This window comes from Pollicipes pollicipes, unplaced genomic scaffold (assembly GCF_011947565.3).
Source record: "Pollicipes pollicipes isolate AB1234 unplaced genomic scaffold, Ppol_2.1 Scaffold_6138;HRSCAF=7277_pilon_pilon_pilon, whole genome shotgun sequence".
Lineage (NCBI taxonomy): Eukaryota > Metazoa > Arthropoda > Thecostraca > Pollicipedomorpha > Pollicipedidae > Pollicipes > Pollicipes pollicipes.
The window spans coordinates 11,303,797-11,375,885 of NW_023596818.1; the positions used below are offsets into that span (position 1 = coordinate 11,303,797).

Consider the following 72,089-nt stretch of genomic DNA (forward strand, 5'->3'; position numbering starts at 1 on the left):
GCACAAACATGCATAATGACAAAAGAACGGAGAAGCTTATGAGCAAAACATAGAGTAACCTTAAAATTACGGCGAAATACGACGAAGCGAGCACCTGCACCAGCGAGCAATATACGCCCAAGTAAAGTCCGTGCCGTGATGTTCATATTCACGTTGACCGGCTTCCAAAACCCTCATAAAAGATACACAAATGGCTTCCATACTCCTCAAGACTCTGCATCTTGGGGTATCCAAAACCTCTTGCGTGAAACCATATATAAGAAAGCCTGCTGAACCAGTGCGTCGTGAAGTCTCTGTGTGGTTGTATGCAAGTCATGCTACATTATTGATGTCACCTAAAACCCCAAATCATCATCATCATCATTATTGATGTCACTAATATTGTAACAATTTCTCATCTCTCTGTTACAATACTAATCTTAATACTACTTGATGCGTGCTTATCTTAAGCTGCCCGAGTTTCAAGATATGCTGGTTTCGTTCAGCGCAAGATAGATGGACAGATGCCCAGCAAACATTCGCCTTTCGAGAGCCTAGCCCACTTAAAGGCATTGCTATTTTTAAAGGCTAATGCTAAGAGAACTTCCAGGTCCGGAAAGCGATACTACCGCATCTCACTAAAGACGGGATTGGGGCTCGGAGTTTGATTCCCCGCCTTGCTGTACAATCTCTGCAGCGAGAATCCGTCAGAAGCCATCACCAGCTTCCGGCTCTTGGGAAGCCGTCGTTTTCAGTGATTTCGGTACCGCTCTGGCCAAGTTGGCCTATCGTGCCTTGAACCACGATGATCCCTCCCTTAAGTGTCAGCTTACGCAAGGCTCCCGCCGTCTTCAGACATTTACTGCAGGCTTCCATTTGGCCCCAAAGCCTGCAAGTTCGTGTTGGCAGGAGAATTGGCCTGATCATCCACGCCTAGGCGGATGGGAATGCACGTGCGGGGGCGATGGTGCGGTGCGGACTTTGAGTGCAGTGGTTGATGGTATTCTCTTTTCCATTGCGCCATAGCTGCGCTTGATGGGGATGAGGCAATGCCAGATGAACGCTATCTCCTGCGAGGAATGAGCCATTTGAAATAGTCTTCGCAGGTGTTGCCCGCTGCAATAATGTAAAATACTTCAGCGTGATTCATTGGGGGCAGTCGTGGTAAAGGAACAAGTCTTGCAAGCACTAGTGATAAAATAACTTCCATTTTTCCTGGCGCCCTTTTGAAAGAAATGCAGAGCTTCATCTTACGTTAGCTTTGGAGCATCATATGTGTATATGTGAACATACACATATGTGAACATCGTATATACATTATATGTGAACATCACATTTGTGTCATCATATATGGATGAAAAAGCCTGTCAGTATAGAACCTGCGTCCTTTATCAGCGTGCTACAATGCGAATGGAGGTTCCAAATAATTCTGAATAGTGCTTGGGTTGGGCATAAGTTGAGCATTTAAGTATTTCTGTCACATGAAACAGACTTCTCATTTCAAACACTCAAGCACTGTGAAATATTACAACTGTGAAGAACACTCAGCCTTCGTAAATATAGGAAAAGTAATTGGGGAAAACTGGCGACGGCTGTGCAATGAATATCCCTTACAAGATCAGAGCAACTATTGTCTATACCGCTCGAAGCTGGGCTGAATGGCTGCTGTGACCTTTTGCATATCCTATGATCTCAGTAGCTGACGGTTTGGGCCAATTTTCTGGCTTTAACACGCGGGGTCCCCCTGCTGTTTTTAATCGCCTGGCTCTCGTTGGATGCTCATTCCTGCTGTCTCCGCCGCCACCAAGCGCCAACCAACTCTCCGAGAGCGTGAATATGTTAGCACTGCGTGAATACTACATGTGCGCGAAACGCTGAAAAACGCCTGCGCGTGAGTTTCCCACGAATTACGTTGACCAGCAGGCGACGCACCGCAAAGCCCCAACACGACACCATTGCCGGCAGCCAACGCGGCCCCGGGGTCACTGCTCCGCCTCCCTCAGACCCAGTCCGGTCAATGGGCGGAGCGAGGGGGCGGGGGACTCCCTGAGGGCAGCGCCGGCTGGGGGCACGGCTACTTTCGCCGCCGCCGCGCCGGCCGGCCGGCTCGACCGCGTGTGCAGGCTAGTTTGGTGCCTGTGCGCCGGTATGATGGACGCGTTCCTCCGCACCTGGCCGTTCGGGTAAGCCGGTCCTCCGGGCCCAGTCGACAGACCAGCAGGGGTGAGACGGACTCGCCAGGGAGGCCCCGACCTCCGTCTGCTTGCCTCGCCGAGGGCTACCTGTGACTATGTGACTATGGGAGGCGTGTCTGTCGTGCACCTGAGTTTGAGTGTTGAGACGCATCGGCGGGAAGGCTGTGTTACATGCTGAAGACTGATGGCCTCGGCGACAGGGTTCCTATAGACGTGAGTCTGTGGTCTGGCTGCTGCTTCAGGACCGAAGCTTATTATTCTGGCAAAGTAGAGGTCGCCTACACGCAATTTTGAATAACTGAAATGCACTTGCCTCATCCGAATTCATGAGCGTTCCATGCCTTCCCAAGTCGGCAGATCTGAAGTTATTCAAATAATGTAAAAGAAAAAAAACTGCAAGATGGCGGGTGCTCGGCTACGGTGTCGACAGACAGCACGTTCCATCTGAAGCAAGTGGTGCACGAACAAGTCTTTTCCCCTTTAAGCCAGCGCTCAAACTGCCCCCACGATGTAAAATCTGTAAAGCGAATCTCAGTCATTGGGCTGTTATTGGCCCCAACCCGATATATAAAGAACAAAGTGTGACAAAAAGTCTCTATCCGGTCAAACAAAAGCCCAATGCGCAGTGTGCGATGGCCTCAAAGGAGACGGATTCCGCAGGTCTTTGACGTTTCACGATTGAATTAATTGCACATTTTGCATGTTGTATATTGCCTTTACATAAGGCGTTGGCCGTCCCAATCAGGCTGCATCAGCAACTAGGAGATTGATGCAATTGGACGGTAGTTATCGCCTCGTCGTAAAAGCCTAAAGATCCGGCTGCAGTGCGAAGCACGGTCACACCAATCGCGGTTGTGAATGCGAAGCACAGGAATGGCGTGAAATTGACTTGCCCACACTTAATATCATTCGCATGTTGTTTGCTATTTTTGCAGTCTCCCGCTGAAATTTGCGACAGAAGAACAATGGCGTTTGAATTAAGCAGCAGACAACTGGCCACTTTGTCTAATGAGTGACGGCGGTGCCTTCAGGTTTTCGCTCAGGAAGCCTTTACTGCTCAGCATTAGTGTCCAGCGAGATTTGTCAACCGCTATTCACTGTTTGCAAATACGTTTTTGCAGCCTTTAAATCCCCCGCGGGAAATGTGTCCGGCACATTGTTGAATTGTTCCTGACGTTTGTGCGGTTCGTAAATGTCTTCTCCCCGTAAGCCTACTGCATGGGATACGAAACATCGCCACCTGTCGCCCCTCTCTGGGAGAGGCCATAAAGTCTCGAGACCGGGTGGCTTTCCGGGAAGTGGTTAGCGCCTCACAAACACCAGTTAGGATGGAAGTCCTGTGTTCCTTTTCGCTGCTTGGCCGGAGCGTCTCATGTCTTCTGTTACCCTCTTGTACTCCCGTATCTTTTATCTAATCTGTTTCTGATCTAGGAGAAGTTTCTCGTATGCTCTGCAGGTCTCATGGCCTTCCTCCCTCTCTCTCTCTCTCTCTCTCTCTCTCTCTCTCCTCTCTCTCTCTCTCTCTCTCTCTCTCTCTCTCTCTCTCTCTCTCTCCTCTCCCTCTCCTCTCTCTCTCTCTCTCTCTCTCCTCTCTCCTCCCTCTCTCTCTCCTCTCTCTCTCTCTCTCTCTCCTCTCTCTCCTCTCTCTCTCTCTCCTCCTCTCTCTCTCTCTCTCTCTCTCTCTCTCCTACATCTGACTCTACATCTTCTATGTTTTTTTGTTGTGGTCATGGCCACTTGGTATATTCCTCACTGTCTCTAAAAGATATGTCCGACTGCCGTTCCGCTCCACTCGCGTGATTCTGCGTAACGATGGTGACAACGTCCAAGCCTGCTCCGCCGCCCGCGCCCCACCGAGTGTCTCCTTTCGCGCGCTGTCTCCGCCCGGTCCGTTGCGCCCCGCTACCGGCGTCTCCACTTCTCCACCGTCACGCCCTGACGCGGTCTGCGCGTAACACGACCCGTCACGGGACCGTCACGATGTCCTCCGACCCCCGCCCGTGGGCCGGGGTCGCGTCGGGCTCCGTCGCCCGCGCGCAGGCGCAGGCAGATTACGTTACTCACCGTCCGCGCTCGGAGCTGGGACGCGTCGATCGCCGGCCATTTTGCCGAGACCTAAGCACGGCTCGCCTTTGTAGTGCGCCGCATTGCTCAACGAGGCGTTTTCGGCGCACTGAACTCGCCGCTGGCGCGCGTGCTGGTCATTCTGCGTGAGGGATTAGCGAGCGCGCCTAACGCGGCCGGCGATTTCAGGCAACGGGTTGTTCCTGCAGCAGCGCGCGTGAGGGCGTCGGACGATACGAACACGCGGGCTGGACTCCACTGCAGATCCCATCAGCCGCCGCGGCCGAAGCGACCCGCGCTGACCGTTTCGCCACCGCGGAGTCGGAGTCGTGTGCCGCCTGCACCGCATGGAGACTGATAACGAATGGATTCCAGGTGTCATGTCGACGGTCGTCACGCTGGCGAGATTACCGCTGCCTCCGTCATTTTTGTCGTCCGCGCGAGATTAGTCCGACACTCCCTGCAGTTGGCTCGGTGCGTGGCCAAATTTGGGCGGCCGGCGATGGTGGTGACCACACGGTGTGCTCTCGGCACTAACGAGACGTTTGGTCGCGCAGTGGATGTCGCGCTCGGTGGCTGTGTGCGCCGGCGCAGGTGCAGCGACAGGCGCCGCTGGGGGTTCATTTGTCCGGTTCATCGGGTCATTTTGCCCTCTGCGGATGGCGAAGATCTCGTGTCCACCGCACAATGCACATTGTCACTGTCATTGCGGATGGCAGATAAGGCTCGGTTGCTTTTTGTCCGCCGAAAAATTAGTGTAGAGACATTTCTGTCCGGCGATAAGGATCACGGTGCGGTGGAATCGCGGCATCGAGCTTCTTTCGGATCGCGTCGTCTTGGGCCGTTTGATAAATGACCTCCCCACACCCTTCCCAAGACGTCCGCCCCGATAGAGGCTAGATTTCCAGCGGTCGCATCAAAAGGCGCGCGGAGGGTGTGGTCCCACGCCGGGCTATCTTCGCTTCGATCCGCGCCGGGGGCGAGGCAGTCATTTCCGTCCTCTGCCTTGGAGAACGGCTATCGCCGCCGGTTAACCTACCTCACGAGCCGCGGACGGTGTCATGACGGAGCGGGGATGTTCGAGCGATGCGTGGACTTTCAAGCGGAACAGGGATGTTTGAGCTAAGCCTGCATGTTCGAGCGAGACAAGGGTGTTCAAGCGGGACGGGGGGTGCTCGAGCGAGACCTGGATGTTCGAGCGATGCCTGCATGTTCGAGCGAGAAGTGGATGTTCGAGCGGGGACATGCATGTTCGAGCGGGACGTGGATGTCGGTCCGATGGGCCGAGACGCTTGCTCCGTGGCGGTGCTGGCGCTGTACATTGCCCCTTGTGCGGTGCACCTGACGTGCGACGCGATGACACGTGGGGGACATGCGGCGGATTGTATCCGTCTCCCACCTGGCGTGCTATAAACCGCAGCATTTCCGCCTCCTTCCAAAAACCGCGCTGTCACATGCATTCCACCTTCCCCACCCTTTCACCGTGATTCCGACAGTGCCTGCGGTCTTAGGGCGGGTTGAGTTTGGAGTCTGAAATGTCCCAAATGCCGCACGTATAACTATACCATCGCTTGAAAACTGTGCCTAAACGAGTCACAATATGATTACCGCTGCTTTAGGAAACCATGCCGTTGTCCGTAGAGCTGCCAGTGGCTTCTTCCGCCACCGCCAACGCTCCGCCGTTTTCTAGCAGCCCGTCTATCATCCTGCCGTTCTCAAACAGCGCCCCCCAGTGCAGCGTTCTCGGCGTTCTCACTCCCCAGTGCGGCGCTCTCGCGCCCCTCACCCCTCGCCTCCGCCTCCACGCGTCTCCGCCACGCCGCGCCTGACAGCCCGTCTCCCGGCAGGAGCACGGCGGCCGCGTCATCGGCGACCGGCGCCGTCGTCACCTCGCAGAGCCGCTCCGGCGCCGACCTCGTGTCGGGCGGCGAGCTGGGCCTGCTGCTGGCCGACCGCGAGGGCCGAGGACCTGACCGCCCGCCGCTCGCCGGCCGAGCACATCGAGCCGCGCCGCGGCGTCATCGTCGGCGACGGCGCCGAGCCGGGCTCGCCGCCGCTACGTGGCGCCGCTGGCGCCGCTGCACGCCGACTCGCCCAGCCCCAAGGACATGTCTGCCGGCCACTACACGGCCCAGTACACGGGCCTGGCGCCGGCGCAGGTGTTCGCCGAGCCCATCTCGCAGTACAGCGCCCTGCCGCCGTCGCCGACGGCCAGCTACGTCGGCGGCAGCGGCACGCTGCGCGGCGGCGCGTACGCCGTGAGTGAGCCGTATTATCGCGACTACTACCCGGCCGAGCAGTACGCCGCCGGCCGCAGCGCGCCGCTGTACGCCGACGGGCAGGAGGGGCACGCCCAGTTCGTGGAGCGGTACATCCGGCCCGGCGCGTCGGCCGTGTACAAGCTGTCCAGCCAGGGCCTGGCCGTGGACCTTCCGTCGCCGGACAGCGGGATCGGCGCGGAAGCGGCCACGCCGCGCGACCAGGCCACCAGCCTGCAGCAGGTCAGTCGGCGCCCTGGCCTGACCTGACCTGACCAGGCACACAGATGTTGGGCCGCCGGTACGCACAGGTCAGTCGGCGCCCTGACCTGGTGTGATCTGACCTCACGGACACGTAGATGGGCAGCCCCACCAAGCCACCTGAATGCAGCATGCCGGTCTGTTATATACCATTAAGCACATGCGGATGCTCGAAGGGCCTTAACAGTCTGAAAGGTATCAGTGGCCGACTCTAGGCTTATTGTGATCGACGGAAAAATTGGAAACAGCAGCATGCACAAGTGATAGACCGTTGCCGTTGGTGCAATGGTCCGACCCGTCTCTCTGCCTTCAATGGCCACTCTATCTTTCCGCAAAGCGCAGGGCACTGTTTGCGTTTGAGAAAGTCTATGTCTACATCACAGGCGACCTGATGCCGCCATCGCTGCGAGCGTCTAGGAAAGGAGCGCGTCTTGGGCGAGACGACAGGAATGCGACGCGTGCGCACCTTGAGCTGACGCAACGCATTCTAGGCGTCACATCAATGCCTATGAGATAAAACGCAGCCATTGAGCCGGTGAAACCGTGTGTACAGTTGCGATTGCGATATCTTTAGAATCAATTTGGTTTAAAGGCCAGGACTGTAACGTGGCCTCGATGTAACACCGTGTCGATCACAGTTGTCAAACGTTTACGGTGCCAAGAGAAAGGACCGTTTCGCAACGGTAAAGAAACTACGGGGTTTCTCATTCACAACTGCTCCCATATTCCTGCGGCAAACTGTGACATTTATTGGCTCTTAAGCTGAAAACTGGTCATTTACGGAATACTGTATAGAGCGGAATCGCTTGCCCAGCCCTGATGTGCGGCCCACCCATCACCTCGGCCCGGGCTGCGGCCGTGGTGCGCCGATATCGTCGACGTTGGTTGTCAGCTCCCGGGGCCCTCGTGTCTGCTTTGGTGGAAGGACGCTGGTCCTGGGTCGTCAGGAGAGGGGAGAGGGGAAGGGGAGGACAGAGCAGTGCCCAGGCCCCGCGTCACAGCGTCCAGGGAGATGGTGAGAGGTCCTGCCAGGGGAGCGTCCAGATAAAAAACCGGGAGGGACACGCGCCTCCGATAGTAAAACTCTGTCGTACAACTTGAACTAAAAGCGAGGTGCGGCGGTGAGTTCACTCGGCTTCGCGGAGGACGATATCGCCGGGTTTCCCTCTGGGCGCGCCCATGAACGCCGGTCTGAGAGTACTGAGATCACACGAACTGGGTCGGAAATGAGGCGACGTAACTCAGCGGGCGACCCGCTGTCGTCAAACGACCGGCCGCTTGGAAAGTGAGTGTTCAGAGCCGCAGTAAATCAGCTGGCAGACACGCCCTCGGCCAATCACAGTCGTTAACGCCGCAACGGTACGCACGAGTCGCGCAATTTTGGACAGAGTCTGGCGGTAGGGAACGTTTTTACGATGGAGTGCGAGGGGAGTGTCACCAGGGCAAAAAATGACACCGCTTGCATAAGAAGCGGCTCGAGATGAAGCAATTCGACCCCCTTTGGACGTAATTGGGTACGTAGCCCAGTGCTACGATGTGTGGTCATTTTGGGACCTCTCTTATGTCGCCTGATGGATGCTGTTCCCTTGAGGTCCAGGGGCGAGCGGAAAACCCTGTTTAACTGAAACCAGGCTACTCATATTAAACAAAATAATTACACAGGCAGCTTTCTGAGCCGTGCTTACACAACGTTTCTCGGAAAGTCGCATGAAGGATTAACAATATTGAATAATGATATAAATGAAATGAAATAACATACCTTACACTTACTTTTGTCTTCTGCTTTTCTGAATGAATATTCTATCAGATAAGACGACGCACCGCAAAAAGCAAATACCGTATTGATAGCTCAAATACAGTGTTAAGTGGTATAGCACCTGCACAAATGCTTACAGTGTACAGTACCTAGCCACGTCTAGCTTTGTGTGGTGTGGAAACATTTCCCAAGTGTGTAACTCTACGGACGCAGGTGCCACGCATCAACAAGCCATCTTTTCGTTTGTTCAGGCTACAAGGCAATATCTCAGACAGGTAACATTTGTCCATCGGCTGCAACGGTGAAATGTGGCCAGAGTAAGGAGGCAGAGCGCTCCAAAGCCAAGATCGCACTGGCACGCCTCAGTGTGGCCCACAGGGTCCAGTTATGACGCTCGTCCGTCTGATTCCGGGGCGGTGCGGCCGGAAACCTCGCTCAGGATTGTACGCGTCCTTGCCATGGTCTTATTCGGGATCGGGTTTGGGATGAAGCGCCGCTGCATGGAGTCTGGAAATGTTTCATACAGTTCTATCCAAGGCAACGCCCAGGTCACATTGTTCGGGGTGAGTCGCGCGCGCTTTGATCTATTGGACGTTTCGCTGCTTCGACGTGCCAGTGATGCACGGCTTGTCAAACTGGCATTCTTCTCCGATGACATCAGTGTCGCATTTTTTGAATTTCAGGCGGCCAGAGAAAGAATAGATCTCGTGTCCTTAATGGCGTTTAGTTCATCAAATCCGCGGGGTTTTCCATACATTACACAAATGACATTCTGTGGTTAACGCCAGCCTTTCTTATTTTCTCCAAATTAGTGAGCGTCTGCAGGTATGTTCATCTCCGCAAGTGGAAGCCAGGATGTGTGCTGTTGCCCATGCATTCCCGGCTTCTTTAAAGCTGCGTCACTTTTCTGCAAAAGTCCAATGCCCATTCACCGTCTGCGGCAAAAGCAGTGGATCGGTTTGTAATGTTCCGGATTACCAACCATACCGTTTTCTAAAAGGCGCGTGGCATTTTACTTTTTCCATCAGCATCTCAGAAATGGTCACAGCTTCCAGGCCATTTCGTGATTGGAGACATGTCCCACAAGGTTACCCTCGTTATGTCGAAATTAAACGACCATCGCTATCCTACAAATTAGGTGAAGACCGAGGAGACCACTTATGCGCAGCTAATGAAATGCTCTGGCATGCAGATGCTGCTTCTTCCAGCGTGGGTTTTCGGTTTCTGTCGCATGTGATGTGGGTCGCGCGCGCGCGCGCCCGCGCCGCCGATCCGACCTAACGAAGAGCTCGCCATTAGTTCTGGGCTCTCGGGGATAATTTATTACAGCTGATATCACAGGTGCAGCAAGTGGCGCCCGAATAGAATATCGAGCGCGCGAGGAGCCGCGATAGCGAGGGACGGGCCGGCGAGAGAAAGTGTCGGCGCCGACCACCGGCCAGCTTAATGACAAGATAAATCGATTAATGACGGGGCCGCTGGATTGGTACCGCGTGCGATGCATCATCTCCCGCTTTGGACACCGCCGGGCCTGGCGCCGCCGGTGGGGACTCGAGTGGCGGATGTTTAATCCAATCCTGAGGGGCTGATACGAAGTCATCTGGCGGCACATCTGTACTCAGGCATCAGGCACTCGTCTTGAACAGACGCCCTGGACGTGAGACGGACTCGAGAGAACGCGAGCTCGCGAGCAGCCCAGCGCTTCGCTCCTCGAGTGTGTGGTAAAAACTAACGGCATCATCACTTCGCCAAGTGTCCCTTTACCTCTGTTTACTCTCCGAGAACACCGGTCTCTGTGCATGATTCAGAATACACTACAGACTGTCTATTTTGACAAGCGAGATGATGATGGGACACCATCACATCATTTATGCCAACAGGCGGATTTGTATTTTGCGCGTAAAATGATATCCCTCGATGCTGTCATTGCATGCTGTCATGCGCTGCCAAAACTATTTTATTGACGTACATTTAAAAAGGTCATGGCTGTCCAGATCGCAAGAGCCCAGTATGCAAAGAACTTCGGATGCGGAAAGCCGCTGTTGATTTGCTGCCACGTTAAGCATGCAGATTTATGAGCAGGATCATCGATGTCTCATTGTTTCTTCGCGACGAGATAAACACTGGATTGGGTCGTTTCCTTTGAAAACAGCAGCAGCTACGCGCCCGGAGAGTTTTGTAGGTAAACCGGGTTAAACCGGCCTTGAATTCGACAAAAATAACCGGACATGACCGAATTTTGACTCGTTTATTTGCTTTCTGTAGCTTACTTTTTTCTATTGTTCTCAGAACTACCAAAGAAGGAACATTAAATGCCTAAGATATCTCAATGATTTTGGCACTTTGTATGTCTGCTGTGACTTTTCAGGGTAGAATATTTTGGTATTCACATTATTTTTATGTGTTGATGTTTACTAGCTGTAAGAATCACATCTTCCCCCTCTCTCCATGCCTTTCTTTCTTTGTTATGCCTCCCTCTACCAATCCCAATCTATTTTCGTTTCTCTCTCTCCTCTCTCCCTTCTTTCGACGTCAGATTCCAGTCCTTCCTCCACTGGGCTGGAGAAGCGAAGCGGGCAGTCCGGCTGGCCTGCTCAAGGCTCGCGTTTTACGCCGATGCCGACCTGCCCTGACCGTCCCGTCTGCGCTCATGCTCTGCCGCCAAACTTCACACCACCGTGCGTTGCAGAACTCGACCGGGTTCGAGTACACGGACGTGTGCGGCCAGACCGCCCTGCTGGCTGACCCGAGCCTCATCAGGAGCACAGTGTCGCCGTCCACCTCCAGGTCACGCCCCTGGCACGACTTTGGACGGCAGGCGGAGGTCGACAAGATTCACATCCCCAAAATGTGAGTCGTCGCGCTTGGCTGGTCAGTGCCAGCGCGTGAGGCGCGGTGGAGCCGTCTGGAGCGGGCTTGTGCAGTGGACCTCGCGCGGATTCGTCGACGGCTGACGCTGTTTTATTGGTTGTTTGTTATGCCCGCTAGGCATAGGGGAGCGAGTGGGACAGACTTGCTCCGTGGGAAAAGAACGGCGCTGCACATGTCTGGAGCATGCTGGGTCAAATGGGAGGTCACCCTTTTTGAACCCTGACCCGAAGTATGCATTACTCATTCAGGCACAGCCACGCGCGTAAATCATTCCATTTGGCTGGCGTTTGCGTGGAGAATGAGTCGATGGTGAATAAAAACGATGTGAAGCGAAGTGGACAACAATGCCGTGTGTTCTCCGCACTTCCATCGTCTCGTCCTCGGGAGCCGCTCCGGTGTGGTGACGTAATACGGTCCAAAGTTTTCGGAGCCCGTGCTAGTTCTCTAGATGCTACTTCCTTTGTTGCCACCGTTGATCCCTCACTTTGTCACTTCGTTTCTGTTCAATCATCGTTCGTTCTCACCGTTCTCACCGATTTCCATTTTTACCTCACTACACGTCATCGCCATTCTTTACTTCATCACCTTCCGACCACACCTTCGCACCTTCTCAAATCAATGCTGTCACACCGCCTCCTCACGTCGAACCTTCCCACCTCATCTCACTTTCTCACCCCAGCCGTTGCCTCACCGTCTTCACGTTTCGCCGCCTCACCATCTCACCTCAGCCCCTGCCTCGCCCCTCACGACCTCACCACCTTCCTATCTCACTGCCTCAACCCCGGCGGCCGAATGGCTACGTCACGTGAAACGACGCCATCTGACACCTATCAGGACGCGCTAATAACACGGTGCTTGTGTTCCTCCTCACCTTGGCCCAGCGATTCCAGGGCCGCGCACCGGGGCCCAGACCGAAGGCACCGGACGCCCTGCGAGATCGCGCGATAACGGGTCGGGGCGGGTGCGGTGGCGCGGCCAAAGCGGCTCTCCCCGAGGTCCCGGGAAACTCCAGCACCGCGGCCGATCCGCAAAACCGCACTCCTTACCGAAACAGTGACGAGGCCCCGTCTTTCCAGATTCTCCAACTACGGCTTCCGGTTTTTCATGGAGGCGCCGATTTCCACCAGTCAGCGACGTGAGGATGACCGCCTGACGTACGTCAACAAGGGACAGTTTTACGGCATCACCATGGAGTACGTGCCCGATCCGGACAAACCGCTGAAGAACGCCACAGTCAAGGTAAGCAGGCTGCCGACAATAGACGTGGTTTAATGGGGCTTCCGCCCTCGCTTTTCTGTAATTCCCCTCCAAATGTTTGAGTACAAAGTCACGCGGATTTTCACCTCTTAAAAATGTGCGTGCGAGCATGTCATTTGCCTCCCAAAGCGACTAGTTCTGTTCAAAGATTCACTCCCGGACATTCGCACACAACCGCACCGCACTCACGCCGGTCTATGCGTCCACTTGGGCGCGCACCTGCAGCCTCCACAAGGCGTGATCAGTCGTCTGGCGGAAGCGAGCTGACTTAGATTATAGGGCGGCTCTCCAGACCGTCGCTTGGGACCCGGGCACTGTCCCCGTTCACTGGGGACGGACGGACGGGCGGACACGCGACTCGGGATTACGACGGCGGCCAGTGGCCTCTGAGGTCGGCGGGGAAGAATACCGCCGTCCCCATGCTCGAGGTCCTCGGGTCAAGAATCGGTGGAGACAGACTCTTGCCAGGGCGAGGCCGTTGAATATATCTGTCATCGATTTGTCAGTGGAAGGCATGAGTTCCTCACGCCATGAATATATTCATGGCAGAGGCCCGACTTGTTGACGTACATTACCAGAGAAATACCGAAACCCGATGTTAGATACAGAGTGTACTGTTGTTGACTGATGTAGTCGTCATGCTATAAGTCATCACCCAATCCTTGTTTTACAACACGTGCGACCCGTTTAGTCATAAGTGTCACAGTCCCCCGCACCCATAGTTATAAAGGGAAGAAAGAACCGACGCCAATGTGTCCCGAGGCGCTAAGTTCGTTCATGAGACAGCGTTTTACCGCCGTGGTATGGAACCCTGAAGCCACTTTCACGATCGGCTATTGAGCATCGTCCGAGTTTTCCACGAATGCCCAGCGATCACTTTCAATCTATCCGGCATTTTGCTCAAAAAAGGACAACGCGCGGCTACGATTCAGCCCGACAATGGCAGCGAGTCAAGTGCGGCCAAAGCTTTGCTGAGCTCCGCCACCGCCGGGCCCGCGCGCTGCAGATTCCCAAGCAGTTCCGGGCGGACCAGTCCAAACCGGGGCTTCCAGGACGGACACTCATCTCGCCACCTCAGCCGGCCGGGCTGCACGGGAGAAAGTCACTGCCCAAACGTCCGCGCCCCCGGCCCGATGCACGGCGGTGCTGAGGACGGGCCGTGGCCGCCGACGGCCGGCGGAAGCCGACGGCGCCTCCCTCGAGCGCCAGAGCCGTCCGGCGGCGGCCGGAGCGGCGATCTGGGCCATTCAGCTCCGGTGCATATTGTTCGGCCGGGCATTGTCTGGCGCGCGCGGCCCCTCGTGGCGGTCAGGGCCGAACCGGCCGCGCGCCGGCGAAAACTGTAAATAACTCCGGCGGTCGCTGGTGAAAAGCGCGCCGGGCTTAGATGGACACCGGCTAAGCTTTCCCCGTTAGAGATACACGGGGGGGGGGGGAGGGGAGGGGGACGTGCCGGCACGGGATTATGGCGAGCGGGGTGCGAGCTTCAGCTGATGAACATCACCAACGTGATTATCACCTGCGGACGAGCTGGTTCGAAACCAACGAGTGCGTCACGAGTACCGTCACAAAGCGGTGGATCTCACAGTTGCTGATCCTGGCAGACAGGTCCGGCTCAGGTCCGAACCGTCTCAGATAAAAATAACATTTATCCGGCGATTACTAGATGTGTTTGGGCCCAGGCGGTGTTCTGGGCCGGGGAAGATCTCCGAGGAGGATCCCCAGCGCTGATGGGTGGGCGCTGACGGCGGTGCCCGACCCCGCGTGACGACGTGACCTCACGGCGTCGCTCGCTGTGCCGCAGAGCGTCATCATGCTGATGTTCCGGGAGGAGAAGCCGCCCGAGGACGAGACGAAGGCGTGGCAGTTCTGGCACAGTCGCCAGCACAGCGTCAAGCAGCGCATCCTCGACATCGGTAGGTACCGCTCGCCGGCACCGGCGCAGAGACAATGCTTAGGTGGCCGTGGAGTTCAGATATTAGCCGGCTTGCAAAGCAGCGATCACCGGCTTTTATCACTGAGAGGCTTTAACCGATCTCATGGATGGATAATGTGGCTTGGCTTGGCAGATGTGGAAGCGACCACACCAGGTGCCACTTCAGTCACGATAGCTTTTGACATTTTGACACTGAAAGATTCGTTTCGGCGTTTGCAGGGCTCTGACCTGCGTTACGTTTTCAGACACAAAGAACAGCGTAGGGCTGGTGGGAGGCATAGACGAGGTGGCGCACAACGCAGTGGCCGTGTACTGGAACCCGTTGGAGAGCTCGGCTAAGGTAAGGCCTGAGGATTAGACATCGATACCTTCAGTGGGCTTCTCGCTATGGCCGAGGGCATGGAAAGGAGCTCTTACTCTGGAATTACCTAACGTGCGCAGTCTTGAAATGTGCATGGGTTTGTGGGAAGCCGGAATGCGTCTCAAAACCAGCGTACCAACGACGAAGTCTCTTGGGAAGCAGTGCATGCGTCATCGACAACCTACACGTGCCTTTACTCTTGGGACGGCTTCAGCCTCCCGTGACCTGCCCTGTGCACCGTTCTCTATGGTTGCGCTGTCCCTGACCCTTAAGCGTGCCCCCCGGCTATGTGCAGTCATGGAGCGTCCGACTCAATTATACTAAAACACTGCACGGTGGTTAAAACGCGGGCTGCATCTACTTATAATTAGAAACGCCCCCGGGCGGGGCATCATTCCTAGATCGCTTAGTCCGCATCTGACTGAAGCTAATCCTTGACCTGCTATTTGGGCGTTGAAGGCACGCCGCTGCAATATATGGATAATACTATTATATATTTGTTAATGGTAGCATGTCCTTGCGTGACCCGAAGACTGCTCATTAATTATGGATGCAAGTGCGATTATGTTAGTCGTTCCGCGCTGACGTAGAGACCCGCTATGGATGGATTACAAGCTTCTGACCAATGTTCAAAAAGCACAGACTTCACAGCTCGTGTCTGAAGTCATCTCCTTGATCCTCGGTACTTGTGTATGCGGTGTCTGCCCCCACCTCGTACAGGCCCAGACAGCAATGATCACCTGTCACGCTAAATTGCGGATAGTAAATGGACAGGCTCATTTACAGTGATATAATCACCGATAGTCTTTTCTGCCAGAGATGATTGAAGCAGATAACCACAGTCAGCAGATAAGTGCAATTAAGGACCGATTCGCGCGGGCAGTCATGAAAGATCGAGCGAAGTGGCATCGGTGAGCTTGTACCGAGGCACTGGCTCTTATTTGACCGAGTCATTACGATGATGAAGAGACGCTCCCGATTCTGCTTACAGATAAGCATCGCGCTACAATGCCTGAGCACGGACTTCAGCAGCCAGAAGGGCGTCAAGGTCAGTCGATGGGAAACGGCCAGCATGAGTTCCAGGTGGCCACAGCGGAACGGAATGCATTCATGATGAGCCCGATACGAGAGGCGGTCATCCACTCACAAGCATGAAAATCGCGCACCTGTGATAGACGCTCACTTGATTTGAGTGTTAGTTGGCGTATTCGTTCCATGTGCATCGCCAAATTTAACGTGGGTTGCATGAGCCTGCGGCCGTGCCCTCTTCAAACCGCCGGCGCTACCGCCAAGTATCCGCCAGCGAGTCAAACATGCGGCTCTTGAAGCAGCTTCCGACCGGCGCTCGTTTTAAGTCAACAGCGTACTCACAAAACCAGGCAGCGACCAGGCGGCCGTTTTTGCCGGGCCGTAAAAACCGTCGGTCCGGCCTCTGTTCTTCTCACGTGTACGCCGCGTCTCCGCAGGGCCTGCCTCTGCACGTGCAGATCGACACTTACGACGACTCCCGGGACCCGACCGCGACGGTGCTGCAGCGTACCTATTGCCAAGTCAAGTCCTTCTGCGATAAGGTGAGCCGGCGCGACGCCGTCAAGAGATGTCCTGCCTTCAGGCGTCTCGATATGATTCCCAATTACCCGACCCCTGCACGCCACGCTGTTCTGCGCAGCCCCCGGCCGACACGACGTGGTGCAGCCGTTTGGTCGGCTGGCGCCTCTCCTCGCCGGCGTCCTCGCCAGCACGGAGCGCCTCCTCTCGCTCCTTACCGCGACATCGGCCTTGACCGTGCATCACCGTTACCCGGGCTAGACCTCCCTCGGCGCCCGTAACTCGCAGCCGGCCGGCGGCGGACCGACCGCCCCCCGCCCCTCTCCCCCCCCCCCCCCGTCCGCGTCCGTCCAGCCCTGCCCTTTCGGGGCGGGCCAGGGAACCGCGCCCGGGGGCCGCGCGCCGGCGCGGCGCCGCGCTCACCCGCCATTCATTAAGGCGGAATCATTTGTACACAGCGTTGCGCCCTGCCGCGCCATCATGGACGCTAACGTGGCCCGTTTGCAGCTAGTCAATCCCGCTTTACGGCAGGGTAATTTGGGGCTGGCGCCCTGGTCCGCGCGGTCCGACCTTGTGCTTAAACCACACTCCAGATCTTCATCCCGCGCGCCCGACCGAATCGCAGGCGGTCTCATGCCGCTATGGACTCCCGTATGGGCCGAGCCGTCGGATCTCAGTTTTATTCGCGCTGCCCGGAGGCGGTGATTGAACTCGACTTTACGATCACGCGCCGTTGCGAAAACTTCCATTGTTTTTACCTCTTGTCCGCTTAATCAGCGTGCAAACTGCACACAATCATCTGATAGCATGCATTTGTGATCTGCCGAGATATTAAGCTTATTGTTGGAAGCCTGCCTTCCAATGATTTGAGTGCTGCGCGTCTGAACATGACTCCTGCAACGCTCGCCTGCGCCACCTCCGCCGCTCACCTCTCATGATCCGCCTGCGCCCGCGCCGGACTGGCCTCACGCGCGCCACCTCCGCCGCCAGGGTGCCGAGCGCAAGACCCGCGACGAAGAGCGGCGCGCCTCCAAGCGGCGCATGACGGCCACGGGGCGCAAGAAGATGGAGGAGATGTACCACCCGGCTTGCGAGCGCACAGAGTTCTACACCATGGCTGACACGGCCAAGCCGGCACAGCTGTTCCAGCCAAGCGCTGACACCGAGAAGGTACGCGGCCGCTGCCCCTGGCCGGGCTGGGGACGACATGTGCGTGACGGGGTTGGGGTGTTCACGGTCCACGCACGTCGGGTAGTGCCGTGTGCTCGCCGTTCCCAAGGTTCTCGGCGCGTGAATATCACCGGTGTGTGGGAAGGCGGACGAGGTGTGTACGCTGCTCTCCGCTGTGTTCTGATTGTCCGATCCCCGCCGCTCGTCGATCAGCACCGAGCCACGGCGAGACTTTCGCGAGCGGCTTCTACCGATATGAATCACGGCAACATGAGCTGAGGCTTAGTACGGCGACGACCTGCTTAGGCGGTGCGCAATACACTCGGCACGACTTATGCAAATATTCCGAGCTGTTACCCAGGAGCGGATCGAGCGTCGGGGATCGGGGGAACCGTAGTTCGTTTTGGGTGCTCCAATTCTGGTGTCGATTTGACTAGATTCAGACCAAAGTAGCAAAAGGTAGGTGTTATGCACTATGTGGAAGAAACAAGGCTCAGTTGATCCCCTTGGATCCACTCTTGCCGTCAGACCTGCAAAACAAGTCATGTTTTGATGCTCGATCTCAACTGTATAAAGTAACTACAAGCTGGTACCGGTTTACTACGGCGTATCCCAAGAATGCTTCCGCCTGTGTTCGGCTGCTGTCGTACAACACAGACATGAAGAGAATACCCGTAAGCAGGTCATTAGTGATCAGAAACCGGCGTACTGTCGAATCACTCAAGACCTCATTACTTCGGAAGTTACAGGCCCAATTTTCGCATGGCGTGCTTAAAGCGCTTGGGTCTCACAAGCTGTTTGAATAGTACTGCGGAATGGGACCACAGGTGGTGAATATATTGACACTTATAAACCTGATGAAATCAACGTTATGTTTACCAATCAGCTGACCGTAAAAAACACATATAGCTTCTTTTACGGCAGGTTGGTCACTTCCACCTGACACTCAAAGTATTAGGCAAAAAGAAATGATGGCATGACTGCTATCTGGCAATCTACCCATCGACCCATGAAGTCACCGCCTCGTTCATCTATATTCGATCTCAAGTGGCGGCGCACCACTATAAAGATATCAACATTCATCCATAGGGCTCCATTGCCGGCCTTAATAATCTACTGCTCTAAGCCACCGCCCTTGCTTTGGCTCGGGAAACGTATCCTTCAAAAAACACTTGACTCTTTATTAACATACGCGATGCCGTCTTATTTGTTGCAGATTGGCAACATCGAGCTGCAAAACTACTACGCTCAGCAGGAAGGCGAAAACCACAGTCTGTAAGTACTCTTCTGCAACATTTCCTCGTGTGCAAAACCGAACCAACTAATGAACGTCTTCCGCGGTCTATCCCTCGTCTCAGTCCCGCTCAGCACCCGGCTGACTGCCTGCTACATATGGAGGACGAAAATGTCCAGCAGGTCTGCTTTCACAGTGCTTCCAGTAACGGCCCACCTTCTTCCTGTCGACTATCTGGCATGCATGGCGTTGTTGCAGCATCACTGAAGGCATGACACATTCCACCAGCGTTGCGACTTTGCAGTACGCGGACACAAAGGGCGGTGGAAGACAATAAACAGAGTCTTATACCGCCGACGTCTTTCTGAGGATGACCAATTAATGGCTACGGTGATCATTAAACGTTATTGGCAGCCATCAAAAGGAGTCAAAGATATTTTATAATGAATTGTTACGTAGGCTGCATATTGCGCCTTGAACTGCGCGCCCAGGGTACTGAATACAAGTTAAGCAGCTCGTTCAGCATGCCGCAATATTATCATGAACACTTCAAATTCTACCCTCACCAAATCTCTCACCAACTTCACACACCGAGCCGATGTCGCATAATCCGACGCACAACACCGTCTGCGCCGAGATGCGCCGCGTCTCCGCCGCCTCCCGCCTGCATGCGAGAGCTTCACCCCCCGCGTCTCGCCTTCACTGTGCATACGCGCGTCCGTGTGCCGCCGCCCGAGCGCCGCGCTTTGCATGAGTGCCTCGTGCTGCCCGCGTGTGGCCCGCGTGTGGCCGCGTGCGGCTCGCCTGTGGCCCGCCTTTGGCCCGCGTGTGGCCCGCGTGTGGCGCACGTGCGTCCGCCCGGCGCGCCACGTGACTAACTCAGGCCGTGGCGGCGGTCTCGCCAGGTACGAGGACGTGGCGGCATCGCCGTCCCCCGCCAGCCCCGCCTCCCTCAAGCCCCACTACGGCTTCCCGGCCGTCGCCGGCGAGCTAGGGGACGGGTAAGTCGCCCGCCGCCCGCGCCGCCAGACGGGACCGCCGCGGGGAGCGGGCCGTGCCATCGCACGCGCTCCGTTTCGGCGGCGGCGCCCGCGCCCGCCGCCGGCGTCCGTCATCCACGGCTTGTGGTGTTGCTGGGGTGCGCGCTCTGTCCGTCTCTTAAGCCATTGGTCGGTTCGCTTCGCCAGGCGGCGATTGATGTTTGCATGCTTGGTGCGATTGATATTCGGTGCGAGCTAGCCTTGGGGCTGCGTGTGATGGCTTTGGAGAGTGCGTCTGCCCGGCTTGCTCGGCTGAGGGAGGCTGCCACAGCTAAGCGTGAGCTTTTCGAACTGTCGGTGCTCTGTTCAGCGCCTCCCAAGTGGTGCTGGGAAGGCTGATGTAAGCAGGATGATCTCCTCTTTAAGCATACGGTTCGAGTGAAAATTGCTGGTCATGCGTCGTGAAATTAAGCTTTAACTTTTCAACAAAAAAAGCTAATGAAACTTGACAGGGGATGCATGCTCACAATGCCTCTGCGTACCCACTGTACAATTCTATTGAGCGTATTTTGTTCCAGAGAATACTGGATAATCCAGAAGCGTCGGAAATTATTTGACGTTTTACGTTCCTGGCGCCGGCGTTTGTCCTCTCGGCCTATTGAGAGTTTATGGCATCGTCTAATTATCTCCGGGTGTATTTGCCGTACCGTCTAAGGCCATAAATACCCAAAAGCAGTCGGTAGTTTTATCGGCCGGACGGTATTCCATGGCCAGCGGCCTGACGTCATCGTCATCCAGCCTCTGACAGCGTCACGCGCCCACGTGCACCCTCTGACAGCGACACCGCTTGGCAGGGAGCATCGCGACGAGAGCGGCCTGTTCCTGCCGGCGGCCAAGAGGCCTCGCCTGAGCCCGCCGCTCAGCCAGCGCGTCATGTTGTACGCGCGCCAGGAGCAGGAGGAGGTGTACACGCCGCTGCACGTGGCGCCACCTACAACAGTTGGTCTGCTGCACGCGGTAAGTGGCGCGCAGGTAGCGCTGCTGTCAAGGACGTCGGGAGTGGTGGTGACACAGGTGTGATGAACTCAGGGAGGCCGGGCAGACACAGACAACACTTAGCGTAGAATCGGGATCATAAACTTGCATTCGGCATGAGCGCATGGATACTGGTGTCATGTCATGCTAGATATGATGGTTTTTTTCAAGTCGCTGTGTGTGTCATTTGCTCAGTACATAGATGTAATTAAAATTCAAGCTATTGTTCAGCATTTTGGCAAGTCGCCAACAACTGAAGCTTTGCGCACAGTTTAAGCTGAGAAAAGACTAAATTTCAATAGAGAAACGAAGCGCTGGATGCAATTTGCGTACTCGTAGCCCCGCCAATGCTCCTAAGAGCGCACACGACGCACCACACTTGTTGACATTCAGTTGACACACTGGTGTCCACGTCCATGCCTTTGTATCCGATGGGCTCGTATTAGCCGGTGGCAGTCGGTCGTGTCTTCATAGCTGTAGCACACGGTCCCCGGGTCTCTGCGGCAGTGGGCGCGTATCACAGGAACCCGACATTTAAACAGTTGTCAGACGGCATGGGTGTGAGGTTGCAGCAATCTAAGCCTACAGGGCGCCTCAGGCAAGTTCCAGCTGGACGGCGGACTGACTCCCAACGGCCTGTACATTTCAGATTCAGAGCAAGTACAAAATCAGTGCATCTTGTGCCCAAACCCTCTGTCGGAAAAACCAAAAAAGGGTATGTAACGCATGCGGCTCTGTCCTCAGATCATCACGCTTCTTCTTCATTACCCTAGCGCACGGCTTGTTGGCATGTGTGATAAAGAGATCCCATCCATTATCCTACCGCGAAAGCAACCGTAGCATTTTTTTATTACTCTTTGCTTACTTCCGATGCTATTATTCATGATATCTTGTTTCCTACGCTTTCTTTTTCCACGCTGTTTTACACAAAATGGCGCTATTTGCCCCACCTTTATGCATTGCAAATGTGTCAAGCGCTTCAGTGCATGTGCATGCATTCCTAGGAGCGTTGCCCTAAATGCAATCCGCATTTTTATCTGATTTAAGGGCGCGATCTTTCTCGAAGATACTCATTGTTCAACGCGGCGCTATATTAAACCGTTGGATATCATTGCTTACCGCTTGTTGGTCTGTTCTCACCAAACTAATGTCATTTGACTGAATTGCGGCTTCATCATGCTGTAGTAAATACAGTAATGCTTAAACTAACTCTAGCTACAAAATCTGTATCGGAATATTCCCAACCTTGTCAGAATTCTGATATACTTTGCTACTCGTGCGAAAATATCTGTTGTTTTCTATGTTGCGTGTTACCCGTCGGCGGGCGCCATATGCTCCTTCACATTCGGCCTGCGGAGACACGCCCACGTCAAGCACCTGCACTTGTTACAACGAGTTGCCGGCGCGTTTCAGAGTGATAGCGACTATGGACGACGATATGATCGCCCACTACTGCAATGAGGACACCTTCCTGCTGGAGATTCGCCCGGCGGAGCAAGACGGCTCGTACCACATCACCATGATCGAGGTCGGCGACTGAGAGAAGCTCAACTCCCGCGGCAGCCCGCCAGATGGCAGAAAATGCGCCGTGCAGAGCGCGGTCTGCCGGGCTCGGCGCGTCGCGCGCGATTTCCTCCTGCGCGCAGGACGCCTGGCGCCGAGCTTGTAAAATTGCGACTAGCGCGGTGCGCCGTGCTTGGCTAGCAGAGTTGTGCTGTGCTTGGCTAGCGGAGTTGTGATACCGGCCGACGCCGCCCTCGGGCGATCAGCGCCGGGCCGGTGATACGCTGGCGTCTGGCGGGTGACCCCGTGACCCTGGATGCCGCACACGGCTCAGCTTCTGCCGCCGACTGGATCTCGACAAGTGCCACAAATAACGCGGCACCGGCCGCCGCTGCCGGCTCCTCCCTGCAGTGCCGGGGCGGCTCCAAGCTCGTCACCATGTACATACGTATCGAGGACTACATACAGGCGTATACAGGCATTGTTGTGATAAACAGTGCCTAGTGTTGTTGTACCTGATGGAAGGATGGATGGCGTCGATGTTGATATCAAAATGCAGAAGCACCGAGTGCTCGTAGTTAATATCAGATGTCCAAGCGACATACTAGAATAAGGTGTACGAACCTGATGAGCCATACATTTACAGATTTACAGGGCAACGTGCCAATCGGTTAGGCTGTCGTGTCGGATTATCCACCGGCCTGATGGGTCACTGAATGTGCGGAAGAGTGGTGTATATGCCCGTTGGTTTGCCGCAGGAACATTGCTGTGTTGTAGCGAGCGCTGTCCTTGTTGGCTTTATCTTATGACCTTAAACGTTAAACTACTTAATGTCGTCCCGACCAGTGTATGTTTCTCACGGACCCACCACTACGACTACGGCTTCGAGAAGCTCGTGTAGGTGCGTCATGCTATGCACTCTGTTACGTTGTCCACGCCGCTTCCCAATTATGCATCGTTGTAGTCGCGCTTGAGACACGAAGCATACGTCGAAAGCTATCTGCGCAGACAGATCCTCACCGCCACGGAGTCGACTCAACCACCAGGATGGCCACTCAGTACGGGGAGCTCTCGTGGCTAAGCTGGGCCGCCCTCCTCGATGACCTACGGTTAATGACCCGCTCACTTAGGTGGTGGGTGACCCTGTCCAGACCGTGCCCGCTGATGCATCCGCTGAAGATCAAAAGCCTCACCTCCGCGTGCTCGAGTGTTCTAAGTGTAATTTATTTCCTGAAGCGTGTGGAATGTGCGGGGTGGCTTAAGAGGTGTTTCAAACGACATAGTCGGTTGATCGGCTGCTTTGCAATACAATTGCTGCGCTCACGTGCTGTTGTACCGGTTGCGTCTCCGCTCACCTTCTGTTCAACACCTGCTGTTGTACCGGTTGCGTCTCCGCTCACCTTCTGTTCAACACCTGCTGTTGTACCGGTTGCGTCTCCGCTCACCTTCTGTTCAACACCTGCTGTTGCACTGGTTGCGTCTTCTACGGTTTTGCTCGCTGATCGGGGGCTTAGTTTCACAAAAAGTTGAGGGTGGGCGAGGGGACTGAACAGGGAAGATAGCTCGATCTACCTGCAAAATAGGAGCAAATTTACCACCCCGGATCTGGCCTACCTTATTCCGAAAAGTGCCTCAATATAACACTGCAGCCCAGTTGCGGATGACCTGAGCTCGATGGTGCAGCGCAGCGGCGTGTTTTCGTCTTCCGCTTAAGCGGAAGCCGTGCAGGAGGTTTCAAACATTTTTAAGAACAAGTCGTTGCAAATATACATCGATAAGTATGTCATCATCAGTCATAAGATCAATCAGTTCTGGGGCATTTTCAACAATGTTCCATGTTGCGAGGGAAACGGATCGCATTCTGAATGACTTGGTTGTTCAAGCACGCAATACCTCAGCTACCTTAAAACCAAGCGACATCATCTACACGTTCGTCACCAAAGTGAGAATGTCTCAAAGTTTCTGACTTATGCTTCAGTCAGAAACATGTTCATGGTGGTTGCGGGGAGGTGCGCGTCTCGACATTACAGCATTTGATAACGGTGCTGTTCCGATAAGTGGCCGTTATAAACGTATCGTTATTTGTGGAGTACACAACGGCTCATGACAAAAAACATTAGCCAACCGTATAACTGCGCCCAGGGGATAACCCAACTAAAATAAAGCAGACAAAAACCGGGGTCGTTTGCGCAATATCATATGACGCAAGATCTCGCCCAAGCATTCTCTGTGGGTGGAATCGCCCAAAAACAAAGACCAGCTGAAGCTGGTGCTTGAATCCAGGGGCTAGGTATCGGAGGGCAAGGGCATCCGAAGGGTATCCGAAGGGTATCCGAGGCCAAGGATCGGACGTTTGACCCCCGAGGCACGGAACAAACAGCTAAGTAGGTCATTCAGAAAGTCAGTCAGTAGGTCAGTTAGAAGTTTACCTCGTGCAATTGGCCAGACTTAAAATAGCATGAGCTGACATTGCTGTGTTTAAAAGAGGACTGCATGCTTTGGGCGCTGTCATAAGAAGTCCTACGCATTACAGACGTAGCACTATTTACCACTACACATGACCCCAGACAGACCATAGCACACGACAAACAGTTTGCTTCAGTTAAATTTTAAGCAAAAAAATCGGACAAAGCTGTAACGAGCGAAGCTTCCTTTCTGGTTGGCTACGAAAGACGTCTACCCAGACGTGGATGTTAGCACATAGGTGATACCAAACACAATGCATAGAGATCCGTCGGTACCGAGAACCCAGACCATTTTTGCTTAATGTATGCATTGGAGCATTACCTTACACAAAGCTGACTGGCCTAATTACGCCGACGCAGTTCTAACGTTCACAAAATGGCTGGCGAATAGCTGCTTGCAAATTGGCTGTCGGTCTGGCAGGGCCCATCCATTTCAGTCGACGAGATAAGCGAGCATGGAACAATTTGCGCGTCTGGTAATCGAAGGACGCATTGCGAGAAAACTTGCTGTTTATGTAGATATCGCTGGGCGTGAACTGGTTGCTCTCCTATTCAGGTATTATGGGTGTGAACTGGTTACTCTCATATACAGGTATTATAGGTGTGAACCGGCTACCCTCCTATACAAGTGTTATAGCCGCAAACTGGCTACCCTCCTATACAGGTGTTATAGGTGTGAACAGGCTACCCTCCAAAACAGTTGTTTTATCCGTGAACTAGCTGCCTTTCTATGCAGGTGTTATAACCGTAAACTGGTTACCCTTCTATGCACGTGTTATAACCGTAAACTGGCCACCCTTCTATGCAGGCGTTATAACCGTAAACTGGCTACCATCCCATACAGGTGTTATAGCCGTGAACTGGCTACCCTTCTATGTAGGTGCTATAACCGTAAACTGCTTACCCTTCTATTCAGGTGTTATAACGGTAAACTAGCTACCCTTCTATGCAGGTTTTATAACTGTTAACTGGCTGCCCTCCTATACAGATGTTATAGGCGTGAACTGGATACCCTCCTGTACAGGTGTTACAGCCGTAAACTGGCTACTATCCTAGACAGGTGTTATAGCCGTGAACTGGCTACCTTTCTATCCAGGTGTTATAACCGTAAACTAGCTGCCCTTCCATGCGGGTGTTATAACCGTTAACCGGTTACCCTCCTGTACAGATGTTATAGGCCATCTTTCCGTCTTGCACCTATTCGTTACAAGTGTACCAGCTACTCTCCTGTACAGGTGTTATAGCCCCATCTTCTCGGTTTGCATCCCTACGTTTGATACTCAAGATCGACTCTAAAAAGGCGACTGCGCATACCAACCCACTCTTTTGCTATTCAGATTTTATCAATCAATTATCTTCAGCTTCTTTGCGATTTTGCACATACTACTGGCTCATGTTAACCGACTGAGGGAACTCGAACTGGAGGTGTTGCAATGGTACCCCCACATGATCAAACTAGCCCAGCCAAACACCTTGAAAATATTCCGTTTCTACTGTTAAAGAACTGTGCTACTTCATATGGGTAGAGGGGAGCATGCAAAGGCTGTGTGCGAGCTACCAGGTAATGGGTGTATTACCGTTTTAGGCCTGGTCGGGTCGGCCAAAGTACACAATTTCCGGGTAGCTGAGCTCGGCCTGCCTACCCGCCTGCCAACAACACCACTTCAATTCAGGTATGACGGCGACCATAAGCTACATAATTTCCGGGTAGTCTCAATCTGCTTCCGTGCTTGCTTGTCAACATCAGTTCACTGCAGGCATGGCGGCGACCATGAGTAGGTTGGTGGATAGCCAATCAGTGGGAAGACCCCATGAATTCCTCCGCAATACCGGTCGAGAGGATTTAATACCGCTGTCAGCCGGTTGGCTTTTCTTAAGCGCCAAAGCCTAAGCTGCCGATATTTCACCAGATTGAGGTGCTCTGAAAAGCGTATACCGACTGAACTAAGGTATTACGAGGCATGGCGCAGTTATCTATTCGAAACGAATTTTGTCACAAGGTCTGTTCACAAATATTTTGAATACCACTTAAGGAAACGTTATTGACCAACAAATGTTGCGGTGACAGTGACGAGCGGAGTCCGTTGGAACAAATTCGGAACAATAACCGTTTCGAAGAGCACGTCTGAGTTCGTGAGGAAGAGGTTCACAAAAATAATGTAGAGTAGGAATCAAACACTATTCCTCTATATGTTTGCTCAGTGTGCTCCGATCAGTTTAATTGCATCCATTTCTGGGATTATGGCTCACACTAACCAGAGTGTGTAACCTGTGTGACCCCTGACCCCACCACACGATCGTGAAATTCCACTGCAACGGCATAATTTGGTAGCGAACGTTTACGTGCTACAATGCACGGCACGGTCCGCCCCGCACTCTGACCCCTGACCTTGAGGAGCCGCCGCTTTCGGACTCGGGTCATCCAAGCCAGGAGCGAACAGCGGGCGACGAGGCTATTGGAAGCCACCAACCCAGTCACGGGAAGTTTGGGAGGCATCCAGTTCAACCGATCAGGCTGCATCGAACACAAGCTCACGTGCGCGGTTACGGTGCGATCTGAGAGGTAGTGGAGTCGACATAGACCAACGTCGGTCGACATCCTTGACCAGTCTCACACAAGAATTGTTAAGCTGACATGTTCCATATGATTGATGACGTCACAGATCAGGCAAAATACTCCGAAACATACAAAAATACTTGAGCAGCTTCAGGACCCTCCATCATCCGTCATACTATTACAAATTCAAAACTCGTCAGCAAAATGACGTATACGGGCTACTAACAGTGTCGTTGGTGACCGAGCCCATATCTCCTATTTAAGCGACGTCTGCAAAATGAAACATTCTAAGGCACAAAAGAACATCCTGGTGACATATGCTGAAGGGTACTGACAGCCGAGTGAGAGGTTTCACGTGGGATTACGAAATTTTATGGCAGATGCATGCCTTTCTGATGTTGCATCAATGGAAGGTCAACCTTTGCAGCCGGACATCTCATCTAGTTGCCAAGGGCTGGAGCGCTTTGAAAGCCTTCTACATTGGGCGCAACGAGAGGGAGCCTGAAAACCCTTTCGTGTGGACTTACCATTACCAACCACTTAACGGCGGACTCAGCCCAGGCTTGTTTCTGTATCTGCCAAGAGTCGCGGTCCCAGCGGGACTAGCTAAAGAAGCTTCCTCCCCATCAAATAGCTGCTATGGGCTGGTTTTCGACTTGCTTGCCGATGGAGCCCGATAGCGGCGAGTTATTCACGGAGTTAGCGCCTGGCAGGCCAATCTATATTTTCTCGGCGAACATAAATCTCCGGACTTGGCTCCTTGCACGAGGTTGCGTGAGTTAGTGGGACCTGGTAATGGTATTGGTTTGGTGAAAGCAGGCACAGGAAAGAAGGTCGATATTAGATGCATATTTGGAGCATAATATTTACTGGGAAGGCAGAGATGAACAATGTAAAACTGACACTATAACATGAAGGCGCGTACACGAGGCACAAACTCTTCTTAAAAGGGAGTTTCCACATTTATATGAGGTTTTGAACTGAAATGATCATGTTGAAGACCTTTCGGTGCTGTTCACAATCCTGCCCTTTTTAAGACTTAAGAGCTGAGTCTTAAAATTCCATCCGGTTTCTGAGCTGCACGCTCGCGAAAGATGGGGAAAGTATATCGGGGAGAGTATTTCAAAGCCACCTTGGCATTCATGACGTCATAATAATGTCACTCAAATCCTGCCATTCCAAAAGCCATGTGGCAGTTGACGCCAATAAAAATATGATTGTCGAGGCGCTCATATCTGGCGTTCCTGAGTGTATTTTCCAGATATAACAGCAGTCACTTGGCTCTCAACCAATGTTGTGCAAGGTACAATGACCTAATCAAACCATGGCGCATGGAAGAGCATATTTACAAAACGGAGAGTTATACTGTCTAGAGCAGTCTTTTCCATTAAAAAGTATACCAATGGTTATGGGTGGGCTTGTTTCACCATCTCTGACGCTTGCTTCAATATCTTCAAGTGTAAAACATCCTCTTCAATACGTCTGAAGCTTTAAAATATATATCCTTATGGACAGCAAGCTGAGACCTCAATAACATGGCTCAGCTGTTAAATGATACCAAAAGAACATTGTGTAACACGATTGGGTGATAACGCCCGGCACGTAATCTAGTGGCGCCGAGCACCAGCGACGTAATGCACCCTTTGCCCGGCCCTGCCGCCATGGTAAGGTACACTGGCAGCCGGCCTAAGGTCAGACCTAGTGACCGGGCGGCCGTGCGTCGAATTCGGGTGCACGGAAATTGCATTCCAACGTCAATGAGAGAAGGTCGGAGTAAAAGCTGTTTACTGAACTGAAGCAGCGCCCCCTGGATGGTGCACTCTGAGGGCATACTAGGCGCTTTACTGAACTGAATCCAGGTGCGCGAGGTCCAAAGCCACCATACAGAAGTTTCGACACAAGTTTAAACGTTAGTCAATAGTAATTAATCGGTTGATTGAAGTGAGCATAACTTAGTTTCAGATGATATCCAAATTAAGGTGCGGTTCAGCTACACTTAAGACGCCATCTTTTTGTGACTAATGCGACAAACAAGTTAAACTGGCGGCCAGTTAATACGATCGATCGCGTCCACTGAGCCGGATCATAATCACTTTACAACGCGAGGGTTGGAATTTCCCAACCGCGGCGTGTTGGTTGACACCGTCCTACGTGATATGCGGCGTGATATGCGACGTCCTACCGCTGACTAAGCCACTGACAAAGAGCATACCGTGACGTGTCGGCTGACGACACGCGGCGTCCTACCGCTAACTAGGCGACTGACAAAGGGAATACCGTGGAGTATTTGTTGACGGCACGCGGCTTCCTACTGCCGGCTACGCGGCTGAAAACGGACACACCGTGGGGTGTTAGCTGACGACGCGCAGCATCCTATCACTGGCTAGGCGACTGGCAAAAAACACAACGTGGCGTGTTGGCTGACGACAGCGGCGTCCTACCGCTGGCTCGGCGGCTGACAAACACTTACGATTGGACAGTGCATCACGAATGGAGTCATTGCTCGGACTAAGGTCCTCGTCTGTGTGCGCGTCAGTGTACACGCAGCGTTTCGGCGGGCTAACTCTCCGGCTGACGGAGAGCCAGCCGGCGCCAGAGAGCCGGCGTCAGGTGCTGCCAGTCCTGAGCAGGACCGGATGATGTCTGGCTTCCAGTCAGCTTAACTGAACGCTTACACTTTGGGACTAGCCGTGATTTTTCATTTATCGGGGACTAGGACATGCCTTCTCGCCCTCGCAAGGGTTTGAGCCCCACGTACTCAGACTGTTCCGAATTGCGGGATTAATCGGCGGCATTCCCCACCATAAGTGTTCTAGGGGGTGGAGTTATAGGCAAATATTTCACAGGCGTTGGCAATTTCGCGCAACTAGACTGTCATATAATACGGAGTAGACGTAAAGATGGGCCACGCATCAAAGGGCGAATTTTCGGCCCGGTGGACTTGCCTGGAGTGCAATCTTTTGCAACCTTTCGAACTTATTTCTGTGATATTTTCTCATGTCCGAAACTTATAACGGGCGGCGATGGTACATCGGCGGGTGGTCCTCAATGCAGATCAATCCTGGCTGCCTCGAATCACTTGCTTCATTGACGGCGTATCATATTTTGCCGATTTTTTGTTTACGTGCAGTAGTACAAGGCCTGAGGTGTTTGCCTAGCTTGCAGAAGCAGTAGAATGAGTCACTCAGTATGGACCTGTCACCCTGCCACAGTCTCCGCCGAACAGACCGCTCGGTGGCACGCTTATAAGTCGGGTCGAGCCCGTGCATAATTGCCCCTATTCCGCTACAGCGTGGGGGACACTGCATAACTCGGAACCTTTGTACATCACGATAATCCTGCAACCACAACATGCGAACACAATGCGTCTCTATGCATCGGAGCAAGCATCGATCGTTATTTGGAAAAATCAAGTCTCATCTATTTCAAACATCAATTGCAGCTCCAAAGCTCCTGTCCAGCCTCCGGTCTGTTCATTCGAACCCAGCAGACACCACAGGCGGACAGGCGGGATTTAATCTACCATTTTATTTACTCATATTATCTATTTTAGTGTTCTATTTATTCACAAGCATAGAACAACGACTACAGAGAGGAGCCTTCCAAGTCCAGGGCATCCCAAACACCTTCGATATTCCCACTGTTGCCCTTTGTATTCACCTGAGGCGTGAGCTAAGCCGCCACCATGATGAAAGCACCACAACGTGGCGCTTTCATCATGGCGGCACCCCGGTTCTGTCAACATGACCGGACTAGGACATGGCTTCAACACGCCTCCCATATGGCGCATTGGCGGTAACTGGCGTGCTATAGCGGTAAATGACGTGTTATGGCGATAACTGGCGTGCTATGGCGGTAACTGGCGTGCTATGGCGGTAACTGGCGCGCTATGGTGGTAACCGACGTGCTATGGCGGTAACTGGCGTGCTATGGCGGTAACTGGCGTGCTATGGCGGTAACTGGCGTGCTATGGCGGTAACTGGCGTGCTATGGCGGTAACTGGCGTTCTATGGCGGTAACTGGCGTGCTATGGCGATAACTGGCATGCTATGGTGGTAACTGACGTGCTATGGCGGCAGCCCACCCTCCATATTGCTCGTTGACAGCAACTCGCATTCTATGTCGGCAACTCGCGTCCTGTACAGCCCGTTTTGAATTTATTTGTAGTTCTTTATAAAAAATAAGTTGTTCGGTGCATTAGCGAGGAACATTGGTCACATAGATAAGACAGTAGTATTAGCCTTATTCCTCGGAAAAAAACAGGAGAATAGAGATATAGTTAAATTGATATTTCAACAACATGCCTCGCCCGAAACAACAGCGGAAGTGAAACTCTGCAACAAGTTCAATTCTGCTATTGTTTCAAGAAAGGCATGTTGCCGAAATATTAACCTAACCATGTCTTTATTCTCTTGTTTTTTCCAAGGAATAAGGCTAATGCTACTGTCTTATCTATTTGCAGTTTTTGGCAAAGCTGCTTCGCAGAATTATCCTCCTGATACTTCGGATGGTAAGAGCTTTCCGATCCACCCACCCGTGGCGGAGCAGGTTCAAATTGGTTGTTGTGCTCACAATTTGACCCTGACTGGGATGACCGCGGCATCGGCCGCGCTAACGGTCAGATGGCGTCAGAGCACAAGACGGAGCGTGCCGAGCATCGCTAAACGTTTCGCCATTACATTTTACCGTCAACCTTGAATTTTACAACAACAAACAACAACAACGCAACAGGCATTGCCTAACATGAGCTCTGATCTAAAAAATGCATCCAATGAAAATGTTCCGACCGAATCTTTTTAGAGTATGTTATGGCGTAAAGAGGAAGTTTTGGTAGAAAGAGCGAAATTAAATGAATCAAGGAAGCATGATGCAACTCTCCCATTCTGAGATTGACATAGCTCATGTAATCATATAGGGTTCGGATTACTTGGCCCAATGCCGAAATTGAACGAGCCTGGTAGCCATAAGCTCAACTGAACGCCACTGACTCAGGGTCGTGTCTAGGAAGCTTTGAGTTATCCACCGTTCTCGGGAATCGAACAGCTTCCATTGCATTCAATATCACTCTTTCGGAAGGGTAAGCCGCCTTTACCTTATGAGCTTTCGGCTGTTCACCTGCAATTTTTTCCTATACAGGACCAACCATGTTATAATCTACGCCTACCATTAGATATATATGAACTATACCAGGGACGTACGCAAAACTCACAGTGAGAGTAGAGGGATGAAGGTCAAAACTTTCACTTTAAAGTCAGTGTAGCGCGCCTCATAGGCGGGTCCTGGGAGGGAGGGGGGGGGGGGCACGAGGTCATGACCCTCCCAAACAACTCTGAGAGTATGTTTTGACCCTCCAAAACATTCCCAGAACTTCACAAAAGTTTCGTCTACTTACCGTCTGTTATCACCATTTGCAATAAACCCATCTGACCAGTTGACTCTTCAAAGTAATATCTTACGTTGCGAGCTTTGTTAACATGCATACGGTACATAGAATATTCCAAAGCATGTCGGTGCTTAAATGGTGTCCCTACTAGGTACTCGCGAGAGGCACCATGCACTGGACCTCGGATCCCACACCAGCCAGCTGGCGACGAACGGTTGCCTCCTCCCCCCAAACTGCAGGCTAGATCCGCCCCTGGCGCGCCTCAGAGACGAACATGCTCATATGGCGTAAGACAGCATGCCATGTTTTGATCTTAGAATCATGACTTGCGACATTGCGATCAAACGCCACGATGACTTGCGATATGGCGGTCTTCCCAATAAAACTGGAGAAACCAGGAAACTGATCAAAGCGCTCGTTTTTCCCATGTCCGGTGATGTTTATCGGTTTTGGAGAGCTGTAACGTGACACAAAAGTGACGGATGCAAGTGGTTTTGAACTTTCGCTCCCGTATCTCATGCATCTTATGCGCCGAGGTCGAGTGACATCCTGGTTGCGCGAACTAAGATGGCGCAGAGTCGATGAACTGATATGTGAACGCGGTATTATAGCCATGTATAATATCCCCACAGTCACGCGCGCGCCGGAGATGCTATGAGAGCGTGTGGTACACCGCTTTGACGTGTCCGCTGGAGCCCCTCGAGTGACGGCTATTGGGCAGCGGCAGCCACCGCGTGTCGGACTAAATTTAGGCGCCGGTCGTTCATGTTTCGCACATCTAGCGAATGAAACTTGTTGTGTGCAGACGTGTGAGGATCAGTGATTTGCTGTCTGCAGACCTGCAAGCATCAGCAGTTTGCTGTCTGCAGGCCTGCAAGCATCAGCAGTTTGCTGTCTGCAGGCCTGCAAGCATCAGCAGTTTGCTGTCTGTAGACCTGCAAGCATCAGCAGTTTGCTGTCTGTAGACCTGCAAGCATCAGCAGTTTGCTGTCTGCAGGCCTGCAAGCATCAGCGGTTTGCTGTCTGTAGACCTGCAAGCATCAGCAGTTTGCTGTCTGTAGACCTGCAAGCATCAGCAGTTTGCTGTCTGTAGACCTGCAAGCATCAGCGGTTTGCTGTCTGCAGTCCTGCAAACATCAGCGGTTTGCTGTCTGCAGACCTGCAAGCATCAGCGGTTAGCTGTCTGCAGTCCTGCAAGCATCAGCGGTTTGCTGTCTACAGACCGGCAAGCATCAGCGGTTTGCTGTCTGCAGACCTGCAAGCACCAGTGCTTTGCTGTCTGCAGACCTGCAAACATCAGCAGTTTGCTGTCTGTAGACCTGCAAGCATCAGCAGTTTGCTGTCTGCAGACCTGCAAGCATCAGCGGTTTGCTTTCTGCAGACGTGCGAGCATCAGTGGTTTGCTGTCTGCAGACATGCAAGTATCAGCGGTCGTGAATAACGCAATATTTATGCCTATTTTGACCTTCTGTTTGTCGAGGAGATGAACGAATCTTATGTGGTGCACCACTTTTATCTACGTTGTTTGCCTTATCTTTTGTGACGTTTGTATGCATATTAACGTGGGAGCTGAAAAATCCACTTTGTGGAAGCTCGTAAACACAAATCTATCTTCCAATTTATCTGCGTAGGTTGATGTGTCTTCCTAGAACGTTTCGTCGTCAAGAGCTTTTTGCGCATATACCAACTCAGGTGATAAATTTGACAAGAATGGGAGGGAGGGTGCACATTGCCCCGCGGAACCCGACGGGATTACGCCCTGATCATGCCACATTCTCGGAAAAAAACTATAAAACTCAGAAGGTTTTAACTCTGGACAGAGATAAACATTGCGTCCCGTATTAGGAGTGTATCTGTGGACCTCTCTAGGAGTGTATTTGAGGACCTCTCGTAGGTACTGCTTTTATGAAGTGTTAAGCTTTTTTTAAAAAAATAAGTCATCAGTGTAGGTCCACGACCAAAATCATAATACAGACACTGTGTGCCTTCAACCTTGCACCTATGGCCCAATGGTAGATGACCGGGCATGTGTTTGACCGACGCCGTCAGTTCACGGCTGCTTCTCGCACGAAATGTGTTTCGGGCTTATTTCAAAGCCGTTTGTTCCGCCGTCGCCTATCCCAAGCGTTCTTTGCCCACGTCACCGCTCGCCAAGTAACGCGGCGTAAGTGGTGAAACAAGGAAATGCGAGTAATCCGCGTTGGTGGGAGGTGAGTTTGCGACAGTTACATTTGATTTCCGCGCATTGTCTCCTACTACTTGGTGTACCTCTTAGCCTTACAGGCAAGTGCAATCAGCACCAGCACCAAATACTCCACTCGCGGGGTTAGACGATGCAACATTCTGCAAGCGGGCCTTAAGACCTGCCTCCCTTTCGGGGAGGCTTCCCTCCCTTACGGGGAGGCCTCCCTCCTTACGGGGAGGCAGGTCTTCCCGCCTGAGCCGCTTCACAGCCGGCACTGAACGACGCCGCACGTTCCAACTAAGCCCGCGTCAGTAGTTTTCCTCTCTACGCTGACGAGGTGGGACTTAAAAGGTCGAGGAGAGCCTGCGACCTCTTACACGATTTGACCCCCCAGCCCATTTGTGGCCGATTAATACAGCGACCGGATAGTCTGGCGAGCAGTTTTCTAGCACATCAATACCCTGCATCTCTGCTGGCTGCTTTATCTCATCCGAGCATTGCTGGTCCGAATTGGTTGGAACACAACTCATGAGCATGGTCGGATAATCACAAATGTGTCCTTCAGCGGAAAATAATTACATCGTAACGCATTGGTGGCTGCGGTGCCTGCCTGCTGGGCCTTCCTGCACCAACTTCCAGCCCAGAGCTGCCACTTTTAGGATCGTGAAAGTCCGCTCACTCTGCAGCTCTAGTTTGAAAACCCACACCCATTCCAGAACGTGTTTTTTCAGAAAACGACCAGCTAGCCCCTAAGTACAAGAGAAAGAGAGCTGGAGACACCTAACTTGCAGAGTGGATTGGTCTGTGTGTGAAGCCACATGTGGAAAAAGTTTGAGGTGAACAGGTTAAGTCCCTTGGATCACATACGGTCCTAAGAGCTTGGTGTCTAAAATGCCCTAGATCTCTTAATACAGCCACCTTATAAAAAGGTCACTGGTGTTCGCTCAAGTTCAGCGACTTTGTTAACCTTGATGAGGTGATGGTGACCGAAAACCTATCAGATGGCCTTGATCTTGAGTTTTGAACAAACGTTTAGAATTACGTTAGGTGGTACGCTCCTAAAAACAAAGATCAACCTGCGTCATTTTATGTCAGTGACCTACTCTGAGCTTTCAGAAATCCATGAAAAATATATGTTGCAGTCCCTGTCAAAACAAGCTCTTCAGCAAAAATATTTGGTATTAACCAAGCCCTGACCTTCATACCTAGCCTGGCTCAGTGGAATGCGTTGCGATGCTAAATTGAAGTGATTTATTGTATGAAACTCAGACTTAACTACTATTATCACCACTTCTACTCAGAGCCATCTCAGAGATGTATGGCTTTGCCTAACACGCTGCTGTCGCCTCATATTGGATAATTACCTAGAACTCACGTTCGCTTACAGCCACGGCCTGATTTTAACCGGTCATAGATCAAGAGCCTTACAAGGTACACCTAACATTTGTGTACCAAAAGATCCTCTAAATGTCAAAAGCTATGCAAAGTTTGGAGTCAGCATGTCGCGCCGTTCGGAAACAAGTCTTTAAATATTTTTGGGAAGGCGCAGATTGCTCCCCTCCCGGGCACACCCCCTCCCGGGCACACCCCTCCCGGGCAACACCCCCTCCCGGGCACCCCCCTCCCAGGCACACCCCCTCCCGGGCACACCCCCTCCCGGGCACCCCCCTCCCGGGCACACCCCTCCCGGGCACACCCCCTCCCGGGCGCATGATAACCCGACTCTTGAGCCTGAGATCCTATTGCGAGCAAGGCAAGAGAGGGGGGGGGGGGGGGGCGGGGCGGCAGAAGCGGTGCGACAGGCGTGGTAGCATCGACGCCAAAGATGAGTAAAATTGTTGCAATGGTCTGTTTTGTTTCGCTCGTTCGTTCGATATGCATCATGCAACCGCTAAAAAGTGATACTTTTATTCTTACGATAGTTTTAGGAACGTTGCCACACCAGGCTCGGTCGACATTCTCCTCCTGTGACCAGTTATCCAGGAGACTTCACGCAACACTAGAGCTCAACGATTCCGAAACCATGCCGGTGTAGGCAGCGTCCATCGCAGAAACAGCCAAACCTTCCATCGGCTCAGTAGGCAGCGTCCACCGCAGAAACAGCCAGGCCTTCCATCGGCTCAGTAGGCAGCGTTCATCGCAGAAACAGCCAAGCCTTCCATCGGCTCAGTAGGCAGCGTTCATCGCAGAAACGGCCAAGCCTTCCATCGGCTCAGTAGGCAGCGTGCATCGCAGAAACAGCCGAGCCTTTCATCGGCTCAGTAGGCAGCGTGCATCGCAGAAACTGCCGAGCCTTTCATCGGCTTGGTAGGCAGCGTGCATCGCAGAAACAGCCGAGCCTTTCATCGGCTCAGTAGGCAGCGTGCATCGCTGAAACAGCAGAGCCTTTCATCGGGTCTGTTCTCTTGCGTGCTGCAAGCATACCTGTTGGCCATCCCACTGCAAATTAAAGCCAGCTTACGTCACGAGAGCTCTCGCGTCGTAATGCCCTTCGGCGGCACCCGGCTGGGATGGGGTCGGATCACCTGGCTCACACCCGCCGCCTAGTGACCGCAACTCTCGCGGAGGGGGGGGGGGGGGGGCGTGGGCCGGCCATCGGCGCCCCTCCATCGATGCCGATGTAATCCGCTGGAACGAGCTCCTCCGCGAGATTTACCGCCCGCTCGACGGCCGGCCTAATTGAGCCGACGCGCCGAGCCGCCGGCACTCCGCGAACGCGATCGGCGCGCCGCGACCGCGCCGAATCCGGGTTCGGTCCCGGCCGCTGTCGGGGAGGCGGGCACGCGCGATGAAGCGCTGGGGACGACCTGTCAGGTTCGGCCCGCCTGCAACAATCGGGTGATCGGGTCGATAATCCGCGTTCTCACGTGCGCTGGCGCTCCGTGGATGACGCCGTCGAGAGGCGTTGGAACGCAATTAAATGTGCATCCCCTGTTCACCTATAGAGCGATAGCCCTCGCAGGACGAGCGCAGTGCGTGCCGTCCGGCGAGTGGGTCACTCGCCGAACAGTGATGACCGCGGCAGAGGCCCCACGCCAATGTCAAATATCCGGCTACCAGCCTACGCTCACGGTCCTGGCCGCCGCCGGAGGGGGCGGGATTGACAGATAACAGACCACCGCAGCTATTTCGGATGCATTCACGCACTGCACGGCGCCTGAAAGGTCGCTGACCCATTTATTTCACCCGCCCGGGACCGTCGGCGTCAGCGGGTGAACCAACGCCACGGGCGAGGCTGGAGTCCGGTGCTGCAGTGGGAGGCACTGCTTCCCGTGCCGAATCACAGGTGGGCATAGTGGAAGCCGCGGCCGCCTTTGTAAAAGGCCGTGTTCGGGTTTTCGACAAAGCAGGGAATGCAAAGAATTGCGAGCGCGGGAGCTGCAAATAGTGCTCAGCAATTGCAGAGCTTATTCAGGGTGAATACGATCTCCCACGTTATCAAAAGTCAGCGTATGGACTTCGTTGACTTCCAGTAATCCCGGGAGGAGGGTTTTTCGTCAAGGCTAACAATTTTGTATTCACACCTCACGTGAAAAGGTCTAACCAAGTTCAAAGCCGGGAGAAGGGGCGGCGCAGCTGATTCGGTCGATGTCACCGCTAGCGGCAATATTTCGTTGTAAATACTGTTGACGGCAATTATTCGAGCCCTGGGACGTTATTGTCAGCATGTAAAGCTTTTTTGACCAGCTGTTTATCTCCTTCGGTATTTCTCTGTCATGCTCTTAATATCTTAGGGAAGAGCTCAGTTTTCATGGGAAATACGAATGCTTACTTTATCTTTTACATAAGGTGTCCTCTGGACATGCCCTGGTCAGGACAGTTTTCTCCCTTTGACATCATCAACTGAAATGTGCAGGGAGTGACGTAAGACCCGACTTCGAAGGCCATTTATTTGCGTGTAAAACAAGAGCCTCCTAGAGCAAAATATTTGCTTGATGGCAAACTAGTGAATCAATGCAGCAATTTAAGAAAAGGAATGCTTGGATTTCTTACCGAAATAAAGTGAACTCTGATGCATTTATTTCAGGTGCAAAAAATTGGACTAGAATTCATTTTGAGGGCAACCTTATGAAATTGCTATGCTGGCACTTGGAGTGATCAGAAGAGGGGCATGCTTCAATACTTGGCGAATAAAACGTATACATAACCAACGACATTGTTAAATAACACATTTCAGATCATTTGACCTCAGTACCGGAAGAGTAAATCACACGTATTGTGCGTACCCAGCGGATTATTGTTATCATATATATATATATATATATATATATATATATATATATATATATATATATATATATATATATATATATATATATATATATAATAATAGTGTATAAGTAATACGACAGGAAAATGTCTTATTTTGCCCCTTGAACTCAATAAGTAAGCTATGCTTGTCGACTTTACAAAAAAGACACAATTTGCGCATGCTAATTTTGCAGAAGATATGCGCCAACATCGTCACGGATTTTGGGATAGTATTTAGTGTCGGTGAAGCTATTTCCAGAAAATTCGACACTTCAACTGAACTTGTGCACGTTGATCTGCCCCTTTCTGTGCCTAACTTTGTTTTTTATCAAACAAACCCGCTAATCTCCTTAAGTTGAGTATATCAACTATTGTAACGTACTAGTGATAGATCCTTTGTTTATCATTTTGACCTTGGGCACATGCGAAATTATACCGCGAAGGAATAAAGCCAGAAACATTTGCACACCATCGTCGTCAGGGCAAAGTTGAGGTATCTAAGCAGCTTCTACAGAACCAGTTCCCCTAGTACCTAGCTAGAAAGCAGAGAAAACCGGACAGCGTTGACTTTCTGGCAGGTGTGCTTTGTTCAAACAGCCTTAGCGCACTCTGAGATCAACCCGAGGCCTTGGTGCACTCTGAGACCAGCCCGAGTGGCGCGATATAAAGCGCGCGAAAGACGGAGCGAGCGCGATTTAGTGGCTTGCAATCCCGTCAATCAATGCGGGATGAGGTGTCGGTCGGGGCTGCAAGCGTGGGCTAAGAAAGCGCTTGGGAGCAGATCCGGGAGATTTAAGCGTTCGATCCATAAATCAGCGCTAGGCCGTGGAGTTCTGCTGTAAGTTAAAACTCTGACCGCGTCTGGCGATGCAGCCGCATCACACGCTTCAGTTGTGCACGGTCTTGGCTGACCTTCACCCTCGTGCCCAGCAACCTAATGTCAGGGATCTCTGAGTTTAGCGTCCTGATATCCGAGTCCTGATCAAATCTGGGTCACAGGCCAACAGGTTTGCTCGGGCTCTGCCGAGGTAGGCTCGCGTTATGCAACACGATCGGTAAACAGGCGAGCCTCTCCGCAAAACGCAGACTCGCAGTCAGCTCAGCGATCGGTAAACGTCACCGTCAGCAAAGATAATGACAAATTTTATGCCCAGTGGAAAGGCACATCGACAAAATTTGGTGCGGCAAATTCGCTAGAATGGAGTTCGCATTCGCTAGAACGAACGAAGTTCCAGAAAGTCTTTCAACAAAGAGGTAGTAATTGACAACCACTTGAAGGTCAGTTGGTGTGGCTGCTGCCGCCCCCTCCGCTCGTCCCTACGCAGACGTGCCAAGAATGCCAACCAGTTGATGGTTTGCAATTTGTAGGGATCGGCACGCCTGGATGATGACCATTGACGCCATCATAAAGCCATCACAATAGGCTGTGAAGACCGTCAAGGTATCACGGCCGACCTTCAGACCCAAAACTCGTTCGCGTCACAGAGCTGCCAATGAAACGCCCGACTACAAGTGATGAGAGGGTTTACAAATGGTCAGCACCTAGTAACATGTTCTTTTCCGGAGGGAAGACCAAGCGAAAAGTTACGTAGGCTGGTAGTGGACGTGCGAGGAATATTATTCACATAGATAAGAGAGTAGTAATAGCTGTATTCCTCGAACAAAACCAAGATAATTGAGATATAACTGCGTCATCCCGTTTTTTCGAAGAATAAGGCTATTACTACTGTCTAATCCAAGCGCAAAGCTATATGCTTGACACACAGAGGATCAGAAAAACCAACCGTCGCAAATTAAGTCGGAATAGAACCCATCACTTTAATCCGCACGCATTTCATCGCTTCACGAAGTCTTACTTTATTTTCAAGAACACTCCAGCGGGAGTTTTGCGGCACTTCACTAGGGTAATTCAACGTCACTGATGTGACACCGGCCGCCGTATTATACCGCATCGTACCATGCTTTATGCTGAACCGCCTCGACCAGCCGAAGTGACGCGCCAGCGCTGTTTTCCGGCGAGTGACCGGCCACCTATGGATCACCGCGGGAGAGAAGCCAGCTGCCAGCGACGACGCGGCTCCGGCTCCGGCCTCGGCTAGGAGGATCCGGTCTATGACCAGCACGGCGTCCGACCCGCTGTTGCCGGGGCGACGCGACGCCAGTGTTTGGCCGGATGCGGCCTGTGGCACCAGCAGCCATCCAGAGGCGCATCACGTCGCCTGTACCATCACGGTAGAGGCTCATAAGTGCCGGCTGGCTCGTGATAGGCGATACGTTTTGGAGGGGGAGTGGGTAGCGTTCACGCCCGGGCTGTCTGCCGTTCAGCATTGGATGGACAGAGTCACCTGATTTATCAGTGAAGTGCGTCCTCAGTTACCAGACAAAAACATCACCGCGTGAAAGGATGAAAGGAGAGGCAGTGTCTCTTGTTTCATAAAGCCCTTGCGAAGGCACCGTTTCACCGTTTCCGTTACCGATTCTTGTCCGCAGTGCGCTCCGTTCCATCCAGCTGACCAATCGATGGTGCCGTTGCAGTTCGTGCCGGGGCCGCGGAGCGAGGCCCCGAGAACACTGTCAGCCTCCGCACTGTTTCTTCCTCTCTCCGACATTGGAATGACACGGCACGCTACGATAAGACGATCAATCTCTAAGTGGCGCATTGGAGCGTCTATCTTGCATGAGTTGGCTAGCACGTAGGTTTGCCAGCGTATGGGGTGGGGGCAAACAATTCACAGCCGTGCTTTCTTGATAATTATCTTGGTGTGGATCTGGTAGGACCTGACGTTTCAGTGCACTTGTAAGTAGTCCACTGAAAGTATTGAAATCTCTACTCTAGTAGTAGCCGTTTCAATAGGCTTTGCCATTAGACCAAGTACTTAATTTGAAATGACTTACTATCTCGGTGAATGTGACCAAAGTACGCCAAAAAACATACGTATGCTCTTTGGATGGCTGTTGGTCGCAATGAACTGGGCTGTACGTTTGTATGACCTGCATCGTCCATCTCACTCGGCTTGGACCTCAGAGTGTAATATAGGACACTGGGCCTCAAACGGCAATGTTGGCCTCTTCCAGAAGTAAATTATCGGTGTTTCTTTGCGTCAGGCGTTTTTAAGCACTGTGAAAATAGACGGTTATGTTTGTAGATGGCACACACAGGAACCACCTGCAGCTTGCTTCGTGTCTTCATCTTCTCGCATTCTCGAAATCTGACATTGCTCCTTAGAAGCGTCCCAGATTAGTGACCTGCCATCGACCTGGCTCCGTTGAGCCAACGGAAACTACGCCGTTAAACATGGCCTGCTCTCGGGCGCACATGACCCGCTGCACACACCGACCAGGCTCCACTGAGCCACCGGAAACTAAGCCGTTAGACACATGGCCTGCTCTCCGGCGCACGTGAACCGCTGCACACACCGACCAGGCTCCACTGAGCCACCGGAAACTACGCCGTTAAACATGGCCTGCTCTCCGGCGCACGTGACCCGCTGCACACACCGACCAGGCTCCATGGAGCCACCGGAAACTAAGCCGTTAGACACATGGCCTGCTCTCCGGCGCACGTGACCCGCTGCACACACCGACCAGGCTCCATGGAGCCACCGGAAACTAAGCCGTTAGACACATGGCCTGCTCTCCGGCGCACGTGACCCGCTGCACACACCGACCCACAGCTCTGCCTGCCCGCTTTCTCCTCCATCAGTCTGGTGATGATCTGCAGGCGCTGCGACTCTGGCTCGCCGAGGACTACCAAATTTTGAGTCGTGTTTTTCAGCCCTTTGGGCTGTTCGCGAATGTTATATGACTGATTTTAAAGGACTTGCCCCACGGGAGATTGCCACTGAGCTACATGCACCAAAAGCTGCCGTATTCGCTCCAGTTCATTTGACGTGTTCGTTTTTGGAAACTTTATGCTTTTGACGCCCCTTTTTTCCCGGAGTTTGGACAGGGAAATTTGCATGCAGGTGTAATAACTGAGTGCGGTGAATTGAGTGGGTTGCAGGCTTGCCCGGTCGAGCGTGACGCTGAAGCTACGTAACTTCCGGTCTGGTGACGTCATTACAGCTCCTTTCGCGTCATTGCCCCTCATGACGCGCAGTTTTCAGAACAGTTTATTTCAAAGAGAACTACGATCTTCGGCCCTTGCTGTGCTGCATTCACAGACTCAAGCCGCCCGACGGTGTTCCATGCGTCCCGCCGGCACTACCTGGGGGTCAGGTCAAAATGCGGGCAGGTAGAGGGCGTGGTGGAGGGCTGAGCTGCCCGAGAGCGGGTCCGTGTCGGCTCCCGGCCCCTCCAGCGGCCGCTCCAGCGTGTGCAGCACCCCGTTGACGGTCATCAGGTCACACACGCGCGTGCTGACCGCGGCCGCGGCGAAGGTGCCCAGCGGGGTGAAGGTGGCGCCCCTGGCGGAGCCGGCGGCAAGCAGGGCACCGCCGTCGAGACGTCGATATGCCGTGAGGTAGGGGTTCAAGGAACCGCAGCAGATGACACCTGGGAAACAGCAGACGGACTCTTATCAACGGCGTCCAGTCTCGACTGCCTGGTGCCGGAGTGGTTGCCTGGGTGATTGCTGTCAATGTAAGAAATGCTGGCTTTATGGCGTTATGCAACCGGTATTTCATGGGATACAGGAGATCAATAGCTGATCATAAGTTCTCTGAATTAAAAATGCCGCAAATCCGGGAACTGAAACCCTTTTCTTCCTATTTTAAGTACTCCTCGCGATACTTCCCTTATCTACCACCCACTACCTCACAGCAGCTTCAATGGCTGCTTGGTTGCAGGATAGGCACAAAAACAATCCTTGCCTCATCTTTGTCCCGTTTTCCCACGTTTGGCCATACCGAATGTTTCCAACAAATTTATCTATATATATATATAAATATATATATATATATGTATATATAATATTGTGTGTATATATAATATATACATATATAATATAATCTATATATATATATTATATATATAGTGTGTATATATATATATATATATATATATATATATATATATATATATATCTACATATATATATATATATAATATCTATATATATATATATATCTCTCTCTCTCTCTCTTCTCTCTCTCTCTCTCTCTCTCTCTCTCTCTCTCTCTTCTCTCTCTTTCTCTTCTTCCTCTCTCTCTCTCTCTATCTCTCCTCTCTCTCTCTCTCTAGCCCGACAGTGGGGACATGATGTAAGCATTTAAACTGCCCTTCATTGTCAAAAAACATCATTTATTTTATGCGTTCACTGGAGACGACTGACGCGGTTTGGAGACGATCTGGACGAGACTCTCACACCGTTGAACACACGAGCCCATGAAGCGCTCTTTCTAGCGCGCTGTCTCCCAGCCTTCTGGCGGCTCTGGGGGCCTTTTCTCCGGACTGGGAAGCTCCTGTCGTCATGCGCCGTTTTGCAAACAGGAAAACCGCTACGTATCTCGACGAAACCGACTCGGAGGTTCTCTACAGCAACTTAAAACTGTAAGTGTACTTTACGGGCGAGGATTACCGGCTACGTTGAACATTGGCTGATGTTTTTAGCCTTGCAGTGACTGCTGGAGTTTGTTCAGCCACTAGCCCGATCATCTAGATCGAGGCCATTATGGACTGCCGTGTCGCGACAGGAGCTGGAAGGGCGCCGACTGCTGGCCCGACCGGCCTCGTCATCCCACAGAGTCTCAATACGCTTATCCTGTGAGCCACGACTTTGATAACCAGCTTTCGCCGGTCGGTTGGCCGGCCTTCAATCTGTTTACCAGCAACGTATGAGTTCATGGCTTGGCTTATATGCCGCATGGCTCCCATTCCCCATATAACCAGCGACAAGCAGTCGGGTAAATACCTTCGGAGCTCATTAGATGTAGCACATTTTTGGGATCTGTCGGGAATTGGGAGCCGTTGGACGCATAAAAAAGCTCTTATGTAATAAAGAAAGGTCCTCGGTTCCTATTTTCTTGCATAATGAGTCAAAGTCCTCGTGCTGAGTTTACGACCTTCAGAATACCAGGAGGTACCGGTTAAAAAACGCTGTAGTGCTAAATGATAAGGGCGAGAATGGTCAGATCCAACTTCTGACGTCGGCTCTGATCAGAAACAGATCCTAGGTCAAGCAACTGATCCGGTAAAACAGGCTAAACGCCACTATAGTTGCTTTTAGCGCAACAACGTCGGTTAACCAGTGCATTCTGGTATATTGAGGGTTTCTACCTCAGCGTAAGGGCTTTTAATTCATCATGCCGAAACAGTTTTGCCAATCATTATTTTAATTTCATTATTCTGCATTTTGGACTGAAAAAACTAACAATTTTCTGGTGTGAGTAAGCTTATATCGGCGATAGCCGGAGACATTGGCAGACGCGTCAGAGTCTTATAAGACTTAAGCGGAACCGGAATAAAACACTGTCATATACAGAGCGAAAAAGCAGAATAGAAGACGAGCATGGCGTTCCTCTATGCTTTGGCTCAGAATGGAACAATATGCTACCTTATAGGTCACAGAGACCCTCTTTCAGAACAGGGCTGTGCCGCTGCACTCTGTAAGACATCTCAACATTTTCGGATGGCTTGCCCCAGGCGCTTGGTCACCTTGAACACATTGGGACCACCTTGCTCGCAGAACGCTCCCGTGCCCACTCCGTGCAGCTCGACGATACCCAGCGATACACTGGCGTTTTCGGAACGCCCAAGGTTCCTCCACTACAGGGCAGACCACACCACACAGCAGCAGAGGTCCGGGCCGGAGCCTGGATCGCACAACACCGCCCGGTTCTGCGATGCTGACGCACCGAGAAGCCTTCGGCAGCCATGCGCCGAAGTCCCGCAGTCCACGAGGGCGCCTGCCTGCACTGCACGATCTCGCGTCGCAGGTGCGCACCTGGAACCGCTCCGTCGCGCCGTGAGGACGGTCGCCAGAGTCTGGGGCACGTGTGCGGAGTGTGGAGAGCAGTGACAGTATACACACCAGGGTGGGGAAACAGATACTTCTTTAGGAAAACACAGCACGCAGCTATGGAAACAATTGGTTCATATCTCCAAATGGGCGTACGATAAATTTGGGGCGCCATCCGACAAGCGCAAGTAGCCTCCACGCTAAATGAAACTCCGCTGTGTGACAAGCGTTACAGTCTCCTATAATTATGGGCCGTTGCAGTCGGTTCCTAACACCAGGCGAAGCCCACCGAACCGGCCATAGTAGTTGTACTATAAGCGGCGGCGTATCCAGGGAAATCACCAGAGGAGGACATGACAAAGTCACCTGGGATTTGACCTGATAAAGAGTCACATTGAGACCGCTGGGACACACCTACTTTTGTCATGTTTCTCGGCTATTTGATTTTCAAAAGCCCCCATTCCGAAATTGCCTTCAAAATATCGAGCTCCTGAAGGTGTCAGTTTAATTTCAACAGATTAGTCATGACTTCGTGATGCCCAGCTTGATCGCCACTGACTGGCACGTAACACATGCAGTTCTGTACGCCACAGCAAAATGAAAAATGAACAGCTGGTGATGTCATATCAACGCGGGATGTATGCCATTTTCCTCGTAAATTCAAAAGACGAGCTCTGCGGCAAGCAGCATCTAACTACGCCTTGTTCAAACAAAGTCTTGATCTAAACTTTGATCTGCAATGCAAGGTCCTGCCGTTAAACGTGATGGCACTTACGATTACTGAGATATCACTAGTCAGCCCTACACAGACGAAATAACATCCGATAAAACAAGTAAGCACTAATGATAAGATGTAATGGAATCCGTACAATACAAGAGTTTGTCCAGAACGAAGCAACTTTGGCGATGGACGTTTCGGATTTTGCATGATACTTGGCGCCAAGCGATGAGAGCGTGCAGCTCTTCTTGACCGAACAACCGTGAGGTGAGTGAGGGGTCCTTGGGGAATGGGAGTGGGGTGTGGCGCCTGATCTGGAGCGTGTTCTGCAGCGCAGTCCGGCATCGCTGGTGGCTCGGCGATTTGTGCTGGCTACTTGCTCATACCATGGTAAACCGTCGTGAATCGTGAACCAAAGATGACTAAAACCATGCGATGCAAGCAAGCAAGGAAGATGGGATGCTACTCTAATCCAAAACATAAAAATAGTACTCGAAATGTACCGGCTGTTGCGCCAAACAAACGTGTTTGGGAATACTTGTTCCACGATTTCAGTGTTTCACTGTTTCAGAAATTCGGGCGCTGATTCCGGTATTGAAATGCTGGTTAATTTTCAATATTCGGTCCAACATTGACGCGCTCTGAATGTCGCCATTAATTCAAGCATGACCTTTGATCTTTTCACCATTTCGGCCTGTCGACGGTTCGGTACGTCGCCAGTTTTGCGCTTCGCCATTTAACCGCTTGCCAATCTGGCTCGTTAACTTGTCTACACGTCACCATTTTGCGGCTCACCATCCAACCGATCCGACTTTTTGGCCCGTCGATTATTTTACAGGTCGCTATTCCGCAGTCGCCATTTGGCAGTCGACGAAAAGGCAAAACTAATGCGCTTCCGTAAGATACTTAACTCAGGTGGTTTGCAAGGCCGAACGATGAAACTTCTTCTCTCGCTGCCCTCGCTGCTCTCAACAGTTCACCAGAAGTCACGTGTTATCTTACTGCGGCTTCGTGTATCTGACTATGAGCGTGTTCGCGGACGTCTCTCTCTATCGGATGGTCTCTCACGGGACCTCCGCCCAGCCAGCCGTGTCTTTCCACTTGGCGACACGATCGCGACGTAGTTTGTTCGCCAGCGCTGTTGTATAACGCGCTCCCTCCACTTTGCCGGGCGGCACGCGGGTCAGACGCGCGGCACGCACTCTGCCGGGCGGCACGCGGGTCAGACGCGCGGCAAGCGCCCCGTTCCCAGGTGCTGCTCCGCGACGGGTAGATCCGAGCGTAAACAACGTACATCAGATCACGAACAAGGTGAAAGCGTGCGCGTGTGCACAGTGAGCTGAGAGACGGAGACTCTTTGTTGTATGTAATGGACTTTAAGAGTGGGGTGTTTGATGTGTGTCAAAAATGCAATGAATCTTTTATTTGGATTGCGTCATGTGCGATCATAGACAAGGTGATATTGTTACGTTGCATGGGAAGTCCGTAATATGAAGCGGGTGTTGACTGCGCTTTTTTCGCGGTTTTCAGACATTCAGATGCCAGTTGCCAGTTCCGGGAATCGCCTATGCTTGTCGGCAAAGCCCCGATCAGTAGGCAATGTTGCTGTTCGAATTCGGCGAGTGGCCAATACACCATTTAACTGACCTAGGTGGTGCAACAGCGGACCACTCGGTTGTAATGAATAATGACTGGCACGCCTTGCTCAACTCAGACTGGCCTAGGTGAAACGATCACACGACTTGCAGCGTCCTTATCCCATATGGCACAAGCAGGTGAACGAGTCTAGCATTCTGAGTTGAAGATAACCCCCCCCCCCCCCCCATGGAGCGCTGGAGGGGCAGAGTCGCGCTGGTAACAGGTGCCAGCGCCGGCATCGGTGCTGCCATCTGTCGAGGGTTTGTGCATCACGGAATGACGGTGGTTGGATGCGCCAGGAATCACAAACGGATCGAGGTGGGCCCGACTTTGAAAAAAGCTTTGCATATGCTTAGAACGGGCCGTTAATGAGCGGAAAACGCGTGATGGTTATAGGGACTGCGTTCACTAAGCATTAGTTGAATTGCTGTACGTAAAAGGGTAACGGCATCTACTTTTGATTCATTTCATGCTTTTCTGGCAAATATCTATGCTTAATTACCCAGAAAATGTTGCAGTCTAACGTGCATTCAATAAAAAGCTTACACCAGCAGCATGCAACAGCATTAATACCTTATATTCAGCCATAGAGTTGAGGGGTCGTGAGGAAACGAAAGGCCACACCGGTAGCCTTACTTCTGGGTTCTGAAGCTCTGCGGGATTTCACGCTATTTTTTAATGCATTTTTGAGTGTTACAATTTTGAACAAAGTAATGGAGCTTGAAAATTAGGGGAGACATTTAATGAGAGCTTGGCCATCCGGCTTCTGATGTCATTACTACAATCGGACATTTTCAGGAGCTGGCTGCTGAGCTGAAAGACTGCCGCGGCTCCCTGACGGCGATACACTGTGACCTGACCAAGTCGGAGGAGATTGAGGCCATGTTCCGTGCTATCGTCGAACAGTTCGGCGGCGTTGACGCGTGCATTAACAACGCCGGTCTCAATTTTCCTGGCGGTCTCCTCGATGGCGCCATTGACAAGTGGCGCACTATACTGGACGTCAACGTCTTAGCGCTGGCACACTGCGCTCAGCTGGCCATCAAGAGCATGAAAGATCGTGACGTCACAGAGGGACAGGTGATCAATATCTGTAGCATGGCCGGACACGTCGTGCCTCCACTTGCAAGCATTCACTTCTACACGGCGACCGAGTTCGCAGTGACGGCGCTGACTGAGGGTCTCCGCCAGGAGCTGGCAGCCGATGGACCGGCTAAAATCATGGTTGCGGTAAGTCGCGATATTGTGACGGAAGCGATCTTAAACCTTGGAACCGGAATCGAAACACGGCTTTAGCTCTACTCAACTCTAAAGAGGTTCCGGCGCCACCGCCGCTTTGGGAATGTATTAGGAAAGTTACAAGACCCTTAAGGCCTCCCACGCACAGACTTGGCTTTGAGGCTTGGACCAGTGACGTACGCCGCATCGAGTAATCACAATAGTTCGCCATTCGTATCCGTGCTAAGGGTCCCGTCCGCAGCCAGAAAGTAGGATGAATTGATGACATTGTCTAATGCAAGATGCCACCTAATTTTATCCCCACATTATGCTCAACATAAACTCGAACACAAGACGAGAGTACTAGCTTTACGGATGGATCAAGGCGAGGTATGAGTATCACAAATGGAACAATGCGGACGACTGTCCCTCTCAGTTAGCTCGGGTGGTGGAACATTGGACTCACACACACTTATTCGAGGCACAGCAATTGCAAGGAGAGAATACGACTTCGGGGCATACTTGGATGAAAGTCAGTGCTCATAAAACCTTAACAGAGCTTCATGCCACATGACAACGGCCAGATAGCTAACTGATCAAAACGTCGTGTAAATATTAGTACCCCAGACAACGTCGATAGTCGGAACAAGCATTCGGTCCATAAGACTAATGAAATCTTCGAGGCACCGGCTCCAGTTTAAGTAATTCGAACACGTTCCCAAAGCGCACTGCCAGTGTGGGGAAAGATCGGACCGCAGGACGATGCTGCCCATCCTTTGCTGATCTCATTTATGGCGTCCGCAAATGTTGGGATCCCAGGCATCACCTCACATCTACCCAGCGGGAGGCGGCCGTATGCATACAACACATTACAGTTTGCCTCGTCAGACGGCTTCTGACCAGTCGCTGGCCAGACTCCACTGGGGAGTCTGTCTGACCCAATTCATCAGGACTCCACTGTGGAGTCCTGATGAATTCCAGAGCTGGCGACTGAACGTCTGGTAAATGCAAAGGATGAGGCTTTTGTTTCCTTTCACGCCACTGAATTAGTGTATGGATAACTCGGCATCCTCCGAAGAAGGGACAGATGGCCACAATACACGCCCCTGTCGCAGAGTCTGACAGCATGTTTGTGTCACAAGGCGCGCCTCGTGTCAGAACTCCAAGCTCTGTAAGGTTACACCGAATGTAAAGTTACGTTGTATTTATTTCTGGGTTACTTGTTAGTAATTTTTTAAGGCGACCCAAGTTTCCCTGGCACGACTCTTTTTCAGGACTCTCAAAATGTTGTGTCTTCCTTCTTTATGTGTGCCTTTCTTCACTAAACCCACGCTATATGAGGGAACCACAAACCCGGAGGTTTCCGGGATGACTGCTGAACTGCTTTGGTACGGTACTGATATTGAGCATCTGAGCTCACATCCACCTTACACATCTTACAAAAAATGATTTACCTTAACAACTTCAATTAACTTACTTAGCTTACTTCAGCTTGACACTCAAAAGCTCACGAAATAGATCTATGACCTCTTTCTTGAGATCATGTCGGTGACATTTTGTCTACAAGCGACAAACAATGATTATTCTTCGCAGGACATCGCCTTCCACATGAAAGTTTTTCCAAGTTCAGGTCGCCTAAAGGCAAGCTAGGTCAAGCTCTCATATATTACCTCCTTTGTTTTATCACTCTTTACATGTCATTGCATTCCTCCGTGGTCCTGATTCCTTGCATCGCATTTGCAGCATCGCAACGATTTCAGCGCAGTAACGCGGCGGTGCGTGCTCCCATTTCTAGCAACTGTCGCCCGGCCTCGTCAAGACCGATATCGTTGGTTCAGCGCAGTAACGCGGCGGTGCGTGCTCCCATTTCTAGCAACTGTCGCCCGGCCTCGTCAAGACCGATATCGTTGGTTCAGCGCAGTCACGCGGCGGTGCGTGCTCCCATTTCTAGCAACTGTCGCCCGGCCTCGTCAAGACCGATATCGTTGGTTCAGCGCAGTAACGCGGCGGTACGTGCTCCCATTTCTAGCAGCTGTCGCCCGGCCTCGTCAAGACCGATATCGTTGGTTCAGCGCAGTAACGCGGCGGTGCGTGCTCCCATTTCTAGCAACTGTCGCCCGGCCTCGTCAAGACCGATATCGTTGGTTCAGCGCAGTCACGCGGCGGTGCGTGCTCCCATTTCTAGCAACTGTCGCCCGGCCTCGTCAAGACCGATATCGTTGGTTCAGCGCAGTCACGCGGCGGTGCGTGCTCCCATTTCTAGCACCTGTCGCCCGGCCTCGTCAAGACCGATATCGTTGGTTCAGCGCAGGTAACGCGGCGGTGCGTGCTCCCCATTTCTAGGCAGCTGTCGCCCGGCCTCGTCAAGACCGATATCGTTGGTTCAGCGCAGTAACGCGGCGGTACGTGCTCCCATTTCTAGCAGCTGTCGCCCGGCCTCGTCAAGACCGAGATCGTCGGCCGCATGTTCAGCGACATGGCCCGCGGTGAAGCCGCCATGGCCGGCGGCATGGACGCCAGCGTTATCGCCAAGACAGTCACCTACGTCTTGTCCCTTCCGGCTGATGTGCAGGTTTTTATATTTGAGTACATAAACGGGTCTATGGGCGTAACATGCAAAACCCAGTCGCCGAACAATCCGGAGCATATATGAAAACAGGTGTCGTGCCACTGTCATCACAGCAACAACCTCCTGCCATTGTAATCTTACCTAGAACAGAAGGCTTGGTTTCACATATGTCTGGATACGTGCTCTATGGCCTAAATTAAAGCTGTAGCCTCCTGGCCTTTATATCCCATGCTTCCCTCAATTATGTTATGTTTATTTGCGATGTCATATATTTTGTGTTAGACATGCTTGCTAACCTCTTAATGTTCTTGCCCTCTTCTGGTTCGTCCTTGGTGACTTATCTTAAATAAGGTTCAGACATCTTAGTTATCAGTATTTATACATCATATCTACATCAGCACTTCATACACATGCGTCATGATACATCCACGAGGCTCCATGAACAGATGACAGGATGGGCCAAACAAGCACACTGTACCACGGCCTGCCTCTTGAAGGAATGGGACATGTTTGAGGGCTCTCACACATATAATTGCAAGGAACGCTGGAGACCTAAAAATGCCAAGCACGATACTCAGAAGCGATAAAGAACTGCACGTGCAGACGTTGATCCACTTAATCACACGCACGGATGGAAAGTCAATTTGACCGTCCAGAAAATTTTTGCAACATGGTTTCCGAACGGTGCGGCGCAGTCACGCCAACCTTTGCATATATTTAGGAAACCGAATGCCGGATTGCATAGCGGGAAAAACAAATATTTTTGTTTTCGACAAGGTTCATATATTTTGTCAGGCTGCTGCCTGTGACAGATCAACGTGAGACTGTGGCTGTGAGCGTGGACAATGTCTAGGGGAATCTTTCAATCTGACGCGCCAGCGCGGTATGAGGCGAAGCTATACATCTCTGACATAGTTTAGGGGTCGAACTGACTCGCCCCCCCCCCCCCCGAGCGAACGGTCCAACCGGTCACTCAGGCGAGCGTTACGGTCAAAAATCGTCGGCCTAACCCATTATAAGCATAATAACATGACGAGGTAGCACACACACAGCAATCTTCCGGACTGTTGCTGCCTTAACCTTAATTTTCCTTAACTTTCTGAGAACTTTATCTAGCCTTCCTTGACTTTCCTTAACCATCTGACAACTTAACCTAGCCTCCCTTAACTTTCTGCAAACCGCGGTGATCCGATCACAGGACAAGAGAAGCCAAAGACCTGTTCCGACACCGTGTTGCCTTCCGAATCTTGAGTTGCGTGGTGAAGCTTATGGTCTTGACTAGGCAAAGACCCGGTGGAAACCTCTAGGTTACCTTCTGAACGCGAGACTGTTACGGCCACGAGAATATCGAACATTTCCCCGACACATGTCTGGGTCTGAGTTTGAGTCTGGGGAGCTCCGTAGGAAAGATCCCACGGCCTCAAGTCGTAGTCTATATTTATAGATCCATTGATGATAATGATGAGAATCAGGATTTGGATCAATGAGAGTCATGAAAGTCTCCTTCAGTTGGTGCAATATCACTGCGATCACAGCGGTCCGAAACAAATATTTTGACTTCGAATCAGTGGATCAGAATGCGATATTGTTGAAAATGGCTTTCCTAGCACATATTACGATAGTATGACTCACACATTAGTGTTTTTATCGCATTCAGTTATGCAAATATGCAAAGACATCGTATTAAAGTCGTGAAAAGACAGTATCAAGTGAGACAGCAAACGTTCAAGTTTCCCACTAAATATGAATCACAAAAGCCACTGTTTCAAAAATGAGGGATGAGCCCAATGGTAGGATGTTTTAAGGAATCTGATTTCGGTGTCTGAATCGAATCGGTGCACCACATTAAGGCCGCAACTGTGCGTGACTTCACTTCATATTCGACTCTAAGGACGTGCTGGACGTTTAAACACCCTGAACAACGTGCTTTTTGAGGCCGATGTCCTAGAAAATACCAGGGATCTGCATCGACCGAAGTGGACCGTGATCAAGCCATGCACGCTGATGCCATCGGCTGACGCGTCCATCCGTGAAATAATTCAATAAAGGGTCTCTTAAATAAGACATTTGTAATTGTCGTTCATTCTGCAACGGCAAGGCAAGTTAGACACTGCTCTACGGCTAGTCGGTGAAAAATCGATTGTGAACGAATGCTTCAAATCCATTGACAGCCTAGGACGAGTTGCGTGGCTGAGCATCAGGGGCGCATGCCCGAGGGCAATGATCAGGGGTCTAATGTGGTGACCAACGGGACCGAAAGGCTGGTCGGAGGCAGCATTAACACGCGCTCGGATGGGGGACAATTTGACCCAGGCTGCTTTCTAAAAGAGCTAAACTGACGGCGCATTGGCGACAAGCCTTGTATAGCTGTGGGCAATTAAATAACTGATGTTTTGGTGTAAAAATTAAGTACACCTTCTAAGGTCGCTGAACTATGGAGGGTCTAAATCAGGCCATGGCCGTCGGAAAAGGCAATCTGTATGGAATATTTCATTGTGATGAGGCCACCTGGTGTCCCACGAAATCGTGCAAGTTTGTTTATCTCATTTTCATATCTCCATTTCATATATGTCATGCGTCATATTTCACGAACTAAAAGAGAGAGGTCGTGGGACCAGGAGGTGGGAATACCACGCCACTCGTTTCCAGGCCACATCTAGCTGTGAGGTGCAACGTGCTGGAACAACGTGTAATCGCTGGCTCCCGCGCCGCGGCCGGCTGCCCAGGGTTTATTGAAAATCTCGCGAGACATCGATCGAGCGGACGTTCGCAGAAGGCTGTACCAGGATACAACGCCGATCTTTATAACACCTGCGTCATTGCTCGGCGGGATTTTGCGTTTGAACACGGATATAACTCAGGTCTTTGCTCAAGACATTTCATGACTTCTCAGTGAGCTGGGGATAAAGCAGTGGATCAAAACGCATGTTCAGATCCTGTGTTTGGTGCGTACTCCACATTTCATTTGCGGGCCTGATTTGGACTTGTCGAGCTGATGCTGAATGACGAGCAAGTCTTCAGACACGCACGGGGGGAGGGGGAACTTAGGACCAACAGCGAGGCGATAAATGGAGATTGATGTGTGACTTACCGGCCTGACCTGAAGATGTTCAAGCTGTTACATAATACCTTGACCATCTCAGTCCCTAAATAATACCAAAAGTAAGCAAGTGCACGGCACTCTGCTAATTGCCCACATCTATTGCTCCCTTTCAAATTGGGCCAATATCGTTTTGATATCACAAGTCCTATCATATGCAAAACTAGTAGTCCTATCATCTGATAACACCAAACCATTATGGTATCGTGGTAATGGCTGGCAATCGCTCTTTGCTCAATCCCTGAATGTTGGTGCCCTGTGAAAACTGTGGCTTGCTGTTAAAAACCATGAAAAATCGAGTGGGATCATCGGCAGGCAATTTTGAATTTACTCCTGCCACGACCTTGGCCTCTGCTATAGCTTCGATGAAGCCATTTTGCCGGAATACTAACCCATCTATATCTTTATTCTACCGGTTTGCTCCAAGGAAGATGGCTATGACTACCGTCTTGTCTATGAAAACCGATAGCATTCTAGTTTCGAATACATTCCATGCCATGTCTGTTCACCTGCCAGTCATATTGCAGTCATCCGACGCGCATCGAGCTACCTTTCACAGCCGCCCCCGCTCTTCATCACGACCACCCACGGAGACGAGATGAAGATCGACCATCAGCATTCAGCAACCCCAGTCAACGCATTGTCTCTCCAAATGCAGCCAACGCATCGCATTACCTTTCAGGGCGTGGACGCGGACGAACTCGCCGGCCTTCTGCGGCGTGTTCAGGCTGCTGATGTCGGCCAGTCCTTCGTTGACGGGCGCCAGCAGTGTCAGCGCAGCCCGTGCCTGCAGCTCGGCCAGCAGGCCCGACCGCTGGAACGCACGCACCAGCCTCTCGTCAGCCGGTGCTGGTCGGGTCACTGAGGCTGACAACCCGATAACAGCCAACAAAGGCTGTCGTATTCTAATTATATATATATATATATATATATATATATATATATATGTATACACATATATAATACAATAATGACCTCTCTCTCTCTCTCTCTCTTCTCTCTCTCTCTCTTCTCTCTCTCTCTCTCTCTCTCTCTCTCTCTCTCCTCTCTCTCTCTCTCTCTCTCTCTCTCTCCTCTCTCTCTCTCTCTCTCTCTCTCTCTCTCTCTCTCTCTCTCTCTCTCTCTCTCTCTCTCTCTCTCTCTCTCTCTCTCTCTCTCTCTCTCTCTCTCCTCCCTCTCTCTCTCTCTCCTCTCTCTCTCTCTCTCTCTCTTCCCTCTCCCCCCTCTCTCTCTCTCTCTCTCTCTCTCTCTCTCTCTCTCTCTCTCTCTCTATGTACCTATGCATCATTCAAACCGCATATTATGACAAAAGGTTACACCATTTTCACAATATTTCATTACGTCATTAAAAAGGTAAAATGAATATAAAATGATAACAATAAGCAGTAATGATATCATTTCAGTCTTAATTATAATTGGAATACAAAGACTATAATAATATAAGCGACGGGCACAAATCCCAATCGAATCAAATCAATCAGCATGTGAATAGGATGTTCCACCGTCTTGTCTCTTGCACGCGTTGCAAAGCGCTACTAGCTGACGGAAACAAAATTGTGTAGCCATGTGCGCGAGGTGAATGTATAACGCTGATGACATTGCCGCGACGGGAAACACCCACATCGCTTTTCTCTTCCTCTCTTTTACTCCTTATATTTTTTACTCGTTTACGTCCCTCTCGTACCGTTTTTGGACGTTCTCTCGATGGAGGGCTGAGTGAGGGATCTTCGCTCGGTTCAATGCGAAAAGCTCCTGTCAATGGCCGGTGGAGAAAGGGAAAGGGCGGCGGGAACGAATGACCCTGGATATGAACACGTACGCAAGAGTAACATTACAAGCACAAAATAATAATATGCAAAGAGGATATTACAAGTGCTTTGAATAAAGTACTTTCGCTCACTGTCGATGTTCATCATCGCGAGCATTCGCACAGGAAATGAAGACATGTCGCCCAGGCGAGTGGCAGACGACAGCAGCCGACACGTGACAACGTGGGAGGAGTGAAAACGTGACAACGTGAGAGGAGCAGGCCAGAGGCCAGCTGGCCAGAGCAGGCCAGCAATCGTCTGATATTGGCATGGCTACGACATTCTCCCCTCAATCACCATGCTCCGAGAAGGGCACTAGCCCGTGTAGTGACGCTGTTGAGCGCACTTGGTAACGGTTCGAAAACGCTAATTCCGTCATCTGATGGAAAAACTGTATCGAATGTGTTTGGCACGGATCGTTCGGACGAAACTAAGACCGGCTAATTGGTGCCGTGGCTTGTGTTTGATGCTGGCTGGCAGGGCTTTGCTTTCCCATGCGTAGCTCCAAGGGTCGGGTCGGCACCCACAAGCCGTTTGGACTCACAATGAAATAGAGCCACGGAAAAAGACAGTGAGATAGCCTGCTATATGCATGATAAATCCAGCGATTTCCAATAGGATCCCCAAACTTTGCCAGTGATCACCCAAATCCAGCGATTTCCAATAGGATCTTCAAATTTAGCCTGTGATCACCCAGATCATGGCGACCCGACTGCTCGGAAGCACCAAGGAAGAGCATACAACTTTTTAAGGCTTAAAACGTCCTTTTCTAGGCAAAAAGGCATGCGGTCGAAATTGTGTCATCAGATACAGTTCCCAAGTGGGTTAGGAGGGATTTTTCAAACAAGGGGACCACGGATCCCTCCCCGTCCGGCGTTGCAAACTATACTGAATTATCCAAAGTGAGATGTGTGGTTGTATACTGCCATGTCATACTGTTTTCGTGGTCACTGGTTTCATTTATTGCTTTTGAACACCAGGTCCCCAAAAAGGAACGAAATGCGATGTTTGCAGCAGGAATGATTATATAATGCATACTAGTATGCACACTTCATAGATAACGTTACAGATTGGTGAGCTGATCCGACCTGGCGCAAACGTGATGGCAAAGCATGCACTATACAGGGCATGCTAGGGTACGTCAAATAGCGCGGCTCTGCCACTTATTACTCTTTCGTGGTGTCAGAAATACTGTTGGAAATGTTAGAAATATCGGTTATGGTTGAAGCGTTTACCCACATTGTGTTGGCGTGTTAATAACGCTTGAACCAAAACATCACCTCCGAAAAAAACATGACAAGAGCTGAGGTCAACAGTGGCCGTGGGAACCGGTGTAGCGACCTCTGACGGCAGGAAAAAAGCCCACGTGGTCAATGCGCGTGGTGGCATGAAAAGCGGTCTCTTCTCACCGACACGCGTGGACCAATAAGCGAAAGAAAGATAGCGTGGATCAAGAAGCGCACTTTTGCGCCCGTGCTCGAAGCCCGTAAAATTCTTTCAGACACGCCGAGAGTTGCTGTCGGGCGTTCAGAGTCAGCAACATTCTACAGAATCTTCTATGAATGCGTCACGTGCGCTATCATGGATGTAAATCTTTGCACGACTGCCGTGGCATTGCAGTCAATCAGCGATTGTAGACACACTTTCAAGACATGTGACGTCATGTGTACTTTGTCTATTTAAGGCTTCATTCATTGGTATTCATTCGGAACCTTGCAAGAACCTCCCGTTCATGAACTATTTAATTCCGGGGTGAGCAACTGTAGATTACCACAAGGATAATTGTATACTTCTTGAAAGTTTATGATCCGACGCTACGCAAACCACCTTCAAACGCAAAAAAACAGCATGAAGACACATCAGCGGGCTACACAACGGCAGACTCTTCGGACCGACAAAAAATCCGAAAAAGTCACTGCCTCAGCCAAAATCACGTTAGATCTTCCTGGAACTGCAGGCTGGTGTTTGATTTGTCCGGTGTTTGTGTGAAGACGTTCCTCTATGGTAGTCGTAAAAGCAGCTTACACCACACTGCTGGTTGTAATCGGTGAGATTGGCAATTGGAAACAACAGGGCTGCTCAAGTGTGCTTAGGTATCACATCTACAGCCCAGCAGTCAGCAACTGGAACAGCCTATCAGTAAGTTCACTTTGCTTCTTGGTTTGCTTTACCAAACCGAACTGTTTAAAAACCAGACCTCAAGTGCTTACCCCTTATATATATATATATATATATATATATATATATATATATATATATATATAACATATTTGTGCGTGCGTGAGAACGTGCGTGCGTGCGTGCGTGTGTGTGTGGGGGGGAGGGTGTATGTGTGTGTGTGTGGGGGTGTGTGGGTGGGTGTGTGCGTTTGTAAGTGCTAGCCAAACGACTCCGAAGTGTGAATACACACCCGCCTGGCAGTACCGAATTGCTTGGTAGTACCGAAATTCCGGTATTGTTATGCTTTTTCGCGAAAAAGTGTTCGAAACGCTCCAAAGTGGTTTCAGATCGTTTTTGAGGTCGGTACTAGTAGGATGGTTTTTCGACGGTGTGTTAACTAGTTGTGTTTACGAGTCAGAAGACCACCTTCTCCATACGCACACTTCTTCACGGTGGCGGCGCCTGGCGACCGCCGCCGCTCCCCCGCCACCCCGCTGTGTAATCGCCGCGGTGGTTAAGAGGGGACTGGTCACCATTGTGGGATCTGATCCTTTGGCAAAAGCCGCCGGGCCTTGGAGGTGGGCGCGATATCGCTGCCCATGCCCGAGGAATGCTTGTAACTGAGCAGTCCGGCATCGAATACTTTGCAGACTGCCAACAGCTTGCTCAAGGTGCATGCACCTTGAGTGCGTGTTGCGGGATACGTCGTGGGATGCACGCAACTTATGGTAATGGGTGCACTTATGTGTGCAGTCTTGTTTGATTTGGACCTCAGAAATTGAGTTGTCTTCATCAAGCCAGGTGTTTGCAGCATTGCGTACGGCTGGTCGTGTCCTGCATATGCTTTGCGGAAGCTGCCGTTCTATTTCGCATAGATCTTTCTACGCCTTTTTTTATTCGAAAAGGTGCCTTTCCAAGAGCTAGCATTTTTGTATCATATTAGTGTCATATTTTTGTGTTATTTCTATTGGTTTAGAGTCATACCCGAATTTATGATGGCTGCAGCATTATCATACCATTAACTTAGTTAACGTCCAGAAATCGAGTGCGTTATCAGGCGCATCCAAACTGGTATGAATGAAACTACTAGCAAAGCTGCCCTCGCATGCCAGAAATAGTTGTGGTCCAACGCGGTCGGCGTCAATGGTATGCAGACAGGCAGACGCGGCCCCGGCCGGGTCGCAGCACACCCCGCGGCACGCCGCGCACAAAAGACGCCCTCCCTTGTGTGACGGGCAGGGGCGGCCCGACCCCGACCGGCGAGTCGGACGGCTCCCAAGCGTAGGACCTCACGGTACCTTAAGCGTTTGCACTTGAGGAACGGACTGCTTGCTAGTTCGGACAGCTGGCTTTACAATTCTGAACAATGTCCCGGTGGCTCAGTTGGTTAGAGCGCCTTATCTCCGATCCACCCACCCGTGTTCAAGTCACTTTAGGGCGCTCGCTATTTGCCCTTGACAAGTATGGCCTGCGGCCGGTTGCAGCGGTCGCGCTTAAGGTCAGTTCATGTCAGAGGGCAGGACGGATCGTGCCGAGCATTGTGGTACGTTAAGCTCTCGCCACCAAATTCCGCCAGTACTCAGTCAGAATCGATTACTGGTATAAATTATGTAACACAGTTTTGTGCATGTCCGCTCGCATACCTCACCAGCACAAATCCCGACGCCAGGTGTTGCAGCCTCCCTGGGCCACGCAGCGGCGACCCCGCGGCCGACACTAGGCTGTGGCCATCAGGTGGACGGAAATGATGAGACATTTCAAAGAAGTACCTCTGAACGCTTTTGGACACCTAATCGTTCAATTTCAGATATTCCGGATGCATGTTTTATCTGTGCGGTTTTAGATTTATGACAATACCACATCGGTCTTCACAGCACCGCGAGGCGGTGCTGGAATCTGGCGGTGCGACTGGAGCAGTAAAAGTAAAATCTCTATTTTTCGTGTCGCTGCGACTGTTAATCTGTCCAGAGGACAATCTCAAAGCTGTAAGAAAAGATTCGGGCGGTGCTATATTTGAACCATACGAGTTAATTTTGAAAACAAAATCAAAAACATAATTTTACTTGGTTGTTGTTCCGCGCACGGCACCCCCCGGCGTTATTTGCAGTGACCAGCGCCGTTAGGTTTTACGAAAACCTAAACCGTCGCTTTCCTTGCTCCCCGAGATAACGGGCGTGTCATCGGGGCTTTATGATGCACTCAGCGGCTGGGGCTACACGGCGTCGCCAGCCTCTCACCCTGGCGAGAAGGACGAGCACCGCGAGGAATCGAATCCTGTACCTGAAGTCCCCCAGATGCGCTGCGGTTAACGTATGCGCCACTACACTGTCGGCACCCGGCGCGCAGACTCAAACCTTTTGATGTTAGTTGTTTCACCAGTCGGTACTGCAAAGAATGGGTGTTCTCAGGCGAACATGGGATGGCTTAGCACGTTTTGAACTTTTTTTAGACCGACCCCATTCAACGCTAATGAGACCTTTCATTTCCGGTACAACGGCCCCCTTGAGTAGAAGACGACGGGACACAATTTTGTTCCCGGTGAAGGGTTGAAGGACCATTCTGTCCCACCGCGCTGTGTCCTCCGGCCGTCATGCTGGCGACACGGAACACTGGCCGATGGGAGGCCTTATAGTGATGCATCATATCATATTGGTCCTCTCCCTGACGCGGGAGGCCTTCTGACCCGCGCAGATGACCCCTGACCGACACAGGAGCCATTGTGTCAGGGACCCCGAACACTGCAAATCGCGAGCCCCGGCCTCATTCCTGCTTGTGAAATGGATCCCAAGGGCTCAGAAGGACATGAAGCCGACTGTGTGGATCAGTGTCGAGGCCCTATATAATAGGGACACATAACCCTAGCGAAAGGGACCTAATAGAAGCCCTCTGACTGACGTTTTAGGTCATAGCACAACGGGCGGGGTCCGAATCCCATCGTGCCGTTGGTCTTTGGTCCCGCAGTGTCCTCCGGTCCCTCTTCGAACCTCATCAAACAAAGTCCGTGACCGACTGGGGGCCACTAGCCGATACAAGTCCCCCTGTCATGCACTGTGGGCCCCTGGCCGACAAAGGGGTCCAACCACTGTTTCAGAGATTCAGACCAGCGCCGATCGTGGCCCCCGATCTTGCTCCTGCTTGGCAAATGGGCCCCCAGGGTTCAGGATGACAGGGATCCATCTGTTCGGTGTTCGCGGTCTCTGGCCGATTTATACATCCGCATTATCTCAGGGGGTCCTTAAAGGTACAAGAGGACCTCTGACGGATATTTCAGGTCACCACCGTACAGACCGCGATTTTTATGTAACCTACAGCCAATCTTGCGGGCCCTTATGCCTTTCAGCTGGGCCTTTGATAGTCTGTTTTGTTGGGCCGCCCAGTTCACTCTTGGAGCCTCATCGAACACTGTCCTTGGTCGCTTCAGGCCCATTGCAAGTACAGGGCCCTCTGTTAGGCACTGGGTGCTACTGATAGATACAGGTGCACCGACCAGTGTAAATCACTGGCCCCAGCCTTGTAGGTGATTGGGAAATGGGCCCTCGGGCCTACTTCCACAGTCCGCTCCAATACCAATACGGAGCAGACTGTGCGGCACTGGTGGTGCCTGACCGACAAATAGACATATATCGACTCAAGACGTCCCTGATCGGTACAAAGTGCTCTCTGAATGTCATTCGAGGGTCAGTCCCCGCAGGCCGGCACCCCCGAATAAGACACCGACCAGTCTTTCGCACTCTTAGACCTTCCAATGAAGCCCTTGATCATCGGACCCGGTGGATCCTCCAGGCTCTTCGGGCCTCCTCCGCATTGCCTCTGACCGATTCGGGGCCCTTTGCCAGCACAGGGTCCCCGTTAGGCGCTGTGGGGCCGCGACCAATGTAAATCGCCGGCTCCGCTTTTTCCTGCTTAAAAAATGGTATCTCAGGCCCATGCCGCCACGAAGCCGACTGTGCGTTTCTGATGGTGTTTGATCCGACATACAGCCTGTTACCTGCTCAGGGCCCCTGATCCGTGCTTCCCTCTGCCTGGCATTAAAATGCCCAGACCTCCGGCTGGCCTTTTGAGCCCTTCGGGCCCTCAAGTCGGACCACTAATCGTAGGTCCCGAGGGGCCCGGTGGGGCCCTCGGATACGAGGTGGGGGCACATAGCCCAGTGCCCTGCTCCCCCCCCCCCCATCTGCCTGCGCTATTAGCTTCCAAATTCTATCAAATAATGAAAATATTGGTGACAGATAAAAACCTGGCTACGCTACCAATGTGTCCTGCCGGTGGGTGTACCAACATGGGTCCTCTCCCGATAATGGGAATGGGGAGAGGCCCAGAATGGATCGCTCAGGATGGATTTGGATTTGAAAATGGATTTCTGAGTAGGGACAGAAATGCTATCCCGAATATCAAAGAGTCTCTTAAATTGACCGGCCCGCTTTGACTTTTTTCAAATTGACATCCAAAGACCAATTTTTTTTTGGGGGGGGGGGGAAATTATCGCCAGTAACGCAATGTGATGTCATATCACAAAATGGCCATTAAGTCCATGCCCAGTAGCGTCATCAGTAATCAGCCTATCACAAGTCTCTTTCACCATTGCAATTTTCAATATCATGTACATAACCGAAAAGTCCAGTCATACACTGCCCTGAACAAATGTCAGGATATGTGCTGCTGCTAGGAAAGCAGGTGTACGTGCCCTAGACTGACAAGATAGCCCAATCACAACAGGAGTTTTCTTCCGCCGCCGGGACTAGAAGCCTCACGTTTAAACTCGATCTACGGCTGTGTTTGCTCTCCTCGACCCCCTCCCCCCAAAAAAATAACGAAGGATCTCGATAGCCAGAGTAGCAAAATGCATGGCAGGTTCCGAAACAGTAGCCAACGGCGTAGGGAATGACGTCAAATATGGGGGGTCTCCACGAGGCCATGCCCCGTTATGAAACTTTAATGAGCGCTTCGCACCCTATCTCAACCGTCACCAAACTATCCACCATACCTTAGGCATGCCCCAAGCCTGGCGCGGCAGGTTTTGGCTGGTGGGCGCCTTCCGCCGCGCCCCAATAAGTAAATTGCATCTTTTTTTTCTCAAAAACTTCACATCAGGCGGATAGCTCTTTCTTAACAAGCTGCTCGCCATGACAGGGGGGGGGGGGCGATGCGACAACCCTCCCCCCCTACGGTTTTCTGAGCATTCCAATGCGGCATATTGTGCAGTCCTGCTAAAATCTTTGGTGGCCTCTGGGGCATTCATTGTGCGCGTGTTGACAGCAAAAAAGTGCCCCTAGTAATTCTGGACTCAGAGTTTGTTTGTTTGTAGCGATGTTTTTACGATCATTGCAAGACGATTCAAGGCCGCTGGGTGCGGCAGGGGCAAGCGAAGATTCTGCGGGCCGCGCGCGGAGGGTTGACACTTTTACATGAACGAGACCCTACCTAATAGATATAGGCTCCAGACAGATAAAACTTCGTGTCATTGTACTCAAGATTAAACAAGGGACACACCTCTTTATGTTCGATGTCACTTCACTCCATGATTTCATATATATGAACATCCAAAGGTGATGTTTGGTTGTCAGGAAAATTTGACCTTCGATTTGGTCTAGTGGGTTCAGTTAACAGCAGAGCATTTTTTACCAGTCACGAGACCTCACTAAAGACGGTTCACCATTTGTGTATTTTTTGCGATGCTTTACCTTTCTTAGTTTGCAAACGCCAGGGAAGCGGCCCCCCCCCCCCCTCCACCTGTCCGCGGTACAAAAATGTGATGATTAAAAATTGTAGGCCGCCATCTTTTGTATTTATTTCATGTATGCTCGTGTAAACATCTGCTTTTCAGATCATGTAAACATGAACTGCTACAGCAGAATAGCACATTTCGTTACCAACATCAAAACATTGGTAGAAATTCAATCAGGAAGCCAAATATTGCCATTTGCATGCAAGTAACATGCAAATCTAAAATAACTACCTGGTTACCTGTAATGTTTGGCATGTATAATACAGGAGTATCAATTCAAATTGATTTACTGTAAGGCAAAGCCATCTTATATGGACTTTATTTATTGGCCATGATCCATGGGCTGCTATCTCCTTCCAATCACGCATAAAAATTAGCACTGCTGTCATTATGTCATCCCCACACAACCTATATTGATTTCTACTATCAATGTAGGCGGTATATATGGTAGGCTGTCTGCCCTCACAGCCTGTACTTCAATGTGTGCAGTGGTTATGCTAATGTTTCTATCAGGACAATTTTGCAATTCGTTGTTAGCAAAAACAGTAATGAAACATGCCATATTTGCCTCCATGCAATGCCATGCTCACAAGTGCAAAGAAAATACGCACATGAATGAGCACTGCAGAATGAATGGCTTCCAGAGCTTTCATGTTACAGTGCGGGTGCTATCACCATCAAATAGTCACAACTATCCTCAGAGACAACTAAATGCCAACCTTTCACTGACATAGGATAGTTGGACCGCAATGCCATAAAACCACCTGCAGTATGAAGTAAACTCTTTGTAAAGGGGGAGATGGCAATGCGGTTTGCGCCCAGGGGCGGATCCAGAGGAGGGCCATGGGACCATGACCCCCCTCCCCCTTGGGCCCCGAAGGGGCTCATTGGCTCCTAGCAGGCCCATAGCCGGGCGAACAGGTAGAGTTTTGCAACGCAACAAAACTGGGGATCTCTGGACTTTTAGGCGGCCAAAAACAGTTGTGAGCGAAAGTGAACGGCCTATGAGAACTCAAAAAATTATTCAATGATTGGAAAAGCTGTGAACTAGGAATTTTGAGCCCCATTTCACTGTCTATGGCCCCATGCTGTTTCCGGGGGACCTATAAGCCCACCTGCAAGATCATTTCGATGGTTAAGGAGCATTCCACGTTGCTTTTCGTTTCTTTGCATTTGCTCGGAAGGACCTGCGCTGTTATTGGGGCCCTTCATGTTAGCGTGCCGGGGCACTCTTGTCCATCACGGGCCCTTCCACGGATTCTTTCCATTCGCCAGAAAGGCTCTGTGAGTTAGAGCCGGGGTATTTTCGGTTGCTCTATGTCTCTTTACGTGGGCCTCGGTCAACCTACCGACACCCTTGCGATATGCTCATGGACCCTCTACATTGGTCTAGAATATTTCCAATTCTCTGTCACTTGTTTAGGGCCCTAAACTCTTGTTGAGGGCTATCCGATGGCCTGTTTGGGCACACTTAGTCGTTCGGGGACCCTCCACACTGGGTGATGGGTGCTTCTTTTCTGAAATGGGGGTCCTACGCTCTTGCGGGGGGGGCCTATCTGATAACCTGCCCGGGCACATTCGATCGTTCGGAGCCCTGTACATTGGGCCTTGGGCACGTGCTATTTGAATGGGGCCCTACACACTTGTCGGGGGCCCCATCTGTTTGCCTCCTCGGCTACACTGGATTGCTCGGGGCCCTGTATATTGGGTCTTAGCGTTTGAATTCAGGGCCCTACACTCCTGTTGGGACCATATGATAAGCTGCATGGTTACAGTCCATTTTTCGGGGACCCTCCGCACTGAGTTTTGGTACTTCTTATTTAAATGGAGGGCCCTACGCTCTTGTCGGGCCCCTTTTGATAACCTGCTCGGGCACAAACCAACGTTCTAGGGGGCGATCACTTAAGGCCTTGGGTACTTCCCATTTGAGTGGACAGCCTTACGCTCCTGTTGGGAGCCCTATCTGTTATCCCGCTCTGGCTCACCCGATCATTTGGGGCTCTCTACTTTGGATCTTGGGTACTTCCTATTCAAATGGAGGGCCCTACGCTATTGAAGGGGACCCTATATTTTAGACTGCTCGGGCACACTCGATCGCTGGGAGCCGTGCGTATTTTGTCGTCAGTATTTCCTCTTTGAATGGATGGTCTTACGTTCTTGGCGGGCCCCATCTATTAAGCTCTTCGGGCCGGTGGCGGAAGCAAGGGGGGTGGGGGCACGGACCATGTCCCGTGTCCCATGCCGAGAGGACCTCAAGGTTCCGAAGGGGCCCATAACCGGCCGAAAAGACGCAGTTTTCTCACATCAAAATTGGACGCCTTTGGACCTACAGACGACTAAGAACAATTGCTAGCATGAGTGAAGAGTTCATGAGCAGACGAAGTTAATTCTTTCCTGATTGGGAAGGTGCTACATGAGGGAGGGGAAATTTGGGGGCTCATTTCGCTATCCAGAGATCTTACGCTGCTGCCCGGGCCCTACATGTCCACTTGCCGGGTCAGTCTGATCGCCAAGGAGCTTTCCATGATTTCTTTGATCTCTTTGCATTTCCTCGTAGGGTCCAACGTTGCTGTTGGGACGCTATCTGCTTCCATTTCTGGGTGCTCTTGATCGGTCAGGTTTTCCTCCATGGATTTTCCTCATTCGCCCGAAATGCTTTATACGTTTTTCTGGGGCCCCATATGCCAGGGCACACTCAATTGCTCAGGGGCCCTTCATATTAATCTCCGGTTCTTTCCACTTACCTGGAGGGCCTCGTGCTGTTGCTGGGGCCCTTATAAGGTAAGGCGTCGAGACACTTGACGTTCAGGGATTCTCTACCTTCATCAAAGGATTTTTCCCTCCTATCTCATTTGCAGAGGACTCTTCGCTCCTATCGAGGCTCTTCCTGTTTTCGTTCTCGCACACTCTTATACTTTTGACTATGCTCAATACTCAATTCACTTGATCGCACAAGGGTATTAACTCATGGTCTTGGGTAATACCCCTTCGCTCAAAGGGACTTATGCTCTGGGTGGGGCAACATATGCCAGCCTGCCAGGGCGCTACCAATCGTTTAGGGACCCACCCCAGTGGTCTTGGGTTCTTTTTGCTCGCCCTGAGGATCCTATGCTTGTTGACGGGAGCCTTTTTGCTGGCCTCCTGAGGCATTTATAATCGCTCAGGTTTCGTCCCAATTGCCCTTGGTGCCTTCGCCTTAGAGCAGTAGTCGAATGTGCGCCGATGAATTTTACACGCAACTGCCGAACGCGATTTTACGTGTTGCCGACGTCGTATGTGTTATTTCCCTTGGCTATTGAGTGCGTGACACAATCGGCCGACCGGCCGGGCCGTAGGAAATGCACTGACTTGTCGCCGACCTATCACCGAGTCGGCCGACCAACTGAAAGTCATAGGATATTTTTGTCGCTAGGATGGAATGAAACTTAGCATAGACCCCAGGGTGCTGTAGAGTACGGTAAGGGGTCTTTACAGAAACGTTTGGTTGGGTTGTGTAGCGAAATGTATTACCAGGGAGGCATAATATCTATATATGGAGACCTAATGTTATGTTTTACATAGTGTGCTGTATTTTGTCGTTTTGGCCGTCACCAAAATTTGCTGTCCAAACACATTTTTGGCACCAGGCTTCGCGTGAATAAATGATTTTTTGTCGCCGACCTTATCCGCCAAGTCGGCAGGTTTCACCACTCCTTACCGGCTACTTCAAATCGAAATTCTGAGCTATTCAGAAGAATTTCGAGAAAACTGGTACTATTGATCAAACTGCACGCGTCTGATATGCCAATAAGTGAGTACCAAAAGGTAGCATACTTCCTTTAACAACACGCACTTTCGTAATCAGAAGGTCTAACACTGCCATTGGCAAGAATTTGTTGTCTCGATGGCTTACCTGGTTGGAGTGTTTGCATTCCATTACACTCACCCGGACGCCGTGGATTCGAATCGCTCAAGGCGCTCACTGTTTATTCTTTACAGACATGGTCTGCGACCGGTGGTAGCGATTTACAATCTACCTTCGCGGGGCCGTCGATCCGTCTGTAGAACCCAGGTAACAATTATGACAAAGCTTCTGTATTATATCGGTTTAGAATGAGTTCACTGAACTTTTTTTAACTTAAGAGCGCCGATCATTTATTCCATGCAATGGTTTAACGCTTGATTCCGCAGTTTTTTCACTCAAAAATACAAACAAAATTGACCTCGTGGTACTTTTTTGCTTCTGCTTCTGTTCTAGTTACAAGGAAGAAATAACAATAAAATGAAAAACCGTGCCCATTCTTCACGAGTAAGCTACGTCCGGTGATTATTTTGAGGAGTGACCATCAGGGGCCTTTATCAACCCTGTGCCCCCCAAGCAAGGCTCTGGCTACGCCCCTGCCTACAGACAAAAACAGATCAAATCAGCTCCGCTAAATGAGGGGCAATCGAGTGCCAGTTGGACCACTTTATGCCTAAGACAAGCAATTTCCCGAAAGCTGTTTTGTTTTGCGGTGATGCGGTGTAAGGGAAGATAATTCGGAAAACGCACTGCAGCAAGTGTCCAATTTAAATTTTACACGCCAATCACTAGCAATGCTCATCCGTAAACATGTAGCAAAGCGGCCGTACGATCAGTGCACACTCAGTCGTGAGTGGAACGGCCGAACCAGGGCAGTGCCCGCCGACGGCGGACTGAAGCAGGGCTCAAATAATTATTTCCAAAATCTGTCATGTGAATAAAGAGCGGACAACAGCCTCTATCTCTTGCTACCCCCCCCCCCCCCCCGGGCACCGGACTTGCTTCCCAGAAAAGTTCCTGAAGTGTACCCTGAGCCTGAGCCTCTTCCCCACTTTTTGAAATGCTCTTACGTTTATGGCCCACAATGGCCCTTTGGCAAAAGGCGCCGTGCCGGGGAATTGGGCGCGATATCGCTGGCTGTGCAAGCAGAATGCTTGTAACTGAGCAAACCGCATGAAAAAACTACACACAGCCAAAAGCTTCAGGAGACCAGAGTGCTTCTTGCTTAAAACATTGCGAGACGCATGCGGCCTACAGCTATCAGTATACTTTGCCTTCTTGTTCGACTTTCAAGGTCATAAATTATTTTTGGCTTCATGTATGCAGGCATTTGCAGAAAAATAAGACCACAGCATGCTTAATATTCAGTTGGTTACTTTTAACTTCTACAAGCTGTCCCTGGGGGTATAGCAGCGCGTTCTCAATCCCATTTACAGAAGTGTCTCCTGGAGCGGAAAATCTCCCCGGACTGGTTGACCTTACTTCGACCACCTAGCCTTCGCCGAGTCATCAATCATCGCATCGCCCCCTTCAACACCTCACCGCTCGCCGACAAGCGATGCCGGGAACTGACTGATAATTTTAGCACGCACTTTCGACAAAGGAATATGGCTGGCTGGTGGTTTTCTAAGGAATTTTTAACCGGCACGTGTGCTCTTTTACTTCATCACATCATTACAAGGATACCTGAAAGCAGCGATTGACAGTTAAGGCTAGGTGAGGTTTGACAGGAAAATGCATTGCAATTAACATTTTCACCCCTCACGTTGAGGGGCATGTCGCCTTCCTGGCATAAGCGCATGAGCCACGTTGTATGACATACACATGCATAATCACATTCCGCGTTGATGGCGATGACGCTATGCACTATGCAGGCATTTCCGGTGTGTGTTCTGGTGTTTGATGTTCGACACAAAGGCAACTGCGTCTTGTTCAGCGCTGTGAGACGACTGGCCGAACCAGCAAAACGCTCGTTTCTGAAGTGCAAGCACCGAACGAATCGTGAGGTCCTGCGCCTCTGAGCATTCCGACTCGCCGGTCGGGGTCGGGCCGCCGCCTTCTCCCCTTGACCACCACCCGGGGGAGGGCGCCTTTTGTGCACGGCGTGTCGCGGAGTATGCCACGGTCCGGCCGGGGCGGCGTCCCCCTGTCTGCATACCACTGGCGCCGACCCCATAGAATCGCAAGACAGACATGCAGGACATAGGCCTATGCAAGCGCTGTGATATCCAGGTGTAGGATCGAATCCTTTTGCCGCCAACTCTTCAGCAGAGTTGAAATAGAAAATAGATTGAATACGGTCACTGACCACCAGTTAAAACATTGAGTACGAGCGATCTTTTGACTTATTTATATATATATATATATATATATATATATATATATATGTGTGTGTGTGTGTGTATATATACGTATGTATGTATACATAAAACATGTATGGCCTAAAGATGCGGCCCATGTGCTATGGAACGTGTTGCGAGTTATTACAAAAAAATACTTCTGCCACAACCTGTGCCAGGAGACGTATAGCTTTACCGTATTTGACATATGGAGCCTGTCGCTTCGTCATTCGTCTAAAGCTGGCTGTCGCCAGCGCGGCCAATGGTAGGACCAGGCACTGTGCTAGGTGCTGTAGTTGTAACGCTGGCGGCCATTGCTGCACACGGCCGGCAGTGCTGCCTCAGATACAGCACAGCAGCGATGGCACGGTGGCATTGCTACTGCCTGTCGTCTGCTTGCTCTTCCGGCTGACACCATGGGACAATAACCATTAAGGAACCGACGGTTTCTCCAGTAGAGGCATCCGCACGGTATTTCAACGGAGTTGGACCGGCGCAAACGGATCACCATCGCGACGCTGTTACGAGCTCCGTTTCCAATGTTGAGGTCCTGATCGTCAACACACCCACTGTTGAGGCCGACACATCCACGGTCCCAGCTTTCGACGGTTACATCGGTTGATGTGGCCTGTCATGGCGCTGCCGAACTGTGTTATGCACCGACTCCACCCGTGCGTCGCACAAGTCTACATAAAGCTGTCACTGTGGTACAACCGCAAGGCGCTGTGTCCGCCAAGGTGTCTAAACGGCAAATGCGGCGGCTGTCTCCCATTGGTCCAGGAGCTGATTACGTGGCGCGGCCACAGCCAAAGATATTGAGCTCTGGAGAGTCTCGCTTTTCCGCCCTCTGCCCCCTGTGAATAGTCTACCATCATGAAACCCTGTT

At 51.6% G+C, this 72,089-nt stretch overlaps 1 pseudogene; it reads left to right on the forward strand.

Annotated features, from left to right (window-relative positions):
• Positions 1 to 2,130: 2,130 nt before the first annotated feature.
• Positions 2,131 to 23,883, forward strand: LOC119105905 (protein grainyhead-like; annotated as a pseudogene).
• Positions 23,884 to 72,089: the final 48,206 nt, after the last annotated feature.